Genomic DNA, 71,633 nt, shown 5'->3' with positions numbered 1-71,633 from the left:
TTTGTCCCTTGCTGAAAAGACCTTTATGATCAACAACAGAAGGGGAAAAAAATCCTTATACAATATTTCATTTGTAAAGGATATTTTTTTAATTTTAGAACGTGCCATTTTGAGGGCGCTCTCTCACAAGATGTCAGTGTCCCTTTAATATGCACACAGAGAATAGAGGGCTTGTTAACACACATCCTTGTGTGGATTTGATGATCTGTGTCCATAGATTCACACTAAAGGACTCGTTGTCCTTTCATACATGTAAATCTCAGTATGCATTTGTGCATGCACAGCCACCGCAGTCACACACACAACATGCAAGCCAGGACCCAGACTCACACACTTCTCAAACATAATGAACACATCAGAGACATATGCATGTGCAAATGCACACATTCAGCAAACAGCAACCTCCCACATACCTAGCATACAGTAGAGAGCCCTTCACATACAGTCCCCCACATAAATACATAACATACCAGGTAAACATACACGTGTGTGCACATGTACAGTACGCAACAGCCACTGACATCATACACACACCATACATACTTAACACACCAAATGTACGTACCTGTGTGGGCACACACACAAATGGTTCACAAATTCCCTTGTTCATTAAAGCTGATTCTATTGCTGTCAGTTTCAGGCCTTTCCCAGCTGAGCCTGATTTATTGTAGAAATATCAGCAACCCCTCTTCCTTCTGCACTGAAGGCTCCAGGTCATAATTAGTAATTTATGCAGCTTCTAATCGATGCAAAATGTGAATTTTTAATCCTCCTGGCTTTCCCACAGGAGCCACCTTCTCTGAACTTGTCTTTCTATGAACAGAGAGGGATACAGGCCTCAGCTGTGGAAAATACCATATGGCTGCAGGCATCAGCACCTTCCTGGAGATGCTTCACTGCCTAAGCCAAGCACCTGCCAATCACTGAAACATAGGCTGAAGGGCAAAGTGAGAAGGTGGCATGAGGCTAGTGATTTCAGTGGGATGCTTATGTAAGAACAATTCAGTGATACAGAGACTGCAGGATCAGCAGCCAAAATACAGTGTTTGGGGTCAAATCCAGCCCCTTTCCCTAGGCATGCAAATGTTTCCCTGTCAGTGGAAACTGATGCAGTTCTATTGTACAAGTGCAGAGGATGAAGGGGGGTGGGTGGGAAGAGCTAGACGTGTGCGTGCAGTCCCTACAGGAGCTTTCTGCATGGCAATGCGTAAGATATGGGTGGGATTGGGGTGGGAGCAAAGGATTCAGATTTTAGGACCTGTTGTTCAACACTGGTGAAATAAGGGTTAATGTGATTGGAGCTTTTTGAGCTAAAGTTGGCCTGTCCCTAGTTATGTAAAAAGAGCATTTTCCACTAAAGCAAGTTGTTGCTGGCCTGGATCCTCCTAACTGCTGAGTCCTGGGTCTCCACAGACTTAGATCTTGTGTCATCATTTACCAAGTCAGAATTCTCCGCTCATTCATCCTGTATTAGCATCTTGCACTTCTTTTGCAGAGGTAGAAGTGTCTGAGATGCCAGCCAGTGGTGAATCAGGCCCTGGAGTACCTCTGATAAATCCGTTTGCTAAAACTTCTCACAGAAACAAGAAGTCTTTGAACTCTGTTATTACCTCATCACTTATGCAGGTGTTTTAATATTTGTGCATGTGATTGGAAGGGAAATAAAAGAGAGATGGAATGGAAATAGACAACAGCACAGGAGAAAAACAGCCTTGTTCACAAAAATCTGAAACAATTACCAGTGTTCAGATGGGTATGTTTGTACATAGCCTGATTAAAATCCCCTTTTCCCCTGTCTGTAGATAAAGCTTCAGATCGTCAGCTGATCTAAATGAGCACAGCTACACTGCAGAGTGTTAAACTGATTTACACCACCTGGGGATCTACCCCATAGTGAGGGCTGATTCTCCTCTCACTTACACCAATGTGCTCCATTGACTTCAATGGAGTTCCTCCTGATTTAAACCAGTGTGAGTGAGAGGAAAGGCTGGTTGATACCAGAATAAATGAATTTACTGAGGTCCCATTTTTTCTTTGAGGTTTTTAGTCTGCCTGCACAACCATCCTGGTGAATTTCACCATGTGGTGGTGGGAGGGTGTTGAAATGGGAAAGACAAGCAAACAGCATGAATGAGCTGGGGTGGGACTTATGGCAGCCAATAAGGCTTTACAGGGAACCCTTTTTTTGACAGATATTTAATGTTTTAAAGGAAAATACAAAGACCAGCCAGCCAGAAACTGAAGAGCTGATTCATAAAAACAAGTACAGTAGGGTTCAAAAATAAGTTTGATGCTACTCTCTGTCTATTTTCCAGCTGGCTGAAGCATGTGATAAAGCTCAATAGTATTTATTACAGTGCAGCCTTAGTCATCTGAATACTGCAGAGGACACTGACTAACCTCTGATAATTGAAACAAAGTTCAATGTAATTTAGAGATGCTGTGAAAGGGTGACCTTATTTTTGGATAACAGCATTCTGGATGCAGGAGGTTTAGAGAAGTCACCCCCCGCAACCATTAAATTTCAGCACCCATTACCTCTACCCTCCACCCCACCCCACCGCCAATACTCAACATCAACCACCACCTCTCAGTACCACCAACACCTAATATTGCCATCACCCAACACCCCCACAACCTAAATCCGACAACACCCAGTGCCACACCTAATGTCAACGTCACTCCCATTCACCACCCAACAGCACTTATGACTCCTCATTTATGCATCACAATAGATGGGCCTGCTACTTTACAGACATATCCCAGCCCCAAAGATCTTAGTCTCCTTTATACAGATAACCCTGTGGGTGACAATGTCATCAATATTCTGAGGAGGGAGGAGTGGGGATTGTGGAGAGATGCAATGGGGGGACATTTGTTTGAAGTATGAACTTTGTGTTGTGATCACTTGACTTATGCTGTGTCAAACTTTGGTGTGTGTTTGATAATCCCAGTGTGGGGCCTGATCCTGTATGACACTGAATGTTCTCAACTCCTGTTAACTTCAGTGAGAGCAGACAGCACCCTGTGCGCCTTATTCCCTCGTGGCCCTGCACATTATGCCATAATTCATATGTGTGTTTAGTGGAAGTAAAAAATTGCCAGTGTGACTGGCACAGCATAAAAGACTATGCATGGTCATTAAGGCAGTGAAGAATCAACCCCCATGTTTATTCTCCCTGAATTCTGATTGACTTCTGGGATTGGTCATGTGATACATTCTCCTCCCTCTCCCCCCCCCCTGCAATTTTGAAGAAGTATGTATTTTGGAAGCAGGGTTAGAAATCCTCCTGGGTCCTGTGGAATGAGCAGCTTCCCCAGAGAGCTGGTTTCTCTTTCAGGCTTTGGGGTACAGTGGCAGAGAGCAAGCAACCTTCCAAGTTCTCCTCCCTTTGAATGAGAAGTTATAAAAACTGGGAGGGAGCTGCAGGCCTGTGACTTAACAATCCTGGTCCTCTGCTTGCTCCTTGGTTTTGATCTAGTGACTAACATTTCAACCAGCTTGATGCTCCTCTTGTTCAAGTTGGCTGAGGCCACGAGGCCCTGGGAAGGGTTGAGAATCAAATATTCCCAATGTAATGGGACTGTTTGCCACTTACTAAAACTCAGTGCGGGTTTTTTGGTTGCTAGTTCCCAGTACCAAAAGAAAGGGGAAGGGTTGATGGGCAATCAGAACTCTGAGACTGACAGTCCCCAGAAACAATGGGGAGAGGCCAATGCTCCAGGTCAGCCAGACTGACATGGTGGGCAGGCTAATGAGAGACTCAGGAGGCCAGGGGGATTCAGCCCTCAGAATGTGAACTGGAATTGCTGGGAACAGAGTGGGGCCAAGTGAGCTAAGGAGAGAGCGGGGACCTGAGCTGAGCTGAGCTGGGGAGCAGGGTCACGCCAGCCAGGGAGCAGGCCAGTGCTGGGAGCAGAGCCACAGAAGCAGCCCAGAGAGCTGATCTGTGCTGGGAGAAGAACTGCAGCAACCAGAGCCAGGGGGCCAGAGAAGCAGCCCAGAGAGCTGATCTGTGCTGGGAGAAGAACTGCAGCAACCAGAGCCAGGGGGCCAGAGAAGCAGCCCAGAGAGCTGATCTGTGCTGGGAGAAGAACTGCAGCAACCAGAGCCAGGGGGCCAGAGAAGCAGCCCAGAGAGCTGATCTGTGCTGGGAGAAGAACTGCAGCAACCAGAGCCAGGGGGCCAGAGAAGCAACCCAGAGAGCTGATCTGTGCTGGGAGAAGAACTGCAGCAACCAGAGCCAGGGGGCCACAGAAGCAGCCCAGAGAGCTGATCTGTGCTGGGAGAAGAACTGCAGCAACCAGAGCCAGGGGGCCAGAGAAGCAGCCCAGAGAGCTGATCTGTGCTGGGAGAAGAACTGCAGCAACCAGAGCCAGGGGGCCAGAGAAGCAACCCAGAGAGCTGATCTGTGCTGGGAGAAGAACTGCAGCAACCAGAGCCAGGGGGCCAGAGAAGCAACCCAGAGAGCTGATCTGTGCTGGGAGAAGAACTGCAGCAACCAGAGCCAGGGGGCCAGAGAAGCAGCCCAGAGAGCTGATCTGTGCTGGGAGAAGAACTGCAGCAACCAGAGCCAGGGGGCCAGAGAAGCAGCCCAGAGAGCTGATCTGTGCTGGGAGAAGAACTGCAGCAACCAGAGCCAGGGGGCCAGAGAAGCAGCCCAGAGAGCTGATCTGTGCTGGGAGAAGAACTGCAGCAACCAGAGCCAGGGGGCCAGAGAAGCAACCCAGAGAGCTGATCTGTGCTGGGAGAAGAACTGCAGCAACCAGAGCCAGGGGGCCAGAGAAGCAACCCAGAGAGCTGATCTGTGCTGGGAGAAGAACTGCAGCAACCAGAGCCAGGGGGCCAGAGAAGCAGCCCAGGGAGCTGATCTGTGCTGGGAGAAGAACTGCAGCAACCAGAGCCAGGGGGCCAGAGAAGCAGCCCAGGGAGCTGATCTGTGCTGGGAGAAGAACTGCAGCAACCAGAGCCAGGGGGCCAGAGAAGCAGCCCAGGGAGCTGATCTGTGCTGGGAGAAGAACTGCAGCAACCAGAGCCAGGGGGCCAGAGAAGCAACCCAGGGAGCTGATCTGTGCTGGGAGAAGAACTGCAGCAACCAGAGCCAGGGGGCCAGAGAAGCAGCCCAGGGAGCTGGAGGCCGAGCAGCATCAGTGCTGAGGCAGAATGGCTGGAGCAGTCTGGAGACAGGTGCGGTGAGCAGCTGGGGAGAGCGAGCAGGGCACTGAGCAGCGGGCCCAGTGCAGGGAGACGCCCCCAGCCAAGAGGCCTTGCAGGCCAGACTTGGAGTGGGGAGCATAACCCTGACAGGGTGGGGAAGGCTGACACTGGGAAGATGGGTCCTGCCACCTAGAGCCTGAAGGTGTGTGGCCACCGTCAGAGCAAGTGTCCAACCCATAGCACCCCTGCAGCACAGCCAGGGCCTGAGAAGGAGGCCTAGGACATCTGAAGGACAGACTGTGAACTTTCCCTTACATTCCAGAGACGCGGTGTCCCCATGCCACAGACCGGGGTTATGTGTTTTCCTTTAACCTTTCCCATTTTTTCCTTATTTTTTTAAATTGGTTGCTGTTGAATAAATTGTATTTGCTTTTAACTATATATAATGATCAGTGGGTCAAGAAAGCATCCAGTGCAGAGAGAGCACCCTGGAGTGGGGACACCCCATCCCAGAGGTGGGCAAACTAAGGCCCGTGGGACCGTCCTGCCCGGCCCCTGAGTTCCCGGCTGGGAAGGCTAGTCTCCGGCCCTTCCCCTGCTGCTCCCTCCCTCCCCCACAGTCACGCCACCGTGCGGGCAGCGCTCTGGCCCGCTGCTCCTGATCACGGCGATGTGGCTGGCTTCGGCATGGTAAGGTGGTGGGGAGCGGGGGGGTGGGGGTGGATAACAGGCAGGGGACCCCGAGGGGCAGTTGGGGGACAGGGAGCAGTTGGATGGGGCGGAGGTTCTGGGTGGGGGGACAGTCAGCGAACGGGGAGCAGGGAGAGTTGGATAGGGGATGGGGTTCTGGGGGGCGGTTAGGGGCGGGGGTGTGGATAGGGGTTGTGGCAGTCAGGGGACAGGGAGCAGGGGGGAGGGGTTGGATAGGGGATGGGGTCCTGGGGGGCAGAGGGTCCTGGGAGGGGGTAGTCAGGGGTCAAGGAGCCGGGGGGGTTGGAATAGGGGGGTTCTGAGGGGGGCCAGAAGTGGGAGGCAGTGGGGGCCAGGCTGTTTGGGGAGGCACAGCCTTCCCTACCTGACCCTCCATAAAGTTGTGCAATCCTGATGTGGCCCTTGGGCCAAAAAGTTTGCCCACCCCACCCTATCCCCTACCATAAATGACCACAAGGTTGGGTGTCAAGCCCCCCAGGAATCCTGGGCCCAGCCTTGTTGGGGTTATGAGGTCTCTGCCACACAGGAGAGTGGAAGGGGAGCCCTTGAGGTCAGGCAGGCCTCTGGGTAAAGGAAGTGGGAGTGAGGACTCGGAGCCTTTCGCTAGCTTATTTCACGGGGATAATTTACAAGCCAGAAAAGTTCCCCATAATAGCAGGACCGTTCCCCGGCTTACACCTCTCTCCTCTGGCAACGTTATTGCCAATGACAGCAAATACATGGCAATCATCTTTTTTCATTTCACTCGTCTAGTCTAGGATATGAGGTCCCCTAAAAGCCTTAAAGGCTGCAGAGTTCAGGAGATCCAGGTGCTGAATAAATGTTCTTCCAAGAAGAGCTGTCCCCCTCAGAGGGGAAAAATGGAGAGCCAAGGTTCTCTCCTCAGTATAGTGCGAAAAGCCCCCATACCTCCAAGGCACTGTGGTAATCTGCAGGTTGGCCTAAACCAAGTGCAGGTTTATTATCCTATACTTGCAAGCCGTAAGTAAGATTGAAAAAAAAAGAAAAAAAGTGTGACACTTGCTATCCTACAGTCAACTGGTACAGAGGCTAATTTAAGCATTAGGTTCCATACCACATAGAATCATAGACTATCAGGGTTGGAAGGGACCTCAGGAGGTCATCTAGTCCAACCCCCTGCTCAAAGCAGGACCAATCCCCAATTAAATCATCCCAGCCAGGGCTTTGTCAAGACTGACCTTAAAAACTTCTAAGGAAGGAGATTCTACCACCTCCCTAGGTAACGCATTCCAGTGTTTCACCACCCTCCTAGTGAAAAAGTTTTTCTTAATATCCAACCTAAACCTCCCCCACTGCAACTTGAGACCATTACTCCTTGTCCTGTCCTCTTCTACCACTGAGAATAGTCTAGAACCATCCTCTCTGGAACCACCTCTCAGGTAGTTGAAAGCAGCTATCAAATCCCCCCTCATTCTTCTCTTCTGCAGACTAAACAATCCCAGTTCCCTCAGCCTCTCCTCATAAGTCATGTGTACCAGACCTCTAATCATTTTTGTTGCCTTTCGCTAGACTCTCTCCCATTTATCCACATCCTTCTTGTAGTGTGGGGCCCAAAACTGGACATAGTACTCCAGATGAGGCCTCACCAATGTCGAATAGAGGGGGACGATCACGTCCCTCGATCTGCTCGCTATGCCCCTATTTATACATCCCAAAATGCCATTGGCTTTCTTGGCAACAAGGGCACACTGCTGACTCATATCCAGCTTCTCGTCCACTGTCACCCCTAGGTCCTTTTCCGCAGAACTGCTGCCTAGCCATTCGGTCCCTAGTCTGTAGCGGTGCATTGGGTTCTTCCGTCCTAAGTGCAGGACTCTGCACTTATCCTTATTGAACCTCATCAGATTTCTTTTGGCCCAATCCTCCAATTTGTCTAGGTCCCTCTGTATCCTATCCCTGCCCTCCAGCGTATCTACTGCTCCTCCCAGTTTAGTATCATCCGCAAATTTGCTGAGAGTGCAATCCACACCATCCTCCAGATCATTTATGAAGATATTGAACAAAACCGGCCCCAGGACCGACCCCTGGGGCACTCCACTTGACACTGGCTGCCAACTAGACATGGAGCCATTGATCGCTACCCGTTGAGCCCGACAATCTAGCCAACATTCTACCCACCTTATAGTGTACATTTAGCTACATACTTTCCTCTCCCCTCCTGTGTAGTATTCCTCCTACTTCCCCCAACAACATCCCATGCCCTTTCTTCACAGTTCCCCCAGTCCCTGATGAGTGATATCCCCTGCTCTTTTTGTTAAATCTCCCCTCTTTTTCCTTAGTTCTGCCAATTTTTAGTTCCCCATCTGATATTTTAAAACCCCTCCGAGCACCAGGTGAATTGCAAAGGGCCCTCTCATCAGGAGAGATTTGGGCTGGCTAATTGGTAAATGACCCCACTGAGGGAGGCCAGATTGCTCTGAATCCTGGCTGCTCGCTCTGTCTCTACTACAGGTTTTAACAAAGTAACAGGCACTTCCTGTCTCTTTCTGAGCTTCCACCAGCCCTGTCAGATCCCCACATCCAGGGCTCTCTAAATAGCCAGCTGCCCCAAACATTTCAATCTGCAAAGCTCTTCCCAAAGAGGAAGGACTCCAACACCTAAATAGGAAATAAACCTCTGAATGGTTTGAGTAACAGCCGTGTTAGTCTGTATTCGCAAAAAGAAAAGGAGTACTTGTGGCACCTTAGAGACTAACCAATTTATTTGAGCATAAGCTTTCGTGAGCTACAGCTCACTCATTTCCCACACTCTCCATCTCCTCTCAGCTTCTGAAGGGCAGGGAGAGATAACATAGGGACTGGTACTCTGGCACCACAACCATGAATGCATTCGAAAAGGAGAGGTGGGCTCCTGTGATAATGGAGACAAAGATACGTATGGCCATAGATACATACACCATATAAATGGGTACCTGTGATGACAGATTGATGGCTCTATATGGTGATAGCTAGCTAGTAAAACTGAGCAACGACTGCAGGAATTCTGATGCCCACTGAAATCGGTGGGATCACTCTTGGAGTAAGATGCTGTTCATTGAAGGTAGGATACAAGACTGTGGCCCCAAGTGTATTTGTTGTGGCTCTGCTGGTGCCTCTTTCATGTTCACTTTTTGCAGAGATTTGTGCAATTGGGATTCACTGGAACAGACATTAATGGAAACCAGATTTTACATTCACCTAAGTATGGTTTGCACACCCATCTAGCCAGGAACAGAACTAATACTGCTCTCCTTGTCTGGCCAGTCATACTGAACCAATGGAGCTTAGAGAGTGAAGTGACAGAATCTCACTGAGAACCATTCACGATGAGCCACAGTAATGTAAAAGAATTCCACAAAACTATCAGTTCTTTAAAAAAACTGAAATCTTGGCTATCCTTTGAGGAGAAAAAAGGATTTAAATTAGTGGGATATATTATTAATCATGATTTATTTGTTCAACTAAGACAGATGTAGACAAATTCCTAAAAGAAAGAAAAGGAAAGAGAGAGAGAGAGGCCAGAGAAAGAAAAGTATAAAAACATAAAGATAAATAGAAACACCCTCCCCGCCACCCCTGGAATAGATAGAAAGATTCCACAGAGACAGAGAAATAAGATTGATCAATTCCTCTGGGAGGGAGGGAGCAAGATAGAAAAGCATAGAGATAGAAAGGCAGAGCTGATGAACGGGGAGAATCTTGTCTCTAGCTGGGTTAGAGCTTCCCACTGCCAAAGCTCTTGCTGTCTCTGGAGTGCCTTGCATGTTTACACCTAGAGATATGCAGCATCCCTCTCTGCAGAAGGAGGTTAAGGGATGCGTATGAACTCTTTCAGGAGCTGACAGGACTAACGGGTGCACAGTGTGTCTAAGAAAAGGCTGGCGCCTCTTGTTGTTCAAACACAAGAGATCCATTTCCTGGACACTACGGTGCTAGTAAGCGATGGTCACATAAACATCACCCTATACCGGAAACCTACTGACCGCTGTACTTACCTACATGCCTCCAGCTTCCATCCAGGACACAACACGATCCATTGTCCACAGCCAAGATCTAAGATACAACTGCATTTGCTCCAGTCCCTCAGACAGAGACAAACACCTACACGATCTCTATCAAGCATTCTTAAAACTACAATACCCACCTGCTGAAGTGAAAAAACAGATTGACAGAGCCAGAAGACTACCCAGAAGTCACCTACTACGGGACAGGCCCAACAAAGAAAATAACAGAACGCCACTAGCCATCACCTTCAGCCCCCAACTAAAACCTCTCCAGCACATCATCAAAGATTTACAACCTCTCCTGAAAAATGATCCCTCACTCTCACAGATCTTGGGAGACAGACCAGTCCTCGCTTACAGACAGCCCCCCAACCTGAAGCAACTAATCTCCAGCATCTACACACCACACAACAAACACACTAACCCAGGAACCTAACCTTGCAACAAACCCCGGTGCCAACTCTGTCCACATATTTATTCTAATGACACCATCATAGGACCTAATCACATTAGCCACACCATCGGGGGCTCGTTCACCTGCACATCTATCAGTGTGATATATGCCATCATGTGCCAGCGATGCCCCTTTGCCATGTACGTTGGCCAACCGGACAGTCTCTACGCAAAAGAATAAATGGACACAAATCTGACATCAGGAATCATAACATTCAAAAACCGGTAGGAGAACACTTCAACCTCTCTGGCCACTTGGTAAAAGATTTAAGGGTGGCAATTTTGCAACAGAAAAGCTTCAAAAACAGACTCCAATGAGAAACTGCTGAGCTTGAATTAATATGCAAACTAGATACCATTAACTTGGGTTTGAATAGAGACTGGGAGTGGCTGAGTCATTACACATTTTGAATCTATTTCCCTAAAGTTTAGTATCCTCACACCTTCTTGTCAACTGTCTAAATGGGCCATCTTGATTATCACTACAAAAGTTTTTTTCTCCTGCTGATAATAGCGCATCTTAACTAATTAGCCTCTCACTGTTTGTATGGCAACTTCCAACTTATCTGTATGTGTGTATATATATCTATATATCTTACTATATGTTCCATTCTATGCATCCGATGAAGTGGGCTGTAGCCCACGAAAGCTTGTGCTCTAATAAATTTGTTAGTCTCTAAGGTGCCACAAGTACTCCTGTTCTTTTTAGCAGGACAATAGGAGCTGTAGGAGACATGATAAGATAATGGGGAGTACCTAGCAAAACTCATCAGGATCTGAGATTCCTTTTGACTTGGATAAATACCCATGTTCAAATCCTTTTCTGAAATGAATCTAAGCTGCAGATGGGGGCCCAAGGTGCAAAATTTGCGTCCATATTTCAAACACTCTAGTAAGTTGGGGTCTCAGCTTTTGGTTTGGCCCATTATAAAGTTTATGGCCTAGACAGAATCTGTGTAGCGTAGGCTGGAGCTGAATGCTGGCCAGGACTTGGAGAAACCCTATGTGCTGACACTTGCCAGCAGTGGCTGGGACCTAGACAGTCAAAGAGAACCCTGGGGTCTGCCTATGACCAGCAACCTCAATAAAGAGTCTCTTTTATAGTCATCACAGCTGAGTACTGTCTCTTCTCTGCTGTGAGGGATGCTACATTTGTTTATCATTGCTTGAACTATATGCTGTATGTCTCTCTTTGAAAATGACATGCATACTTAAATCCTCTATTTATGGACACCTCAGTGACCATCTGGAAAGGTGCAGTTATTGTGCAACAATCTGAAAAATCAAACCCACCAAAATGTAGAAGTGTTTGCAAAAGAAGTATCTGCTGGGGAGTTATTTAAAGTTCTTACAGAAATCTGGAATTTAGTTAATAAGGTATCATTATGCCACATTTCAATAAATCATGGCTATAGTTTGTGTTGCTTAAGAGCTATGTTAATCACAATGATAATGATCTTACATTTATATAGTGGCTTTCATCCACAAGGATCCCAAAGTGCTTTGCAGACTGTATATAGAAATCACTTCTCTCACCTCTGAAATCAGACATGTCTGGGGTGAAATGCAGCAACACTAGAGAACAGCTGACAGAGGAACAACACTATATGTACTTGAAACAACAGAGACATTTTATGACTGGTAGAATGTAATCTCTGAAACTTGAATTTGGTCAGAACACTGATGCTAATGCCCCTGCTCTTCCAAAAAGAGGTGCTATAGATCCTGCCAATGATGTGCAATGACTATTTGAAATAACAGTCCTGGTAAGCCATTTCATTTGAAAGATGGCACCTCCAGCAGAACAGTGTTCCCAGGACCATACTGGAGCACTGGGGTCAATACTGCCCCAGAGAGATCAGTGCCTTTTACTGTCACCTACTCCATTTCTTGCACTGAGCACACTCGAAGCACTGGGACGTAAACACTGAGGCAAAGAAAAGAGCATCCCCTACTGAGTCACCAATGTCACTCTCTGCAGAACTAGTACTGCACTGTAGCATTGGAATCAATACTCTCTCAGTGGTGATAGCATCCCCTACAGAGTTAACCCACACCATTCCCTGCTAAAAGGGCACCCTACTACCAGATTTGGTATGGCTCAGAACAGAGGATACCCTCTGTTGAACCACCGTTATCTCATTCTTCAGCACTTGGGATTTTCCTGAAGATCTCTAATCATCACAGCAGACTTCAATCAGCTTCTGAGACTTCCAACATCACAGCTTCAGTTGCTATGGCTCAGGGGATCTCAAACTGGGGGTCGGGACCCCTGAAGGGGTTGTGAGTTTATTACATGGGGGGGTCATGAGCTGTCAGCCTCCACCCCAAACCCCGCTTTGCCTCCAGCATTTATAATGGTGTTAAATATATAAAAATGTTTTTAATTTATAAGGTGGCGGGGTCGCACTCAGAGGCTTGCTATGTGAAAGGGGTCACCATACAAAAGTTTGCTGTTGTTTCTAAATATCTTGCATTTGTGATGGGGATCCCTTAATACACTGTTACTTGGTAGTATTATTTGATGTTAAACGCAGGGGGAAAAGTAACTGAGTAAACAAGTTCAAATGGGTAAAAAGGCCTTTAGTGAGGATGGCTTTATATGGTGCATGTAGCAAAGTCAGCCTGTTAGTATTCTCTTGCTTGCTTATGTCCACTTTGGACTCAGTAAAAGATGAATGATCTCTGGTAGATGTCAAATTGAGTTTGGATCAGTCAATAATACACATGCTACGTCCTGGTATTTAACAAAAACTCTTAATTTTCTTTAACATGTTAAAGTATTGTATAAACTTATAGTGCGAACAGAAGTTATGGGCTTGATGCAGAAATTACTGGGTGAGATTCTATGGATTGGGTTATACAGGAATTCAGACTCGCTAGATGATCATAATCATGCCTTCTAGCCTTAAAATCTATGGATCCCCTGAGCTTAAAACAGAAAGTTTTCGCTCATCAGTTTTTATACCTCCTCTTCCACTTAGTTATATTTTGATTGGAGTTAAATCGTACTTTAATTTTAAAAAACTACCCACCACGTTCCTTTGATGCTGCATGCAGCTATTGACAAGGATTCTATTGTAAAAGTCCTGATTCAGAGCCAGTTAAGTCAATAAGAAGATTCCCATTGTCTTTTATGGGCTTTGAACTGGGCCCTTGCTTCTCTGCTGATATTGACAAGCAATTTTGCTATTTAGAATATTGATACCAGTTTAATTCAGCTTCTATGGGATTATTTCTGATTTACACAGGTGTGAGTTAGATCAGAATCAGGCTCTAGGCTCTTTAAACAAATCAGTAACACAGAACGCAAAGCAAAAACCTCTCCTTAGACACAGTTGTTTAAAATAAGTCTAGACTACACCATACAAAAAAACATACTGTAGGGAACAATCCTGCCTGAAGATTTATACAGTGGACTGTGGCACCCCCTAATGGTCTGTGACAGAAATCATCCTCAGAAGGAAGAGGTGAATTAAACTCCAAAGCAGGCAAAACTCATCAGGACTGAAACCACTGTGCTTCCGCCGACGTGCATGGGCTGAAATTGTGGAAAAGCAGCATCACTTGCCCCATAACCTCAGCCGTGCAGAACACAACACCATTCACAGCCTCAGAAACAACTCTGACATCGTAATAAAAAAGGCTGACGAAGGTGCTGTCGTCATCATGAATAGGTCGGAATATGAATGAGAGCTGCTGGACAGCTCTCTGACACCACATTCTACAGGCCATTAACCTCTGACCCCACTGAGGACTACCAAAAGAAACTACACCATCTGCTCAAGAAACTCCCTGAAGATGCACAGGAACAAGTCTACACTGACACACCCCTAGAGCTCAGACCAGGAGTATTCTATCTGCTACCCAAAATCCATAAACCTGGGAATCCTGGACGCTGCATCATCTCAGGCATTGGCACCCTAACAGCAGGATTGTCTGGCTATGTAGATTCTCTACTCAGGCCCTACACTCCCAGCACTCCCAGCTACCTTCAAGACACCACTGACTTCCTGAGGAAACTACAGTCCTTTGGTGATCTTCCAGAAAACACCATCCTGGTCACTATGGATGTAGAAGCTCTGTACACCAACATTCCACACAAAGATGGACTACAGGCCATCAGGAATAGTATCTCCGATACTGTCACAGCAAACCTGGTGGCTGACCTTTGTGACTTTGTCCTCACCCACAACTATTTCACATTTGGGGACAATATATACCTTCAAGTCAGCAGCACTGCTATGGGTACCCGCATGGCCCCCCAGTATGCCAACATTTTTATGGCTGACTTAGAACAGCACTTCCTTAGCTCTCGTCCCCTAACACGTCATAAATATAAAGGGAAGGGTAAACACCTTTAAAATCCCTCTTTGCCAGAGGAAAAATCCTTTCACCTGTAAAGGGTTAAGAAGCTAGGATAACCTTGCTGGCACCTGACCAAAATGACCAATGAGGAGACAAGATACTTTCAAAAGCTGGGGGGAGGGAGAAGACAAAGCTCTCTCCATCTGTCTGTGTGATGCTTTTGCCGGGGACAGAACAGGAATGGAGTCTTAGAATTTAGTAAATAATCTAGCTAGATATGCATTAGATTATGATTTCTTTAAATGGCTGAGAAAATAAGCTGTGCTGAATAGAATGGATAGTCCTGTCTGTGTGTCTCTTTGTAACTTAAGGTTTTGCCTAGAGGGATTCTCTATGTTTTGAATAGATAGATAGTAGATAGAATATCCCAGATTGGGCTTCCAGGGGTGTGTCTGTGTGGACAACAGCACCTCCTTTGTCAGCCTTTTTGATTATGATGTCAGAGTTGTTTCTGAGGCTGTGGATGGCATTGTGTTCTGCACGGCTGAGGTTGTGGGGCAAGTGATGCTGCTTTTCCACAATTTCAGCCCATGCACATCGGTGGAAGCACTCTATGTAGAAGTCCAGTCTGCTGTCTCGACCTTCAGGAGGAGTCCACCTAGAATCCTTCTTTTTGTAGTGTTGGTAGGGAGGTCTCTGTGGATTAGTATGTTGTTCAGAGGTGTGTTGGAAATATTCCTTGAGTCGGAGATGTCACTGAGAGTTACCAAAAGAAACTACAGCATTTGCTCAAGAAACTCCCTGAAAAAGCACAAGATCAAATCCGCACAGACACACCCCTGGAACCCCGACCTGGGATATTCTATCTACTCCCCAAGATCCATAAACCTGGAAATCCTGGGTGCCCCATCATCTCAGGCATTGGCACCCTGACAGGAGGATTGTCTGGCTATGTAGACTCCCTCCTCAGGCCCTACGCTACCAGCACTCCCAGCTACCTTCGAGACACCACTGACTTCCTGAGGAAACTACAATCCATCGGTGATCTTCCTGATAACACCATCCTGGCCACTATGGATGTAGAAGCCCTTTACACCAACATTCCACACAAAGATGGACTACAAGCCGTCAAGAACACTATCCCCGATAATGTCACGGTGGCTGAACTTTGTGACTTTGTGAATCTAATGGTGGCTGAACTTTGTGACTTTGTCCTTACCCATAATTATTTTACATTTGGGGACAATGTATACCTTCAGATCAGCGGCACTGCTATGGGTACCCGCATGGCTCCACAGTATGCCAACATTTTTATGGCTGACTTAGAACAACGCTTCCTCAGCTCTCGTCCCCTAACGCCCCTACTCTACTTGCGCTATATTGATGACATCTTCATCATCTGGACCCATGGAAAAGAAGCCCTTGAGGAATTCCACCATGATTTCAACAATTTCCATCCCACCATCAACCTCAGCCTGGTCCAGTCCACACAAGAGATCCACTTCCTGGACACTACAGTGCTAATAAGCGATGGTCACATAAACACCACCCAATACCGGAAACTACTGACCGCTATTCCTACCTACATGCCTCCAGCTTTCACCCTGACCACACCACACGATCCATCGTCTACAGCCAAGCTCTGCGATACAACCGCATTTGCTGCAACCCCTCAGACAGAGACAAACACCTACAAGATCTCTATCAAGCATTCTTACAACTACAATACCCACCTGCAGAAGTGAAGAAATAGATTGATAGAGCCAGAAGAGTTCCCAGAAGTCACCTACTACAGGACAGGCCTAACAAAGAAAATAATAGAACGCCACTAGCCGTCATCTTCAGCCCCCAACTAAAACCCCTCCAACGCATTATCAAGGATCTACAACCTATCCTGAAGGATGATCCAACACTCCCACAAATCTTGGGAGACAGGCCAGTTCTTGCCTGCAGACAGCCCCCCAACCTGAAGCAAATACTCACCAGCAACCACATACCACACAACAGAACCACTAACCCAGGAACCTATCCTTGCAACAAAGCCCGTTGCCAACTGTGCCCACATATCTATTCAGGGGACATCATCACAGGGCCTAATAACATCAGCCCCACTATCAGAGGCTCGTTCACCTGCACGTCTACCAATATGATATATGCCATCATGTGCCAGCAATGCCCCTCTGCCATGTATATTGGTCAAACTGGACAGTCTCTACGTAAAAGAATAAATGGATACAAATCAGATGTCAAGAATTATAACATTCATAAACCAGTCGGAGAACACTTGAATCTCTCTGGTCACGCGATTACAGACATGAAAGTTGCGATATTACAACAGAAAAACTTCAAATCCAGACTCCAGCGAGAGACTGCTGAATTGGAATTCATTTGCAAGTTGGATACAATTAACTTAGGTTACCTTGCATAATGACTTAGCCACTCCCAGTCTCTATTCAAGCCTATTTCTCCTTGTTTTTTCCTACCCCCGCCCCCCGACGTTCTTGTTAAACCCTGGATTTGTGCTGGAAATGGCCCACCTTGATTATCATACACATTGTAAGGAGAGTGATCACTTTACGTAAGCTATTACCAGCAGGAGAGTGGGGTGGGGGGAGAGAAAACATTTTGTAGTGATAATCACCCATTTTTTCATGGTTTGTGTGTATAAAAACGTCTTCTGTACTTTCCACAGTATGCATCCGATGAAGTGAGCTGTAGCTCACGAAAGCTTATGCTCAAATAAATTGATTAGTCTCTAAGGTGCCACAAGTACTCCTTTTCTTTTTGCAAATACAGACTAACATGGCTGTTACTCTGAAACCTATGTATATATATACCTGCTACTGTATTTTCTACTCCATGCATCTGATGAAGTGGGTTCTAGCCCACAAAAGCTTATGCCCAAATAAATTTGTTAGTCTCTAAGGTGCCACAAGGACTCCTTGTTGTTTTTGCTGATACAATCTAACACGTCTACCACTCTGAAACCATTGTGTTCCACCAAACTTAACCTCACAATTTTAAATCATATTTTTGTTAAGTGTTGTTTGTAATAATAACCCATTGAGAATATGACCCTAAAAATCTCTTTTTCTCCATTGTTTTTGTGGGGTTGCTCACAGGTGCAGTGCCATACACACTAGTTTGTTGTTATAGCGTTCCCTTCACTGCTTTGTTATTTTTGAAAGGTCACTCAAAGACTGTCCTGTTTATAATTGTAGGTTGGTTAATGTAGAACTATGCAGGTCAATTTGTTATTAGGGACAGGTCAGTGGTTTGAGCATTGGCCTGCTAAACCTGGGGTTGTGAGTTCAATCCTTGAGGGGGTCATTTAGGGATTTGGGGCAAAACCTGGGGATTGGTCCTGCTTTGAGCAGGGGGTTGGACTAGATGACTTCCTGAGGTTCCTTCCAACCCTGATATTCTATGATTATAAGGTCACTTGTGAACTTTAGGCTATACACACTGGTTTGTTACTGTAGATTTGATTAGTATGCAGCTGAGCACACTGGTTTGTGTTTGTATGGTTGCTCGTGAGTGTGGGACTGTGCATAAATAGTTTGTTATTGGAGGGGTGCTCAGGAGATCTGGATAATTGCCTATATCCCCCCCCCCATTCAGAAAAGTCAGCGTAGATCATAGAAATGTAGGGCTGGAAAGGACCTTGAGATGTCATCAAGTCTGTCCCCCTGTGCTGAGCTGGACCAAGTAAACCAAAACTGTCCCTGACTTTTGTTTATCTAACCTGTTCTTAAAAACCTCTAGTGATGGGGATTCCATGACCTCCCTTGGAAGCCTATTCCAGAATTAACTATCCTTGTATTTATAGTTTTTCCTAATATCTGACATAAATCTCCCTTGCTGCAGATTAAGCCAATTTACTTCTTGTCCTACCTTGAATGGACATGGGTAACAATTGATCACAATCCTCTTTATAACAGCCCTTAACATATTTGAAGACTGTTATCATTTCTCCCCTCAGTCTTTTTTTCTCAAGAGTAAACATGCCCAGTTTTTATAACCTTTCTTCATAAGTCAGGTTTTCTAAACCTTTTATAATTTTTATTGCTCCCTTTTGCACGCTCCAATTTCTCCACATCCTTCCTAAAGCATGACGCTCAGAATTGGACACAGTACTCCAGTTGAGGCCACACCAGTGCTGAATAGAGTGGGATTGGTGTAGTCAGTAGGTGGACTGCGGGCCAAATCCGGACCGCCAGATACTTTGAATGGACCACAAAATCTTTTTATTTAATTATTATTATTTTCATTATTGTTATTATTTTTGTATTATTTTATCTGGAGTCTGGACCTTGACAATATCTTGACCAAGAAATTCGTGACAAAATCTTAGCCTTTTTCATGATCACTTTCACCCAAATTGCCTTTCACTATTCCCAGAGGAATTCTGTGCCACTGAACATGTGCAGAATTTATGTGTGTCCCATCTCCCCCCTTCCCCCCGAAATGACTTCCTGATAGGGAAGCAAAGGGAAGCCACAAGAGCAGTCATGCAACCCTCCCCAGCAGTATGTTTCAGGTGCCCAGGGCAGCTGGCAGAGAGGTAAATCACTGTGGGGCAGGAGGTGGGACTGGGGAAGACCTGGCTGGTGGCTCCTATCCTGCGCCAGGCTCAGCTGCTAGTCCCAGTTGGGCTGGAGAGGATGGGACTTCCTCTTCCCCTGCACAGCATCCAGGGCTGGGTCAGATCCACCCCCAGATTTCTCTCATGGTTGCAGTAAGCTCTGCAAACTCTCCCTCTCCCCCTGCATCCATTGCTCCTCAGCTGCAGCGGGAGGGATTCCTGTACAGGGAGCTTCTCCTCCATCCGCCCAACCCCCATGCGTCCAGACCCCCTCATACCCAGACCCTCCTGCCGAGCCTCACCCCTCCCCCCGCACTCAGAACCCCCCCCCACCGGTGAGCCCCACTCCCCCTGCACCTGGATCACCCTGATGAGCCACGCGGACCTGGACCCACTCCACTGAGCCCCAACCAGCTACACCTGGATCTGCAGCCCACTGAGCCCCATTCCCCCAGCATCTGAACTCCCCACTGAGCCCCCCACACCCAGACCCTCCTGCTGAGCTCTATCCCCCCCCTCACACATCCTACTGCTGAGCCCCAACCACCTTCACCTGGACTCCCCTGCAGACTCCCATTACCGTTGCACCCAGAACCCCCCAACAAGCCCCTGTGCATCCAGATCCCTCAACTCACACCTGGATCCCCCTACATTAAGCCCCTCCATATTTGGAACCTGCCTGCCCACACAGAGGGCCAGGGCCCTGGGGTGTTTCTGGGGCAGGCCGGTCCTTGCGCTGTGTCAGAGTTGGTGATCTCCCACCTCTGTGCAGCCACTGGCCTGTACTCCCCAATACCATGCTAGAGCCTCCACATTTATTTGACAAATAAAATTTGCAGAATTTTAATATTTTTGGTGCAGAATGCCCTCAGGTATACTTCCACCTTCAGATTCACAGCCATTCCTCTCTGTTGGCCAGAATCAAGTCTAAAATGGTTGTCTCCTGGTTACTTCCTCCACTTTCTGAAACAAAAAGATTCCAATAACTTATTGGAAATGTTGTGTTTTGCCCTATTACGTTTCCAAAAGATGTATGAGTAATTAAAGTCCCCCATTACTACTACGAAACATTTAGTCTGAATGACAGTCCAAAACTTTCAGTGGCACAAAACTCTCACCTCCACCCACCTTGTGGTACCACACAGTACTCCATGCCATTGAGTCATGGCCTGAGGGTATAACCTCGTCATACAGTCAAATAGTGTCATGACACAAGGACACTGATGATACCAACAGGCTCAGGTTCTGTCTCAGAGAGACCCCACAAAACAAAGATAGTGAGGGAGTCCCGCAGGCTCATGGGTGGGGGTTTTAAAGGAAGGAGCCGCCCAACAGAGTTAGACTGTGGCAGAACTACAGGTGAAATTTCTACTGCCTGAAAATACAAGGCACTTCCTCTTGTAATCATCAAATTAGCATAAATTCTATTAGCAGTTTCTCAGACAAGACATTTCAAGGTTTCCCCCACTGCAAACAAAAGGGAAGATAATTACTTTGCAATAAAGAGACTGGCAAAAGGGCCTTAGTTGCCAGATATTTTTTCTCCTTTGAAATAACAATGTACATGAAAGGGACCTCCAGCTCCTCTATTCTCATCTTGCAACAATCAATCGTGCTGCTACTGAAAAGGAGAAAAGAAGAGGAATTCTATAAATTCTCCATGGTGTTGGGTGGGGCTGAGCTAACCAGAGCCAGACTGATTAGTAGTCAGAGCCCGTGATGGCTACTGACCTGTCTAGGCAAAACTGTAAGAGTTTTCTGACAGGCTTTGTTCTTCTTGGGCCCCATTGATGACTTCTTGCAATCTTATATGACAATTTTTTAATGAAAGATACATTTGTCCTATCCAGCAGTATCACCACTGACTCTGATATCATTTTGTCTCCTAAACTAATCATGGGTAGACCTGATCAGTACTTGACCAGATGATCTCCAGCTGCTGTAGGAAGCTCCTCCTTGGTCATTCAATACGTGGCACTCTTCACTGTAATTAAGTCAGTACAAACATGGTGCCCTGACAATGGGATAATGTGCTGCTGTAAGTGGTGGATTAGGTGTAAAATCAAGAACATGAGCATTTGTGGCTATCAAAGACCCCATGTCACTATTCACAAGAACAGAAGTATTGTCCCAATATGGGAGTCACTTTCCAATCTGCATAATCATATTCTTCCTCCTTAAGCTCCCTTGAGCTTTGCTATTATTCACTGCCTGTCCTAAACTGTTGCTGCATATTCCACCCCAGACGTGGCTACATTTTGGAAGCAGAGTCTCTTCAGAAATTCATTAGTGAGATGATCTCTATATATAGTCTTCAAAATGCTTTGTGATAGTTCTGGATGAAAGGTGCTATTGAGAAGCATAGAGCAATATTATACAATAACTCAAAGTGCTGTCAGAAATAGTGGAAAGTATCTCCAAATGGTTATAATTAATTCCTGAGATTAAAATTCCATACAGGACCAAGTCTTATTTTCCAGAACTAGAACTGGCTGGCCAGAATTAAGCTAGGTTGTCCAGGACTGGGTGTTGTGGTCCTTAACTAAGTTATACCTTCAGTCCCCCTACTCTGTACTGGTTTCAGAGTAGCAGCCGTGTTAGTCTGTATCCGCAAAAAGAACAGGAGTACTTGTGGCACCTTAGAGACTAACAAATTTATTAGAGCACAAGCTTTCGTGGGCTACAGCCCACTTCATCGGATGCATAGAATGGAACATATAGTAAGATATATAGATACATATACACACATACAGATAAGTTGGAAGTTGCCATACAAACAGTGAGAGGCTAATTAGTTAAGATGCGCTATTATCAGCAGGAGAAAAAAACTTTTGTAGTGATAATCAAGATGGCCCATTTAGACAGTTGACAAGAAGGTGTGAGGATACTTAACTTTAGGGAAATAGATTCAAAATGTGTAATGACCCAGCCACTCCCAGTCTCTATTCAAACCCAAGTTAATGGTATCTAGTTTGCATATTAATTCAAGCTCAGCAGTTTCTCATTGGAGTCTGTTTTTGAAGCTTTTCTGTTGCAAAATTGCCACCCTTAAATCTTTTACCAAGTGGCCAGAGAGGTTGAAGTGTTCTCCTACCGGTTTTTGAATGTTATGATTCCTGATGTCAGATTTGTGTCCATTTATTCTTTTGCGTAGAGACTGTCCGGTTGGCCAACGTACATGGCAAAGGGGCATCGCTGGCACATGATGGCATATATCACACTGGTAGATGTGCAGGTGAACGAGCCCCTGATGGCGTGGCTAATGTGATTAGGTCCTATGATGGTGTCATTAGAATAAATATGTGGACAGAGTTGGCATTGGGCTTTGTTGCAAGGATAGATTCCTGGGTTAGTGTTTTTGTTGTGTGGTGTGTAGTTGCTGGAGAGTAGTTGCTTCAGGTTGGGGGGCTGTCTGTAAGCGAGGACTGGTCTGTCTCCCAAGATCTGTGAGAGTGAGGGATCATTTTTCAGGAGAGGTTGTAAATCTTTGATGATGCGCTGGAGAGGTTTTAGTTGGGGGCTGAAGGTGATGGCTAGTGGCGTTCTGTTATTTTCTTTGTTGGGCCTGTCCTGTAGTAGGTGACTTCTGGGTAGTCTTCTGGCTCTGTCAATCTGTTTTTTCACTTCAGCAGGTGGGTATTGTAGTTTTAAGAATGCTTGATAGAGATCGTGTAGGTGTTTTTCTCTGTCTGAGGGATTGGAGCAAATGCGGTTGTATCTTAGAGCTTGGCTGTGGACAATGGATCGTGTTGTGTGCTGGATGGAAGCTGGAGGCATGTAGGTAAGTATAGTGGTTAGTAGGTTTCCGGTATAGGGTGGGGTTTCTGTGACCATCGTTTATTAGTACAGTAGTGTCCAGTAAATGGACCGCTTGTGTGGATTGGTCTAGGCTGAGGTTGATGGTGGGATGGAAGTTGTTGAAATCATGGTGGAATTCCTCAAGGGCTTCTTTTCCATGGGTCCAGATGATGAAGAGGTCATCAGTGTAGTGCAAGTAGAGTAGGGGTGTTAGGGGACGAGAGCTAAGGAAGTGTTGTTCTAAGTCAGCCATAAAAATGTTGGCATACTGTGGGGCCATGCGGGTACCCATAGCAGTGCCGCTGATCTGAAGGTATACATTGTCCCCAAATGTGAAATAGTTATGGGTGAGGACAAAGTCACCAAGTTCAGCCACCAGGTTAGCCGTGACATTATCGGGGATACTGTTCCTGATAGCTTGTAGTTCATCTTTGTGTGGAATGTTGGTGTAGAGGGCTTCTACATCCATAGTGGCCAGGATGGTGTTTTCTGGAAGATCACTGATGGATTGTAGTTTCCTCAGGAAGCCAGTGGTGTCTCAAAGATAGCTGGGAATGCTTCTAGCGTGGGGCCTGAGGAGAGAGTCCACATAGCCAGACAATCCTGCTGTCAGGGTGCCAATGCCTACTCCGTAATGTGTCACTGTAACTCTCTGTGCTAGAATATTATCACAGAAGGAAGCTTTCATTGCAGACAGTGCTATTTACATAACATTGGACATAATTCCTAAAGATACAGATTTGCTTAAAGTCACACAATGAATCTGTGGTATGGCTGTGAACAGAAACTCTCTCCTGAGTCCTGGTCCAATGCCTTAACCACAAGACTGTCCTTTATCAGATGAGAGTTGAGACGAGAGACAATGTGGCACAAAGATACAAGGCTGATCTAGACAGTGGGAGCTGAAGAGGAGAAGGCTCTTGTGCTGTAGTGGAGAGATTTGTGGATGGAGTAGAGAAGAGGTGAAGAACCAGAGAGAGAGAGAGAGAGAGAGAGAGAGAAGGTCTATGAATTACATTGCAGCAAGATTTTGGAAGGTTTCAAAAGCATGAACAGCATTTTGAGCTAAATCCACAAAGGGAATGCCGAACTTTTAGGTGTCTGCCAGCCAGTGGAATCCTCAGCCCTGAGTTAAGTGGCAGTATAAAATGCTGGGGCACCTATCCCCATAACCATGAACCTGCTCCTGGAATTAGGTGCCTAAGACAGGTTAGGCCAGTCCTTTCTCACAAATATTTATTTATACAAAGTGGAACAGTTCCAACAGGAGAGGACTGAGAGAGATCCATGTGAGCATAGCTAATAGCCTAGGGATTAGGGCACATACCTGTGATATGGGAGACCCAAGATCAGTGCCCTGCCCTAAATCAGAAAATAGGTCTCGCACCTCCCAGGTGAATGTCCTAAATTCTATCAAGTATTCTGGGACACACATTGACACACCCAGTCCAGAAAATTCCTGATCTGGTTGGATGCACGGGCTCCCTCCCTGACCTGATCTTTTGTGCAAGTCTTTATCTGGTTGGTGTACTCTGAGAAGGCCTACCAGATTGAGCCCTGCAGTCAAGATAGGTGGAGGAATGCCTAGTTTGTGAATCCAACAAGGATTTAGGTGTGAGCTAGGACACTGAGCAGTTCCACAGCATCAGGATTTAGGTGGTTTTGGGAATGTCCATCAACTGGAACTTAGGTGCCTACAGAGATAGGGAGGAGCTGAGCAGGGGTTCTGAGGATCTCAGTAGCACCTAAATGATGGGCTTAGGTGCCTGAATCCCTTTGTGGATCTATCCCTGTGCGACTCAAAGCTTTGGGTGTGGAGTGGCAGGTTACCTTTTCATTCCTCCAAAGTGCCAGACTCTGCCTCAAATCTGGTTCAATGGCTCCCTGAGAAGGACTCGAAAAAATTACATATGAAGACAGATGGAAGAAAACTAATTTGTGTAACATTGAAAAACATTACGCAAGAGATGAATATGGTCACTCTTTACAACCACCTAAAGGACAGTAATATCAAGGAAGAGAGAGAAATTACTTACAACTGAGACTAATAAAAAGGCATAGAATAATGGGCTACAATTTAAAAGAGATTTCAGTTTGTTACAAGAGAAAAAAACCTTTGATTCCTCTAAAGTAGTGTTTCCCAAACTTGTTCTGCTGCTTGTGCAGGGAAAGCCCCTGCCGGGCCGGGCCGGTTTGTTTACCTGTTTGCTGCTCCAGGCCAATGGGAGCTGCTGGAAGTGGCGGCCAGTACGTCCCTCGGCCCACACCTCTTCCAGCAGCTCCCATTGGCCTGGAGATGCGAATTGCGGCCACTGGGAGCCACGATCGGCCGAACCTGTGGACATGGCAGGTAAATAAACCGGCCTGGCCCAGCAGGGGCTTTCCCTGCACAAGCGGCGGAACAAGTTTGGGAACCACTGCTCTAAAGTATACCCTGAGAGTGGCACAACTTGCCTAGAGGTAATTATGGTCTAGCCATTAGGGGCACCCTTGGCAAGGTGAGATTAATGCAGTGCAGACAGGAGCTGCATAGGGTCCAAGACATGAATCAAAACCCTAGAACTAAGCCCTGCTGGAAATCTGGCTAGCTGGAAACTGTGTTGGATGGTCTTGTATTTAAAATAAATGACAAATTAAGAGAGATCTTAGAATCATAGAATCATAGACTATCAGGGTTGGAAGGGACCTCAGGAGGTCATCTAGTCCAACCCCCTGCTCAAAGCAGGACCGATCCCCAATTAAATCATCCCAGCCAGGGCTTTGTCAAGACTGACCTTAAAAACTTCTAAGGAAGGAGATTCTACCACCTCCCTAGGTAACGCATTCCAGTGTTTCACCACCCTCCTAGTGAAAAAGTTTTTCTTAATATCCAACCTAAACCTCCCCCACTGCAACTTGAGACCATTACTCCTTGTCCTGTCCTCTTCTACCACTGAGAATAGTCTAGAACCATCCTCTCTGGAACCACCTCTCAGGTAGTTGAAAGCAGCTATCAAATCCCCCCTCATTCTTCTCTTCTGCAGACTAAACAATCCCAGTTCCCTCAGCCTCTCCTCATAAGTCATGTGTACCAGACCTCTAATCATTTTTGTTGCCTTTTGCTAGACTCTCTCCCATTTATCCACATCCTTCTTGTAGTGTGGGGCCCAAAACTGGACATAGTACTCCAGATGAGGCCTCACCAATGTCGAATAGAGGGGGACGATCACGTCCCTCGATCTGCTCGCTATGCCCCTACTTATACATCCCAAAATGCCATTGGCCTTCTTGACAACAAGGGCACACTCTTGACTCATATCCAGCTTCTCGTCCACTGTCACCCCTAGGTCCTTTTCCGCAGAACTGCTGCCTAGCCATTCGGTCCCTAGTCTGTAGCGGTGCATTGGAGTCTTCCGTCCTAAGTGCAGGACCCTGCACTTATCCTTGTTGAACCTCATCAGATTTCTTTTGGCCCAATCCTCGAATTGTCTAGGTCCCTCTGTATCCTATCCCTGCCCTCCAGCGTATCTACCACTCCTCCTAGTTTAGTATCATCCGCAAATTTGCTGAGAGTGCAATCCACACCATCCTCCAGATCATTTATGAAGATATTGAACAAAACCGGCCCCAGGACCGACCCTGGGGGCACTCCACTTGATACTGGCTGCCAACTAGATATGGAGCCATTGATCACTACCCGTTGAGCCCGACAATCTAGCCAACTTTCTACCCACCTTGTAGTGCATTCATCCAGCCCATACTTCTTTAACTTGCTGGCAAGAATACTGTGGGAGACCATGTCAAAAGCTTTGCTAAAGTCAAGAAATAATACATCCACTGCTTTCCCTTCATCCACAGAACCAGTAATCTCATCATAGATGAGTAATCATGTAATTATGTAACCAGTAATCTCATCATAGATGCGGGTTCTATTCTTGGCTTCATTTCCTGTGTGATCTTAACCAAGTTACTTCAATTTAGCCCTCTGTAAAAGGGGTTTATCATACTCGCTAACTTCACAGGAGTGATTGTGATGCTTCATTCATTAATATTTGTAAAATGATTTGAGTTCCTTGGGTGATTGGTGCTACAGAAGGGCAAAATGTTGTTATTGATCCCATACTTGGTTTAAAGGCCTGTGTAGATGGGGCTTTAGGATGATTTTGTGGTTAAACCACAGGACCACATGCTGGGACAGCTAGTTTCTATTTCTGGTTCTGCCATTGACTCACAGTGTGACTTTGGGCAAGTAATTGCCCTTCTGTGCCTCGGTTTCCCTATAGAATATGGATAATTTTGACCTACTTTCATGGGGAGTGAAGTAATGAAGCTTTATTAATTAATATTTGTAAATGGCTTTGAGGTTCTCAGGTGGAAAATACTATAGAAGTGCAAAATAGTAAATTATTATTATTAAGCTAGACAAGGCTCTGTAACCTACGAGACACAGGTTTTTGTGAAACAGACTCTATTATACACAGTAATATACTTTATGAACTTGCTTCTCCACTTAGTAATTTTGAGCATTTAGTTCTGCTTTATCATTGCTAATATCCATCCTTCAGTTACCCACTGTTTTGTTTCAGCGTTAAGAGATTAAAATGCATGATTATTTTATGGTTATGTGACTTGTTTTGTGTAATTGTTGGTTTTTATTTGTTTTTATTTTAACGTGGTGCACATTGTTAAATGTCTCAGAATGGATCACACACGTAGGATGTGAAACGTGCTCTTGCTTTTTAGAGCAGAAGGGACGGATCTTAAACTGTTTTTCAGATCAAGGTTTAAGGGGAAAATCTCTTGAGGTATCATTGTTCCAAACTGGGAGCCCTTAAATGGCCTAATTTGTATGTTAAAGGACTCTGGGAGGCAGTTTTATCTAGTGATTAAAATAATAGACTCAACAGATGGAAAAGAATTTTAGATTATCCAGTTTACCTCCCTGAAAGCTGAGGTGCTGGGTGAGAGTCAGGACTCTTGGGTTCTATTCCTGATTTACTGTGTCCTCTTCTGCTCAGCTTTCCCTCAATAATTTCTTCACAATCAAAGACACACAACCTACTTACACACACAAACCAACCTATAAACTAGTCAAGCTATTTCTTTGACAAGCTGAGAAGGGAAAAGAGATTTCTACTGTTATTTTTAACTAACTGGGAGAATCTTAGATGCTAATTTGATGTGGGCCTTATAATAAGTATCTAAAAAGACAGATAGACCTTCAGCAAGTTACTTCACCTGTATCTCTCATTTTCTCCATCTATAAAATGGGGCTAATCTAACCTAAACTAAGTGTATATCTAATCTGAATTAATCTATCTAATTTATCTACTTTGTTTTATATAGGTTTCAGAGTAGCAGCCGTGTTAGTCTGTATCCGTAAAAAGAAAAGGAGTACTTGTGGCACTGTAACAAGAGTGATCAGGAAACGTGAGCTATTACCAGCAGGACTCCCCACTATATTTTCCACAGTATGCATCCGATGAAGTGAGCTGTAGCTCACGAAAGCTCATGCTCAAATAAATTTGTTAGTCTCTAAGGTGCCACAAGTATTCCTTTTTGTTTTATATAGTGCTTGCTCCTGTGTTATCTAAATGCTGATTAAGAAGGTTAACATTTTCAAAAGTGGACGCTGATTTTGAGTGCCTCAACTAGAGTCAGACCCAGCTCCTACTGAAGTAAATGGAAATACTCCCATTGACTTCACTAGGAGTTGTCAGGCCCAATTTGAGCCACTTTAGGCCATATTTTCAGAGGTCCTGACACCTGAGTTCCTATTGACTTCAGCTAGAGCAGTGGGTGACTAGGTCTTCTGAAAACCAAGCCCAAAATGTCTCAAATGGGGCACCCAAAAATTAAGGCACTCATACTTGGTGGCTACTTTTCAAAATGTTGATCTAAATATCTGTGAGGCACTTGGAGGTTATCAGATGAAAAAGACAGTATTATCATCCTCAGAGCCAATGAATCTTGTGTTCTTTTCCTGACTCAGAAGGTGCCAGAATTTGTGACCTCACAAGCAGGTAAAATATCACACTGTTCCTGTTCAGGTTAATGAGCATTTGTCCTATCACAGTGCATTTTTTCTCTTTACTATCCCATATCACTATTTTCATTGCTTTAGACTCATTATAAAGTGAGGTATTAGAACAGTTTTACCAGGAAGAATGGACTTTTTTATACACACCGGTAAAATACAGTATCAACACTCAGAATTATTACTTAGGACATTAGAGAGACAAGGTGGGTGAGGTAATATCTTTTATTATGGGATCAATCTATTTGTGGAAGAAAGCTTCCACAGAGGACTTCGGCATGTCTCAGAGAATTTTTACACTGCTCAGCAGTGCAGACTACTGGGGTGTGAATAGCAGTGTGTGCCAAAGTGCTGCGCTGTAGCTCCCCTGTGTGAATGGTGTAAGCATGAACTAAACAGTTCCTAGTTTGCATTAACTTAGGCCCCTGCAAACAGGATTACATTAGTCCAAAGTAGGAACCTTTTAGGGTATGTCTACACTACGAAATTAGGTCGAATTTATAGAAGTCGTTTTTTTAGAAATTGTTTTTATATATTCGATTGTGTGTGTCCCCACAGAAAATGCTCTAAGTGCATTAAGTGCATTAATTTGGCGCAGTGCTTCCACCGTACCGAGGCAAGCATCGACTTCCTGAGTGTTGCACTGTGGGTAGCTATCCCACAGTTCCCGCAGTCTCCACTGCCCATTGGAATTCTGGGTTGAGATCCCAGTGCCTGATAGGGTAAAAAACATTGTCGCGGGTGGTTCTGGGTACATGTAATCAGGCCCTCCCTCCCGCTGTGAAAGCAACGGCAGACAATCGTTTTGCGCCTTTTTTCCTGAGTTACCTGTGCATATGCCATACCACGGCAAGCATGGAGCCCGCTCAGCTCATGGTCACCGTATGTCTCCTGGGTGCTTGCAGACACGGTACTGCATTGCTACACAGCAGCAGCAACCCATTGCCTTGTGGCAGCAGACGGTGCAATAGGACTGGTAGCCGTCATCGTCGTGTCCGAGGTGCTCCTGGTCGCCTCTGTGAGGTCTGTGGGCAGACATGGGTGCAGGGACTAAATTAGGAGTGACTCGATCAGGTCATTCTCTTTAGTCCTGCAGTCAGTCCTATTGAACCATCTTCTGCCGAGCAGCCATGAGATGTGGATGGCTTGCAGTCCTGCACCGTCTGCTGCCAGCCAAAGATGTAAAAGATAGATGGAGTGGATCAAAACAAGAAATAGACTAGATTTGATTTGTACTCATTTGTTCCCCCCTCCTGCCCCCCCATCTAGGGGACTCGTTCCTCTAGGTCACACTGCAGTCACTCACAGAGAAGGTGCAGCGAGGTAAATCTAGCCATGTATCAATCAGAGGCCAGACAAACCTGCTTGTTCCAATAAGAACAATTACTTAGGTGCACCATTTCTTATTGGAACCCTCCGTGAAGTCCTGCCTGAAATACTCCTTGATGTAAAGCCACCCCCTTTGTTGATTTTAATTCTCTGTAAGCCAACCCTGTAAGCCATGTCGTCAGTCGCCCCTCCCTCCGTCAGAGCAACAGCAGACAATCGTTCCGCGCCTTTTTTCGGTGCGGATACCATACCACGGCAAGCATGGAGCCCGCTCAGCTCACTTTGGCAATTAGGAGCACATTAAACACCATACGCATTATCCAGCAGTATATGCAGCACCAGAACCTGGCAAAGCGATACCGGACGAGTAGGCGATGTCAGCGTGGTGACATGAGTGATGAGGACATGGACACAGACTTCTCTGAAAGCATGGGCCCTGCCAATGCAGGCATCATGGTGCTAATGGGGCAGGTTCATGCGGTGGAACGCCGATTCTGGGCTTGGGAAACAAGCACAGACTGGTGGGACCGCATAGTGTTGCAGGTCTGGGACGATTCCCAGTGGCTGCGAAACTTTCGCATGCGTAAGGGCACTTTCATGGAACTTTGTAACTTGCTTTCCCCTGCCCTGAAGTGCATAAATACCAGGATGAGAGCAGCCCTCACAGTTGAGAAGCGAGTGGTAATTGCCCTGTGAAAGCTTGCAACGCCGGACAGCTACAGGTCAGTTGGGAATCAAATTGGAGTGGGCAAATCTACTGTGGGGGCTGCTGTGATGCAAGTAGCCCACGCAATCAAAGATCTGCTGATATCAAGGGTAGTGACCCTGGGAAATGTGCAGGTCATAGTGGATGGCTTTGCTGCAATGGGATTCCCTAACTGTGGTGGGGCCATGGACGGAACCCATATCCCTATCTTGGCACCGGAGCACCAAGCCGCCGAGTACATAAACCGCAAGGGGTACTTTTCAATAGTGCTGCAAGCTCTGGTGGATCACAAGGGACATTTCACCAACATCAACGTGGGATGGCCGGGAAAGGTACATGACGCTCGCATCTTCAGGAACTCTGGTCTGTTTCAAAAGCTGCAGGAAGGGACTTTATTCCCAGACCAGAAAATAACTGTTGGGGATGTTGAAATGCCTGTAGTTATCCTTGGGGACCCAGCCTACCCCTTAATGCCATGGCTCATGAAGCCGTACACAGGCAGCCTGGACAGCAGTCAGGAGCTGTTCAACTACAGGCTGAGCAAGTGCAGAATGGTGGTAGAATGTGCATTTGGACGTTTAAAGGCGCGCTGGCGCAGTTTACTGACTCAGTTAGACCTCAGCGAAACCAATATTCTCACTGTTATTACTGCTTGCTGTGCACTCCACAATATCTGTGAGAGTAAGAGGGAGACGTTTATGGTGGGGTGGGAGGTTGAGGCAAATCGCCTGGCCGCTGGTTACACACAGCCAGACACCAGGGTGGTTAGAAGAGCACAGGAGGGCACGGTGCACATCAGAGAAGCTTTGAAAACCAGTTTCATGACTGGACAGGCTACGGTGTGAAAGTTCTGTTTGTTTCTCCTTGATGAAACCAGCTAACCATCCTCCCCTCCTCCTTCGATCACTGCTTGCAGAGGCAATAAAGTCATTGTTGCTTCACATTCATGCATTCTTTATTCAATCATCACATAAATAGGGAGATGACTACCAAGGTAGACCAGGAGGGGTGGTGGAGGAGGGAAGGACAATGCCACACAGCACTTAAAAAGTTTACAACTTTAAAACTTATTGAATGCCAGCCTTCTGTTTTTCAGGCAATCCTCTGTGGTGGAGTGGCTGGTTGGCCAGAGGCCCCCCCACCGTGTTCTTGGGCGTCTGGGTGAGGAGGCAATGGAACTTGAGGAGGAGGGTGGTTGGTTACACAGGGGCTGTAGCGGACGTCTGTGCTCCAGCTGCCTTTGCTGCAGCTCAACCGTACACTGGAGCATATTGGTTTGATCCTCCAGCAGCCTCAGCATTGAATCCTGCCTCCTCTCATCACACTGCCACCACATTTGAGCTTCAGCCCTGTCTTCAGCCTGCCACTTACTCTCTTCAGCCTGCCACTTACTCTCTTCAGCCCGCCACCTCTCCTCCCGGTCGTTTTGTGCTTTCCTGCACTCTGACATTGTCTGCCTCCACGCATTCATCTGTGCTCTGTCAGTGTGGGCGGACAGCATGAGCTCAGAGAACATTTCATCATGAGTGCGTTTTTTTCTCTTTCTAATCTTCACTAGCCTCTGGGAAGGAGAAGATCCTGTGATCATTGAAACGCATGCAGCTGGTGGAGAAAAAAAAAGAGACAGTGGTATTTAAAAAGACACATTTTATAGAACAATGGGTACACTCTTTCACGGTAAACCTTGCTGTTAACATTACATATATACCACATGTGCTTTCGTTACAAGGTCGCATTTTGCCTCCCCCCACCGTGTGGCTAACCCCTCCCTCCTTCCCCCTCCCCGTGGCTAACAGCGGGGAACATTTCTGTTCAGCCACAGGCAAACAGACCAGCAGGAACGGGCACCTCTGAGTGTCCCCTGAAGAAAAGCACCCTATTTCAACCAGGTGACCATGAATGATATCACTCTCCTGAGGATAACACAGAGAGATAAAGAATGGATGTTGTTTGAACACCAGGAAACATACACTGCAATGCTTTGTTGTACAATGATTCCCGAATACGTGCTACTTGCCTGGAGTGGTAAAGTGTCCTACAATGGAGGATGCAATAAGGCTGCCCTCCCCAGAAACCTTTTTCAAAGGCTTTGGGAGTACATCCAGGAGAGCCGCGAATGCCAGGGCAAATTAATCATTACACATGCTTGCTTTTAAACCATGTATAGTATTTTAAAAGGTACACTCACCAGAGGTCCCTCCTCCGCCTGCCGGGTCCGGGAGGCAGGCTTGGGTGGGTTCGGGGGGTACTGGCTCCAGGTCCAGGGTGAGAAACAGTTCCTGGCTGTCGGGAAAACCGGTTTCTCTGCGTGCTTGCTGTGAGCTATCTACAATCTCATCATCATCATCTTCCTCGTCCCCAAAACCTGCTTCCGTGTTGCCTCCATCTCCATTAAAGAAGTCATAGAATCATAGAATCATAGAATATCAGGGTTGGAAGGGACCTCAGGAGGTCATCTAGTCCAACCCCCTGCTCAAAAGCAGGACCCATACCCAATTAAATCATCCCAGCCAGGGCTTTGTCAAGCCTGACCTTAAAAACTTCTAAGGAAGGAGATTCCACCACCTGCCTAAGCAAACAACACAGCTGGGGTAGTGGTGGCTGAACCTCCTAAAATGGTATGCAGCTCATCATAGAAGCAGCACGTTTGGGGCTCTGACCCGGAGCGGCCGTTCTCCTCTCTGGTTTTCTGGTAGGCTTGCCTCAGCTCCTTAAGTTTCACGCGGCACTGCTTCAGGTCCCTGTAATAGCCTCTGTCCTTCATGCCCTGGGAGATTTTGACAAATGTTTTGGCATTTTGAAAACTGGAACGGAGTTCTGATAGCACGGATTCCTCTCCCCATACAGCGATCAGATCCTGTACCTCCCGTTCAGTCCATGCTGGAGCTCTTTTGCGATTCTGGGACTCCATCATGCTCACCTCTGCTGATGAGCTCTGCATGGTCACCTGCAGCTTGCCATGCTGGCCAAACAGGAAATTGAAATTCAAAGTTCGCGGGCCTTTTCCTGTCTACCTGGCAGTGCATCTGAGTTGAGAGTGCTCTCCAGAGCGGTCACAATGGAGCACTCTGGGATAGCTCCTGGAGGCCAATGCCATCTAATTGTGTCCACAGTACCCCAAATTCGACCTGGCAAGGCCGATTTAAGCGCTAATCCACTTGTCAGGGGTGGAGTAAGGAAATCGATTTTAAGAGCCCTTTAAGTAAAAAAAAAGGGTTTCATCGTGTGGACGGGTGCAGGTTGACATCGATTTAACGCTGCTAAATTCGACCTAAACTCCTAGTGTAGACCAGGGCTTAGTTTGCACCTGCAGTGTCCACATGGGGGTGTTACAGCACAGCACTCTGGTGCACCCTGCTATATACCCTGTAGCCTGAACTGCAGGGGCGACTAGGCGTGCCTGGTTTATAGAGCACCTTTTGCAAGCCTTAGAGCATTCTGTGGAATTCCAGTATACAAACATAGATTGTAAGGATACCTTCTCATTACCCACGACTGAAATGCAGACACTGCTGTTTCACTCTCATAGAGTAACATTGTAAGGCTGGATCCTGCAAACATGCACATGCTTAACGTTACCACCACAAAGAGTTCCATTCACTTCAGTGGAAGTACTGATGGGAGTACTCCATGCATCTGAAGAAGTGGGTTTTTTACCCACGAAAGCTTATGCCCAAATAAATCCGTTAGTCTTTAAGGTGCCACCAGACTCCTCGTTGTTTTTGTGGATACAGACTAATATGGCTACCCCTCTGATAGATGGTAGCTATGGTAATACAAACAAATAATAATAATAGTAAAGTTAAGCATCTGTGTGTTTACAGAATTGGATCCTAAGATTGTAAACTAATTGGCGCAGGGTCTGTCTTTCACCATATGTCTGTACAACAGCTGGTTTGGGTTGGAAAATACTGTATGCAGTGAAAAAGATGTGAATGGAAAGACGCAGACTATAATTATCCCATGTTGAAATATGGCCACGTCCTTGGAACTAACAGCCTGACTCTTATGGAAAATGCAATGACAACAAGCGCACATGACCTCAGTTTTATGTCTCATCTGAAGAGCAACAGCTCCAAAAGGCAACCCTAAAACATCCTCACTGCATTTTCCACTTTATGCATCCAATGAAATGAGCTGTAGCTCACGAAAGCTTATGCTCAAATAAATTGGTTAGTCTCTAAGGTGCCACAAGTCCTCCTTTTCTTTTTGCAAATACAGACTAACAGGGCTGATACTCTGAAACCAGTCCCCACACAGCAAGCCTGGGTCTGCCCTTCCTCAGTTACTGCAGCTGTAGAACTGAGAGATTAGCTTAGGTAAGGTTTCTCAAACTGGGGGGGTCGGGACCCCTCAGGGGGTCATAAGGTTATTACAGCGGGGGTCACAAGTTGTCAGCATCCACCCCAAACCCCGCTTTGCATCCAGCATTTATAATGGTGTTAAATATATTTAAAAGTGTTTTTATTTATAAGAGGCGTGGCACTCAGAGGCTTGCTGTTTGAAAGGGGTCACCTCTAAATTTGTATGAGAATCACTGGCTTAGACTGCAGCATGCTTGGGGTGGGTGCTGTGCCTTGTTTGCATATAGGCTGTAGCCCACTGAAGCCTCTAGGTGTGTCCCAAGTGCTGAGGTCTCCATTGCGACACTTGCCCTCACTGACGAAAACGCCGCCCTGCGGCTCTCAGAAACCAGGGGGCGGAGGCGGGAGGCCAGGCCCTCAACAAAGATGGTGTTCAGGTCAGCTTCAGCGTGCCAGTTCTACGTGTGGAAGCGGAACCAATGAGTGGCAGAGAAGGCGCGGATAGCTTTCTGTGATTCGCCAGCTGTGAGGATTCAAATCAGAGGGCGAGGCTGCCGCGCGGAGCTGGGTGGTTGCGCTACAGTTAGCGCCTGCCGGCTGGTGAGGAACCGCCGCTCCGAGCGTGTGAGGCGGCCAGGGTGAGTAGCGGGGGTACCGGGGTCACCCTGTCTGGCGGGCGTGGGGCCGAGGGGTCCCTCCCGGCTGACGCTGTGGGGGCGAGTACCCGCGCTGAGTGACCCCCAGGCTGGTGGGGAGGGGTCGCCCCATCGGCTTCCCCTGTGTCGTGGTGGCGGGCCTTCCCCCCGGCCGCCGCGCCGCACTGCCCCTCCGAGACTCGGGCTCGGTGCCCGTCAGGCAGGAACCGGTCCGAGCTGGCCGGAGCAGCCCCGCGCGCTCTGATGCTGGCATCTCCCAGCACGGCCAGGCCCCGTCACCGTGGCATCGCGGCCCCGAGGGGACGGGAAGCTCTGGCGGCGGGAGGGCGATGCAGGGTGCCGGCGACGCCTTCCACGCAGCTGGAACGTGCCCTGACTCGACTCTTCTTTGTACTGACCCTTCCTCCCCGCATCAGGCTATGGTGGATTAACCTCAGGGAGCCTCATGACCACGATAGCCGCCTCTGTCGTCAGGCGGGGTCCTGTTTGGGGAGAGCCTTGCTGTTGAACGCCCCTTTGCGTGGTGGGCATTGCTGGATTCCTGGTAGGGGAAGACAGTTGTGTTTTGGACGTCCCAGAGCGAGCCCGTACCTGTCAACGGGATGTTTAGGATGCCCTGCATGGGTGTTTTTCTCTAGAGGCATAATTGAAATTCTGTTAGATCCTTGGGTTTAAATAAACTTGTAGCTCTTTCAGTGGGACCCTAGGTTTCAGAGTAGCAGCCGTGTTAGTCTGTATTCGCAAAAAGAAAAGGAGGACTTGTGGCACCTTAGAGACTCACCAATTTATTTGAGCATAAGCTTTCGTGAGCTACAGCTCACTTCTTCGGATGCATAAAGTGGAAAATGCAGTGAGGAGATTTATATCCTAATGACTCTTTCAGATACACTCCTCTTACTTAGAGGCATCTTTGCAATTGACATTGTAAATGTATGAGAAGGCTTAAGTTAGATCTTTTGGATCTCTACCTTGTGTAGAGAAAGAGTGATTTATAGTCTGGAAGTGGCACCTCCCTTTTAACTGTGGAACAGAAGAGTTGCCCAGCATTGTGGTATTTTGTTTTAAGGACATGGATTACCTTGAAATGAGCCTGTGAGAGAACGAAAATTAATTTTGACCCCTTAGTTAGGACTGCTTGGCTTCCATCTCCTGTCTCATGTTTAGGTCTGGATCTCCATGAAAGCACCCTAAATATCATATTTTAGGAAGGTGCCTGGGTGATTGATGCTTTAAATACACTGTATCAACCCTTCTAAAATGTTGTTTTGCATTTTGCCTACTCCAGACTCTTCTCTCACCCCATATTGTCTATTATATTTTTATATATTCTTCACTCATTCCTCTCTAAACCTGGATCATTGTACCTTTAGAAAATAACTTGGTGAATGTAGATTTTAAGTGCTACTGCTCAGGCAGCTGTACTTGCTGCCTACATATTTTTTAGGTGTTGAGGTAAAAGGCATTTAACCAGCTGAAAAACACTGTACCTCTTGAAGTTAGTAATTTTATGGGAGTGGGGGGAGGAACAGTTAAATTTTAATCAAACTTTCTTTCTTAGACATCTGTACTCTATTCCTATGTAAATCAGGGTTGTATTCGCTGTTTGAGGTAATCCCATTGTTTTTAGTGGGACTGCTCTTGTGAATAAGGAAAGTAGGATTTAGACTATGTTAGGGTTCTATTTATGGTGGAATGGGTGTATCTATTTACACTTTAAGAATGCAGCTCTCATAGATGTACTGGAGGGCTTGCTAGTATACCTTTATGTTGTCCCATAAGTGTTACTGGTGAGAGAACTGTGGAGTGAAGCACTAAGCACTCATGGTGAGAACAGGAATGTTCAAATACCATGTCATTGTCCAGTGGTGGACTAGTTGTTAATCCTTCTCTACTGAGAACAATCTTCCACCTGCAGAAATATGAGAGAGGCTTGCCAACTATTGAGGTGACTGCAAAGTTCCAAGAGGTGCTTGAGACACTCTTAGTTCAATAAGAAGGCTTCAGATAGTTCTGCAGAGCTGGCACAGTTTGGCTGGTGATGCAGTAATGATTTTCTGCTGCAAGAGTGCTCGCTTCTGTAAGTAAACACAATTGCCACCTACATCCTATTACATAAACCTTGGAACATGGGGACCTGAATCCCAGGATTCTCTTAGGGCTGACTAGCAACATGTCTGTCAGGTGAGGTATAAATAAATGGTATCACTGTAAAGTGTGGAGCCTGTAGAAGACAAACAGATGATAGGATGGCAAAGAAAATTAGCAAACACAACTAAGGTCAGTCTGACTTAAGAGTCTGACCACCAGCTAGACTGCAGAACGTTGTATGCAAGAACACAGCGAGGTTGGGTTTAGCAGAGGAAAAAGCCATGGACAGGAATGACTGGCGGTGGTGTACTGCTTCCTATGTCTGTAAAGTTGCTTTGGGATGAGGGAATAATAAAGTGTGCATTTCCGTTAAATGGATAGTGTGGGAAGAAAGGTCTTTGGATTCCCAATAGAGGAGCTGGCACTACTGCCTGCAGCCTGTTTGAATTTTTTTCCAAGTTCCGTTGGTTGATGTGGGGGGACCCATTGTGTAGCCAATAATGTCATGTCTGATTGGTTCTAAATGTTTTAAGTAACAAAAAATTGTACTCAATTTTTTTCTTACTTATTTTTATAACCACAGGAGACTTGCCCATTAAGAACCCATAAAAAGAACTGCTGCTGAAGTGATTCGAAGGACATTTAACGCACTAGTGCTCTTTATTGGTGTAATGAGATTGCTGTAGAGAGTTTCTTGGTTAGTGCTTGATTCTTAAGAGGCATATCATTTTGGATATGGAACCAAAGAGTTCAGGTCTAGTCTAACCCCCTGCCAAGATGCAGAATTTTGTTGTGTCTAAAGCATCCAACACAGATAGCTATCCAGACTCCTTTTGAAAACCTCCAGTGAAAGAGCTTCCACAACCTCCCTAGGCAGTCTGTTCCATTGTCCTACTGCTCTTACGGTTTTAATCCTAAATTTTCAGCTAAATCTGCTATGCTGTAGTTTGAACCTATCACCTCTTGTCCTGTCCTCTGTGGCAAGATAGAACTTTTCTCCATCTTTTTTTATGGCAGCCTTTCAAATATCTGAAGACCACTATCATGTCTCCCCCAGGCTCCTCTTTTTCAGATTAAACATACTCAGTTCCTTCAGCCTTTGCTCATATGGCTTACATCCCATCCCTTTGATCATCTTTGTCACTCGCCTCTGGATCCTCTCCAGTTTCTCTATATCCTTTCTATAAAGACCAAAACTGGATGCTGTACTCCAGCTGAGGCCTAACCAGCGCTGAGTACAGTGGTACTATCACCTCCTGTGACTTGCATGCTGTGCTTCTGTTAATGCAACCTAAAATTGCATTTTCTTTTTATGCAACAGCATTGCATTGCTGACTCGTGTTGAGGTTGTGATCCACCATAACTCCCAGATCCTTTTCAGCAGTGCTGCCGCCATGTCAGTTATCCCTCATTCTCTATTTGTGCATTTGTTTTTCTTCCCTAAGCGTAACATCTTTGCTGAATTTCATTTTGTTGTCAATAGCCCAGTTCTCCAATTTATCAAGATTACTCTGAATTTTAGCTGTATCTTCCAAAATGCTGTTAACCTCTCCAGCTTTGTGACATATGCAAATTTGATCAGTATGCTCTGTATTCCTACATCCAAAACATGAATAAAGATGCTGAACAACACCAGACCCAGAACAAATCTCTGTGGAACCTCACTGGAGACCTCCCTTCAATCTGACGCAATTCCATCGATAGTTACTCTTTGTTTGTGGTTGTTTAACCAATTATGTAGCCATTTAATGGTAGTTCCACTGAGCCTGCATTTTTCCAGCTTACTTATCAGAATGTCATGTGGCACTGTGTCAAAAGCCTTGCTGAAGTCCAGGAATATGGTTATGAGAATCAGTCCACTGGAAAGCATTTCAAAACAATTCTGCTATCATATTACGCTCTTCCCTTACCCTTACTAAGAACATTTTCATGAAAATTAGATCTGAGGATTCATCTGCTTCTGATGCTGGTTTGGTATCTGAACTCGTAATCCAGGTCCAGTCCTTGCAAAGCCTTACTCCTGTAACTAAAGATTACTTGCTAATAAGGCTTTTCTGCACTGTAACACCGGTTTGACATCAGTCATGGAGAAATGAACAGAATTAAGCAGGAGAACATATGAACATTTAAAAACTGATGTCCCCCTTTCTTTTAGGTGTCCCTACTAATGAAGAGTGTAGAGTGAAGGTACAGAAATATAGAATAACATTCTTGCAGTAGAATTTTTCTTCTGAGGCATCAGCAGGTCTCTAAAGTGTTTGAATTTTCCCTGCCGAATGGAATTAAAGCATGCCTGTTCACAGTGCTTCATATGTAAACTGCTTTTACCCTTCTAATTGTGGAGGTGGTGTGTTGTGTAGCTTGGATGCCAGGACATATTACAATGTAATCATCTGCCTGTACTTGGTATTAACATATTAGCCAGAGTTCTCATAAGCATTCCAGCATAAACCTGCATTAGAGAAGTAATTTCTGCACTGCTGAGCTAGCAATTTCTGTCTTGATCATTCCTGTGATGTAACTAGTACTGCCATGGCCATCATTTTAAAACATCTTTTCAATAAGAACAGTAATTTAAAAAATGAAGCAAAATCCAAATCTACCCAAAGATCTTCCAAGGACATTTGTTTAATTTTTTATGTATGTAGCTCTGAAACTGTATGGATAATGGTGTCCTTTGGAGAGTTATATTCTTCCTAGTCCGGAATTGGAACATTTTGTATACCTTCAAAATTATAAATTGGCAGGAAATCCCTTATTGTCTTGTTGGGGGTATGAGGCCCTACAGTATATTGCAAGTTATCTGAAGCATTGGAGTGTTTGTGGGGGTGTGTATGGGGGAAACGTAGTGGTTCTGTACAAAGCTGTCTCGACCATCTTCAATTTATGGGGACACTTGAAGACCTTTTCTTCAAGGAATAAGATCAGAAACATACAGCTGTTTGAAACTGCATTCTTGAGAGACTTTTGTATTTGGCTACAAATGTTAAGTCAGACACTTTAGAGCACAGGTTTGTCTTAGGCTGGCAATGAATGACTCCTGTGTCTGGAGGAGTGGAAAAACCTGGATAGATCACTTTAACTCTTTTCATTTCTTGGCAGGAAGATGGAGACTGCAATGCTGAATTTACGGAATCTGTTTGATCAACTCATGCACCAGTCAGAATTTCTAAATGAAGGAAATGAATACCGTAAGTCAAGTCACAGTTAACTCATGTATGTTGTTCAATGTAAGACTAGACAACTACTAGCTCATTTCAACTTCAGTCCCGAGTACTAAAGAGCCCACTGGTGGCTTTGTAGGTAGTGGTGTACCTAGAAGAGCATAGATTTGGGAGCAAACTTGGTTCATTTGCTCTGACTGGATGCTTGAAGTGACCAGCTGAACTTCTGGAAAGAATGCATCATGCTGTAGCATCCTGATTTTCTTGCACACAGAATTTCAAAGTTGGAGTTTACAAGGTTTGTAAGGTGCGTGTGTGTGTGTGTGTGTGTGTGTAGAGTAAGCTAATTAGTACCAAAGGAGGGGGTGAAAACCTTAGAGGGCCCCAATAGTTAACTTTCTTCGACATGGGCCCAAGGAGAGTTTACACTGTCTGGGACTAACTGCTTCCATAAATAGCAGGGGGGAAAACGCTGGCTGAAGGCAAACTTGTGAAATCTCTTCTTGCTGTAGCTTTGCAGGATGGAACATTTATATTCCCCTTAGGGCAGTGTGAAACAGCTAAAGGAAATTGGCTTTATACAAATATTGATTTGAAAGTAAAATTATCTAGCTGAATGGAGTTGCAGCTCCAGACATCCATAATACTAATTTACATCTACTGGAGCATATTACAGCAGTTATATTTGAATCTGCTATTGAAAGTCTTTCTGGTGTACTAAGCTGTGACGATAATGTAGTCTGTCTTCATGTTACTTTAATAGCAGTAGTTTTGGCCGGATGTATGACAACTTGCCAGGAAGGTCATCTTTTTCTTTAAGCTGATATAGCATAACATATGAAACCTGGGGAGCGACTCTCTTATATTGAAGTCTACATTACATGCTAGAGACAGGATGGCCAGTAAAACAGGAATCCATGATTCTGGTATGGGGAACTGATGTAACTGCTGGGGACATCAGCTAGACCAGTGGTCACCAACAATCGACTGGTTGATTCTAGAGTTGTTAAGACAGTTAGAATGTTGTTAAGACTAAGCGTCCTCTTCTCAGAGTTTATCCAGTTGGCAAAGAACTTTGAAGAGTTCAGAAAGAAGTGGCAGAGGGCAGATCATGAGCTGGCCAGGTACAAGGATCTTCTGATGAAAACAGAAACTGAGTGTAGTGCACTGGATGTGAAGCTGAAACATGCTCGCAATCAGGTGGATGTGGAGATCAAGCGAAGACAGCGAGCTGAAGCAGACTGTGAGAAGCTGGTGGGTATCATGTTACCTGTGATGTGACTTGTGTGTGGAACAGGCTTTGCCTTAATTGCATAGAGGCTCACTTAAATGAGTGTTTCCGTGCTATAGATAAGTCCACTCAGAGAAGGATGTGGAAAGTTACAAAAGAGCCCTCTATGTTCCTAAATGTGTTGGCACAAAAATATTAATTCCTGTAGTATATTTAATAGCTATACATGTTTTCCATGGTACCATCACCTTCAAATGTAACAAAATGGAAGACTCCACTGATTTTAATGACACTGGGCAATAGGAAATGGCACATGAAGCACCTTCATCTGATTAGAGTATTAGGAGTGTTCAGTATGGTTCTGACTGCTTGAGTTCAGTTTGTAGCTTCAAAGCTACATGCAGCTCTTCTGGGCGTTTAATGAGCCTGATAAGAACTCTTTTCACTCTCCTGGTCTCAGGTAGAGAGGACATAGGCAGCCTCCCACCAATGGCATGTGTGAGGCAGGAATGAAGAGAAATTCTATATTACATGGATTTGCAGAGAGCCACAAAACCATGACTACTTGCGTCACTGCAGCATTGTGAGACATCAACAAATTTCAGGAAGTTCTATTGGGAATCTTGTGACTGTCTGTGAGGCCTTTTGCTGCAGTGTCTCTCCAGCTCTTTAGGGTTTAGTAACTGTAGACATTTATAACCCTGCAGGTAGGAATTGAAGCATATTGGCAAGATTAGTATGGAGTTTAATTCATCCTAATGTGTTGTTTGGAAGATTCCATATTGGTTTCCTCAGCAGACTGGAATTGTTCAACTCTATAATTCTTTTGTGCGTTTCTCAGCAGTCTAAAAAGGTCTAAGCTACTTGGATTTATGAAGACAATAACTGGCACCTAATAAGACCTCAATAAATTGTTTTCTATTGCAAGAGATTATAGCCTTCATTTGAGTAGTGATTTAATTCAGAAGAATCTCACTGCTGCTACTTTAAATTGAGTTTGTTACCTGTTGGAAGCTATGACACCAGTTTCTGCTTTATGGGCTTTTAATATGGTGTTGGAGTAGCAAACTTCCTCAAAGCCTACCTGCATTAGCTGTATTAAATGTCTTATGGTCTGCCTGTCTCCCATAAATCTGAAGTGACGCTTTCTCCCCTAGCTACTGCTGATGTTTTCCGCTTTACAGGAGCGGCAGATCCAACTGATTCGGGAGCTACTGATGTGTGATGCATCTGGAAGCATTCAGCTAAGTGAAGAACAGAAATCTGCCCTGGCCTTCCTTAACAGGCCTCACCTTTCCACTGGAGGTTCTGGGAACAGAAGGTAGGGAAGGTAGCAACCTGACCATAAGGGAAACAACTGATTAGCACAAATACTTAAACTCTTGGATATCTGGTCCCTAGATTTACAGTAATCTTTGACTTTGGTGGAGATTTTTGACTTTTCCTTTGCAATACCCCAAAGCTATCAGCTTTTTTCTCCTGTGATCCTGTATTCCAGGATCTTTCACATGACCTCTTCCTCAAAGTGATCTAATGCATAACATAAATTATTTTAGTTTGAAAAATTTGAAACTTTAACTGTTCTTATCGAAAGCTATAAGAATTTCATATTTCTCATTAAATCTAATTAAAGCAGGTAATTGCATTTACAAGTTTTTGATATCCTCTCAAAATCATTACAAAAATATATTTTTGCCATATCTTTGAGACTGAATACAGTGATCCAGATGAGGTCATGTCACTGATTTATGTAATGGCACTGAAATATTCCTTATAGCAGAAATAAGGGGGCTCAAGAAGCACTAAAATGATTGCAAAAATCATTATTATGTTTATACTACATTAGTGCTACATTCATAGCATCAAGGTCTTGCCTTGTTCCGAACTGGAATACATAGCTATTGCCTGGTCAGTAAACTTGCCCTGGAATCATGAGGTCAACTGGAAGTGAAACCCACAGACTAATGGCTTTTTACTTTACTTCTTAGACTTTCAACAATAGATGAATCTGGCTCAATTCTATCAGACATCAGCTTTGACAAAACTGACGAGTCACTGGTAATGTAACTCCAATCTTTGAGAATTATCTATCTTCACTCTCCATATTGTTTCAGCAGCTCAGTGTCTTGCAATATCAACCATAAAAACACTGCACTGCTAAGCAAAGTTAAATAGTGTCCTTATATGTTGATTCTCCTTACAGACCTACAATATGAGTGTTCTAATTTAGTGTTCTAATCAGTGTGGGGGGGGTGTGATACCACAAGATCAGGTTTCTAGTCTCTAGTTACCATTCTGTCTACAGAAACCGAGTACTGTGATGTTATAACTAGGGATTCACGTCTGGTGTGGAATGGCAAAAAATCCTAACAGGCTTCAAGACAAAGTTTGTTAAGTTTATGGAGGGAATGGTATGATGAGACAGCCTACACTGGTATGTAGTGATCTGCAACTGCTAGCAGCATATATCTCCAGTGGCTGGTAATGGGATACTAGATAGGGAGGCCTCTGAGTTACTGCAAAGAATTCTTTCGCAGGTGTCTGGCTGGTGTGTCTTGCCTACATGCTCAGTGTCTAACTGCCATATTTGGGGTTGGGAAGGAATTTTCACCTGGGTCAGATTGGCAGAGACCCTAGGGGGGTTTCACTTTCCTCTGTAGCAGGGGTGGCCAACCTGAGCCTGAGAAGGAGCCAGAATTTACCAATGTACCAAAGAGCCACAGTAATATGTCCGCAGCCCCCCCACATCTCAGTGCTCTACCACCAAGCTTTGGAAGTCCGTCGTCGTCCTCCCCCCCCCCCCCCCGCATCAGCAACCCCGCCCACTGGCAACCCCACCAATCAGCGCCCTCCCTGCACCTCCCAATCAGCTGTTTCATGATGTGCAGGAGGCTCGGAGGGGGAGGAGCGAGGGCATGGCAGGCTCAAGGGAAGGGGTGGAGTGGGAGCAGGGCCTGTGGCAGAGCCAGGGGTTGAGCAGTGAGCACCCCCTGGCACATTGGAAAGCTGATGTCTGTAGCTCCAGCCCAGAGTCAGTGCCTATACAAGGAGTTGCATATTAACTTCTGAAGAGCCGCATGTCGCTCCAGAGCCACAGGTTGGCCACCCCTGCTAGTCTGTAGCGTGGGGGCAGTGATCACTTGCAGGTTTAAATTAGTGTAAATGGTGGATTCTCTGTAACTTGAAGGCTTTAAAAGATGATTTAGGGACTTCAGTAACTGAGCCTGAGGTTAGGGGCCCATTACAGGAATGGGTGGCCTGCAATGTGCAGGAGGTCAGACTAGATGATCATGATGGTCCCTTCTGACCTTAAAGTCTGAGTCTTAGTAGTTCCAGCATGAAATTTAAAGGGAGCAGTGAGTGTAAGAAAATGACTAATGAGGGGTGGAGGAGGTAGTAGAGGCCAGTGAGAATTCTGAACCTCTGTTTCTATCCCTGCTGTCAGAATCTTAATGAGCACAGAGGTGAGGGAACTGCAGGGAAGCTGACTTCCCTGGTTATAACCCTTCAGAAATCACAAATGGAGCCAGAGGAAACACTAGATTCATAACTGGATGATAAGATGAATTATATTTGTCTTAAGCTCGCTGCTCCACCGTTCTTTAAAATTGATTTAATGAAAGACATGGCTAAAGTCTGAAAGATATTTGTAGTATGTTAACACAAGACTTTGTCCTACCTATAGGATTGGGATTCCTCTTTGGTGAAGGCTGTCAGACTGAAGAAAAGAGAGAAACGGGTATGTTACATTCTTTCCTGTTAAGTGGTTGGAGCAGTCAGGAGTAACCATAGGTAGGACTGTGGCTACATGTGGTAGTTCAGCTATTATAATAGAGACACTGATCTGGTGGTCATTGTCCAAGTTCAGTCAGATCAGACCACCCAGAAATGCACTCTAATCTGCACCATGGGCAAGAGATGGAAGGCTTCTTCTGACTTAGTTTATAGAACTGGACTATCTAGACAAATAAATCCTTAATTCTTTGCATCCAAAAATTCAGCACTATTGTGTGGATTCAGATGAAAGCTTTGGAAGTAACTTTCACTTGTCAGCTGGAGATGATGGAGTGAATTTCCACATCCCATTCTAGTCTCACCTGCAGCTTACAAGCGGAAGTTACTTGGAGTGAAGCTTCTTGGTGGATCTACTGCATCATTCTGGTAACATGAAATAGGGGGAAATCAAAGTTAGGTGTTTCCATTATAATAGTGGGCTCAGGATTTGTCCTACTACCCTGCAGTCAGCATGTGGGTTGGGTAGGGAAGGGGGACTGAACCATCAGAAGAGATGATTGTCTTATTGGGGGAGGATTTGGTATTTGCTCTGTGTTTTCCAATAGCATTCCTCATGTTGAAGGGGGAAAATTACTTCCCCTGAAGGTCTTGGTGGTAGAGCACTGAGTTGGCCAGTCAGACTTCTTGGGAAGAATGTGTGCTAAATCATTTCTACTGGTCAGTTAGGCTACCTTATTTCACAAGTCTTCATATCCTTCCTAAATAGAAATCATTATGGACTTCAGTATCTGCAAACACTGCAGTGGAATTTACCCCAGACTTTCAGGAAATGCAGTGTGATGCTCTAGGTTTGACACCTCCAATCTTGTTTAACACCCATTTTCTTTTCAGCGTTCTTCCAGACAGTTCATAGAAGGCCCTCCAGGTCCTTTAAAAAAAACCCGATCAATTGGCTCCACAGTGGACCAGGTATGTAAACCCAGCTGAGTTTGTGTGCATCTAAAATCTCTTGTCAGAGGTGGCTGTATTTGTGTAGCCCTCAAATGCGTAGGATACTTTTTGAAATTAGAGCTAGTATAACAGTTTCACAGGACAGCATCTCATGAAGTCACTGCTAATGCCTGTCACATAATAATTTGGAAATTATCTTCCTTTTCTGTACCTCTGGCATTTGACACAAGATTAAATTAGACATCTGGTTAAGTTGTACACATTAATGCAATATAATTGATCTGCTGGGGCCAATAAAAGCTATATATCCCTTGCCACATCATATTGCCATCTAATCATATAGCTCTTTCATTTCAGGGAAACGAGTCTATAGTTGCAAAAACGACACTTATGGTCCCTAATGATGGTGGCCCAATTGAAGCTATCTCCACTATTCAGACTATACCTTATCATCTCAGAAGCCGGAGGAAGACAGGGACAGGTATATGTATGTCTGCAGGCTGTCCCTTATCCTGGTTTTAATGCACAATGCTGTTACTTGTCATTAATTTTCATGAATCTTTATTTGCCTGTCTCTGCAGACACTGATAGAAATGGGGGTGATTATGTTGAAAAGTTATTTTGAAAAAGGGTAGTCTGAGGGATCTTAATGGCTACTAGTAAAGTTTACAGCAAAGACCAGAACTTGTTTGCTGAACCACACTTCACAATGACCAACTTCACAATAAATAAACTAGGCACACAATTTTTCTCTGCCATCTCTTTATTTGTTAAATCTAACTGGGCTAGTAAGTGTTAATATCTAGGAGAGGAGGATGAAGTAAGGAGGATGGAAACAAAATTCCAAGAAAATCTTTGTTCCCTCCACCTGCTGCTTCCCATTTCTCCTATAATTAGCATTAAACTGGCATCTTGAAAGCTAGTAATCAAATAATAGTCTCTCTCAGGTGTCCTAATCCTGGCTATTGGAGAAACTCTAAATTTAACTTGTTCTTTAAAAATAATAAACCTCTCTTTGAAAGTTGGGTTACAGAAGGATCTTTAAATGGGATCAAGGCAAAAGAAAAAACTAAACATGGGGGCATTTTCCTTTCAGACCCTCTGAAACAGACCATAGTTATTTCAAGCCCAGAGAAAATCAAACTGAAAGACAAAAGATGAACTTCTTGCTTTTAGCCTTCTCTTCCTGGCCGTCTCCAAATAAATGACTTTAACCGCTAAAACTTCTCTTTCATAAATCTTCTGAGTGGAGGTATTCTGATAAATCCAACGCAGGGAGTGGGGGGGTTCTAGCATTGCTTTTATATATTCATAAGCAAAGTAATAGCTCAAAGAAGTTTTGTATACTAGAGAGATTAGAGGTAACTCAATGTGTATCCAATACAAGAACTATGTGCCTGTATTAATGCTTATTCTCTCAGTTAACTCAAGATGTGTTGCTCCTGGGCAATAATAATTGAAGCTTGTTGCCCTTATTCTCTGATTTTAATTGCTTTCAAAAGTAACATGGCTTTGCTTTCAGTTTTAACACACTAATACACCATACTTCTTGTTTGGCTTTGGAAAGCATGTCTGCAAGAGTGATTGCCTGTGAGATAGAAAGGAACACAAGACTGCATAATTAACCGTTAATTGCCAGTTGTATCTTGTAACAGCCTCTGCTGGGGGCACTACCTTTGGCATAACACAGATGCCAGGTGCAACTGGTAGTACTTGTTAGGCCATGGATATCTCTGTCATTCACAATAATCTCCTGCCGGTTCCAGGACACTTGTCTCAATCATTATATAGTCTTTATACTGAAAACAGAAGACTGGAAAATTATTCTACAGATCTCTCTCTTTTTCAGCCAGTTTACAGCCCTGGAATAGTGACTCGAGCTTGGGCAGTAGGCAGCTGGAACCCAGATCTGAAACTGATGGATCTAACACTCCTCAGAGCAATGGGGGGATGAGGCTGCATGAATTTGTATCAAAGACGGTATGTGTACAGGCAGTAGGAACTTGAGCAGCTCTCCCCTTTCAGTTCTCTTGTGGGTGGATTATAGTCAGTCCTGAAAGAGATTCACTGGACCTACTGCTGTACATCCCTCTTAGTGCAGGCTGGTGCACAGTGTCAGTTATCAAACTGATGTTGCCAGTTTCAGCTCTGGGCCCTGACCTGGAGTCCTCAGCTATGCCCTGGAATATATGCAGGCAGAGCCGTCCCTTGGGTATGGCGAATCAGGGTGAAGCGGGGAGGTGAGGCTAGAGGCAGGTGAATGGGGTGAGGAGGTGAGCGGGCAGGTGGAGGAGCCCCCCACCAGAACCTCCACCTCCCTCCAGCACCACCACCTCCTCCCTCTCACCGCCTGCCGTGGATCAGATGTTTCATGGTGTCAGGAGGTGCTGAGGGGGGAGGAACAAGGGCACAAGAGTTTCTAATGTCTTAGGCCCTGCACCCCCCTAGGGACTGCCCTGTAGGCAGGCATATATCTTTTAGTTTCTGCTGTGAAAGACCTCTTGTACTGCTATGCTGAAGTTTAACAGCTGACAGTTAAGCCCTTGAGATCCAGAGTTTAAACTTCCCATGCATGTCCCAGTGACTGTAACAGATGTCATGATGGCTGGAACTAAGATGGTAAAATAAAGGAGCAGGGTTTGTTAGAAGCAAAATCACCAACCATTGCCAAGGGCCTATTTAACTCCCAACCCCATTATTCTTTCAACAAATTTGACATGATGGTATCTGTGCTTTGCCATCAATATAGAACAAGACACTCATTCAATATACCTGTGCAGCTAAACTGTATCTGTTGTTTTGTTGCATTATTACCACTTCCTCACACACAGGCTCTTTATTTCCAGGTTATCAAACCAGAGTCATGTGTTCCATGTGGAAAGCGGATAAAGTTTGGGAAACTGTCCCTAAAGTGCAGGGACTGCCGTGTGGTGACTCACCCAGAATGTCGGGACCGCTGTCCCCTTCCCTGCATCCCAACGTTAACAGGAACTCCTGTCAGAATTGGAGAGGTATGGCTTTATGTGAGATGAGCTTTAAACCCTGTAGCTGCCAACAACAAATGGGCTAATGCCCATTTGTGAGAAATAGACCTTGCTTAAGGACTCCAGGAATCTTATATACTGGTTAACTTGTTTCTGCATTATGTAGATTGTCTGCTTTATTACAGATCTAATAGAAATACATAAATGAGACTGTTAAAGCCAAGAATAGTAGGAATGTGGGTTTTTTGGAGGGAGGAGAATTGTATGTGGTGGTTCTGAAAGTATGTGGTGGAGGCATTTTGTTCTGATTTTGCAAGCAGTCACAGAAACTATTTCTCGCTCTGCATGTATCAGTGTTTCCAGTGCAGCCTCATCTGTGAACTGAAGTTATTGGCAAAGTTATTTTGCTTAAATTGGAGCCTTAAGATGCTTTCAGGTTGGTGAATGATGGCACAGCTAAGCTTGTCTTTAGGCGTCTCCTGCTTGTTTCAGGCTAGATCCCTCTTTTTTGGCCACTCACAGTAGTAGTCCTTCCGTTTGCTATAAAGAGCTGAATGCAGTCTAGACATTTCTAGTGGACTTAAGATCCTGATATATAGGTGCCAGAGTATCTGATTTATTAAATGTTAATATTACTTGCCCTCCTCCTTTCCCTTCATATCTGCTGCATGGTCCATTCTCCACTGGCCTGTGAAGCAGGAGTCTTTTGCCCAAGCTTCTAGTGTATGGTAAGACGTGTTGCACCTGTGGAGTTAAGTGAAACTCAGTTCTTGGCTCTCCATTTCCTATAGAGTAAGAATGTGTTTTTTGGAGGACTCTGGGTAGATACTGTTTAGCTCTCTACTAGACTACATAGTGTTTGTCCTCTCTTTGTGCCTATGACACCTACCTCTGTGGGTCTGGGGAATGAGAATCCGTGACTATTCCTAAGCCTATATCTGATGGGATCTCCTGAGCACTTCCAGTGTCCTGAAGCTTGTAAATGTCAATGTTGCAAAATCAGTCTCTTCCTTCTTTTAGGGGACGCTGATGGACTTTGTGCCCATGACTCCGCCAATGATTCCTTCCATTATAGTTCATTGTGTGAATGAAATTGAGCAGCGGGGGCTACGTGAGGTAAGAATCACCTGAAATCAGTGGGGGTGCTAGTGAAATGAATTTGGCTGTGATATTAGAGCCACAGTTGGTTAACTTGAGAATCTCTTGTTTATGATGCTGTAGATGTACACAGTGCTGTTCAATACATGAGTCACGATGAGCAAGTTACAGTCCCTACTCGGAGATCTCACAGTTTACAATGGGGACAGGAGACTGCTTTTACTGAAGAATCTAGACTTTACCTTCTCAAGATGTTTGGGCAGGTGAAGTCCTGACTTTAGGCATTACTCTCTAACAGACAGGCCTATACCGAATTTCTGGCTGTGACCGGACAGTGAAAGAGCTGAAGGAGAAGTTCCTTCGAGGGAAGACTGTGCCCTTGCTCAGCAAAGTGGATGATATCCATGCCATCTGTGGCCTTCTTAAAGACTTCCTGCGCAGCCTAAAGGAACCCATTCTCACATTCCGGCTAAACAAAACTTTTATGGAGGCAGCAGGTGAGGCGAGCCAAATGCCATTGGCAGCTGTCGTGCCTGAGGGAACATTCTCAGACAGATCCATCTGAATTGGCAGTCCTTCTCGGGTATGAATGTATTGGCAGTACTGGGTATACTGTAAAGAGGTCTTCCTTCCTACCGCAGATCTACGTCTACAACACTGCCTGGTGTTAGTGAAGTATCTCATCCAGGTCTTTGACAAACTTTCTCTGATCAGTAATCTGCCTTGCTGCTGCAGCTATCTCATTCTGTGGATTTTATCATATAGTCTGCTAACATTAGGTGGATACTCACTCTCTAGATCCCATATTTTTAGATTAGATTAATCCTTAAATAATCCCATGTTTTGATTTTTGGAACTAATCAATAGTCCTGGTAGTCAGTATCCTGTTCAGGAATGGTGCACAAGTTTAGTGCAGTCTTGAAGCTATTCTAATATTTGTACAGAAAATCTTTGAAATCAGTGTCCAACAGAGAGATCACAATACAGTGCTGTTCACCAGAGGATTTCAAAGCATTTTACACACATTAAGCCTCATAACACAAAACCTCTGGGACACTGGTATTAGCCCCATTTTAGACAAGAAAACCACAGCACAGGTGTTTAAATGACTTACTCAAGGTTGGACAGTATCAGTGTTAGAATTAGAACTCGGGAGCATGGGACCCAGAATCTTAACACTCTCCAGCACTGTGATGGAACATACTACTGTCTGAGGAAAATGGTCCCATAGGCCTCTCTAATCGCTTTCTTTTTTTATTTAAAGAAATTCTAGATGAAGACAACAGTGTGGCTGCCATGTACCAAGCTGTTGGTGAACTCCCTCAGGCTAACAGAGACACACTCGCTTTCCTCATGATTCATCTTCAGAGGTGGGTTCAGCCAGGTTAGGAGTTCTGGAAATGGGGAAAAAGAGATGATGCTGTAGTTCTGTTTCTACAGGGGTTGAGTGACAGGGGAGTCTTTACCTGGGACTGTTTGCAAATTCAGATATAATTGACATCAGCTTACATTATCAGGGCTTTCTATCTGTGAACAAAATTTACTCAATGTCCTTTTCTTTTTCTTTCTTTCTTGTCTAGAGTGGCTCAGAGCCCAGACACTAAAATGGACATCACCAACCTGTCCAAAGTCTTTGGTCCCACAATAGTTGCCCATGCTGTGCCAGATCCTGACCCCATGACACTCTTGCAGGACACTAAACGACAACCCAAGGTAGGTGATTAGCAATGACACCTTGAGGTAGAATGTGGATGTAAGACACATGAAGTGTCCTGTTAAAGAATCTGATTATACTGGCACCTGGGGGGCTGTTGTCCTCTGGCCCATCTGATACCACTTTTAGGCTGAATGAGTTGTAGGTTTCTGGTACAGTGGGGAATCGTGTGCTAAAGTGTATTTCTGTAGGTGGTAGAGCGGCTGCTGTCACTGCCAGTGGAATACTGGAGCCAGTTCATGATGGTGGAGCAAGAAAACATTGACCCAGCGCATATAATTGAAAACTCCAATGCCTATTCCACTCCTCGAACACCAGATGTTAAAGGTAGCACTGGAATGTTGCTCTATCAGATCTTCAACTATGGTCAAACATCCACTCTAACTAAAACAATGACCTCAGATCAAAGTCTTTTGTTAGATTGTGTTGGAACAGGCTTGCCAAACTGCATATTTCCTACTCCTCCTCTTCCACATTAGTTACCAAACAGCCTTTGATACTGATGGTCATGGCTCTTTATCGCTGATATGGCATTTCAAGTGCTGTAGCCATGTTGATTCCAGGATAATAGAAAAACAAGTGGGGTGAGGTAATATATTTTATTGGACCAACTGGTGAAAGAGACGCTTTCCAGCTACACAGTGTAGCTTGAAAGCTTGTCTTTTTCACTAACAGAAGTTGGTCCAACAAAAGATATTATCTCACCCATCTCGTCTCTCTAATGGCATTTCAAAGCAGGCATTCTTTGGTCCGTTTTACCTACCTCCCAGCCTCAGGAGGAGTCTTACTTTTTCACAGTGAGAACATAACATTTTGCTCTTAGTCCCCAGCCTAGGCCTAACTGTAACCATTCACTGTGATAACCAAGCATCTGTAACACCTGCTGCCTTCAGTGCTGCAAGTCTGAATGTCAAGCTACGAAGAAGCTTTAAAGAGTTAAATATCTAGCTGTGGCATTGTCAATTGGTGCGATGTTACCAGGGCATTTTTGGGGGGAATGGAGTGGGAAGTAGCTTATGACAGGAAAGACAAGCTTCTCTCAAACTTCAGCAAACCTAGTGGAAGACTAACACATTTTTACGTACAACGTGTACTAAGCAGCGACTCCTGCTTCACTTAGCTTTGCTGTTGTGCCTCTATTTTTATAGAACATATTGGGCCAGTTCTGCTATTTTCACTTGTGTAAATCTGGAGTCCCACCATGGACTTCAGCAGAGTTATCCTGATTACGGGGCAAAATATAATCCCATTACCTTAGTTTAAGAAGAAACATTGTATGTGAGTTATCATGTGCCTGTCCTAATATGAAAAGGAGTACTTGTGGCACCTTAGAGACTAACCAATTTATTTGAGCATAAGCTTTCATGAGCTACAGCTGTAGCTCTGAGCTGTAGCTCACGAAAGCTTATGCTCAAATAAATTGGTTAGTCTCTAAGGTGCCACAAGTACTCCTTTTTCTTTTTGTGAATACAGACTAACACGGCTGCTACTCTGAAACCTGTTCTAATATGACTCTTGTTTCCTCTGTTGGAAGTGAGCATGCTGGGTCCTCTCACTACTCCAGAACAGCAACTGACAAAGACTCCTTCGTCTAGCTCCCTGTCCCAGAAGGTCCGATCTACGCTCAGCAAGACTACCCCGAAGTAAGTGGTGCTGCGTACTTTGGGATAGTAAAATCAAATGCTACGGCCATGTCTACACTAGAGAATTTACAGTGGCACAGCTGTACCAATGCAGCAGCACTGCTGTAAGATCTGTTTGCATTTGGACAGGAAGAGGATGTCTGTCTGTATCTGTACAAGTTTGTTCATGCAGTTGATAGATTTCCACTCCATATAGCTAAATACAATGCCTTGCATAATGACAGGTTTCAGAGTAACAGCCGTGTTAGTCTGTATTTGCAAAAAGAAAAGGAGTACTTGTGGCACCTTAGAGACTAACAAATTTATTTGAGCCTAAGCTTTCGTGAGCTACAGCTCACTTCATCTGTTTCCACAGTATGCATCCGATGAAGTGAGCTGTAGCTCACGAAAGCTTAGGCTCAGCTTTCGTGAGCTACAGCTCACTTCATCGGATGCATACTGTGGAAACAGATGAAGTGAGCTGTAGCTCACGAAAGCTTAGGCTCAAATAAATTTGTTAGTCTCTAAGGTGCCACAAGTACTCCTTTTCTTTTTGCAAATACAGACTAACATGGCTGCTACTCTGAAACCTGCTGTAACATCGATTGTGTAGCCGCTCTATGCCAATGGGTGAGAGCTCTCCTGTCAGCATAATAAAACCAACACCTCAAGTGGTGGTAGCTATGTTGGCAGGAGAAGCTGTTCACCCCAGCGCATCTGTCAGTGTAACATATGTCGTTCAGGGAGGTGCTTTTTTCACACCCCTGAGTGACATAAGTTATACAGGCAAAAGTGGTAGTGTAGACAATCTAAGCTACTGTCTCAGTCCAAATAATATCATACACTATATTTGAGTGTTTGTATACCAGAGAGCACAAACAAACACCACCACCCCCCCGCCCCAGATTTGAAAGTGTCTTCTTTCCCCATTGGTCCTTCTGGTCAGGTGCCAACTAGGTTAATTGAACTGATTAACCTCATACAAGTAAGTGATTCTGTACCCCTGACCAGGAGGGATTTTGTTACTGCATACATAAAGGTTGTTACCCTTCCCTTTTGTATTTATGATGGTAGTTTTTTTATAAGAGACTAATCAACTGCTTACTGCGGTGGAGAGGGGCACTACTCCATGGGTGGGGTGGAATATATGGCAGAGAACTAAAGGAGTTGAGAAAGTTACAGGGGCTTGGATCTGCCCTTCCTCAATGCAAATTTCATAACATGCTCCTCCATGGCTCTTAGTGCAGCTGGTCAGAGGGACAGCTTATGTGTACAGGTCCAAGCCTCTCTCCCTAGCTTCCATGGCACTAAGTTAAACAGAATGCCTGTACTTCAGACTCTAGGAACCAACAAAAGCAGCCGCATCATAAGTAGTATGTGACATCGTGAGCAGGGAGGGGGGACCACAAACAAATCAAAGTTAAAAAGGAGTGTTTAAAAAAGCACAGAATGGTGAAAAAAGATGTCACTGTACATGTAGAGGTGCTAATTCACTAGTTCATCACAAGGTGGTGCTCTAATGGCAGGGCTGGGAATTATTGCTTTAGAACAGATCCTTACCATTTCTGTTTGTTTAGATTTGGGAGCAAAAGCAAGTCAGCAACCAACCTTGGACGCCAGGGATACTTCTTTGCCTCTCCTATGCTGAAGTAAAATGGACATGGAGTTTCAGCCCTTTTATAACATTTACAGCCCACACATGCATGACTACAATAAAGGACTAACTGCCCTTCACTACTCTCGGCAGCCTGTGTACTAGGGTGTAATCTTATGACTTTTTTTTGTTTTTAGCTTAATTGAGATTTTTATTGTGCAATGTATTTTATTAAATATTTAGTGCTATATTACATCTAGCATTAGCGAGAAAAGTAACTGGCAAGATCTAGTCAGTATGTTAAGGCAAATTGCCACAAAAATATTTTAATTTGGAAAATATATATCTTTCAATGGGAAGCTGGCCTCCATCTGTTTAAGAGCACCTTACTGGAGTTCCATTTAAACACTTTTTCAAAACTATAAGGCAGCATTTTGCACCAGCAGTAATCCTACCTTGTTCCAGGAGAACTAGCATAATCCTTTGGGGAAAGAGTACTGATCCTGTCTATTGAGAAGCAGTGAATGCTGAGGAACACTTGTTCTTCCTTTTGCAAGTCTATTTTTAGTGAAGCCAGTGACTTTAGAAAATGAGAACTCTTAAAACTTGGCCACGTGAAAAATTACAAAAACCAGTGTTCCATAATGCGCCTAAACCTGCCATAAATCTTGACTTATTTGTGTACTATAAAGTGGCTCAGCCTGTAAATATGGTACTGAAGTTTGTATCTATCTTGAGTACAGGCCAGTAATTTTGGCCTCGGCTTCTACAAAAGTGAGTTTGGTTTGTTCTTAATGAATTGCCACTTGGTATATGACTTATACAGCAGAACTACATTAAAAATATCTGCTGTCTGTAAAGAAAAGTTTTATAGATAAGACTGTCTACAGATACTTGCACAAAGAATTATTGGATTGGTACTGTGGGTGCTTTTAAAAATTGTACTACTCTTCTTGATTTTTGGGATGGACATGTTTGTTAATGACAGTTTTCCAAATTCCAGGATATGAGGGGATGCTAATTTACCTAGCCCATTGTTGCACCAGAAGACTTGTTAAACATGTACCAATGCTTCTAAACATTGCTTCTCTGTATTAAGTTCCTGGAAACTGTACTGACTTCTGCCTATAAGAATCATGTACAGTTGGTATATCTGAAAAAAGTAAAATCACAGTTTTCTAATGAGGCCCAGGTTGCTTTATATTTTGGCTAATGCATTTCTCTCATTTGTGTGTTTAACATGGCATCTTTCAGACCAAAGTTCATGCTAGGCCTGAGATTCTCTCCACTCTTACTTTCTTTCTGCTGCTGCCTCCCACAGCAAACCCACCCCCTTTGAAATACTGCCAGAACAGTCCAGGAAACAAATATTTTTACCTTGCCTGCCCAGGATGTGATCCGATAGATCAATGACTGTAGTAAGAAAGTGGGTAAGAAAATAGATTTTCTGTGTCAGCAGAGGTTAGAAATAAACAGGTGTAACAACTTGAGGGAGAAGAGAAGTCTGTGGACTTGTAGGTGAGGGGAGAGGCCCCTACAATCTTGTAAGTGTCAGGAGATCATCTTGCCCTCCATTGCCTATTACAGGCTTTCCTACACTTCAGTGTGGTATCTGTGTGTCAGGTTAAGTTTCTGACCATCCTTACTGATCTGTTTTAACACAAATGGTAATTGTTCTTGCCCAGTCTGTGGTGTTAGTACAGATTAGTGTTCCATCTAACTTTTCACACTCATGTGTGGAATGAATTTTATGTGCACCAATATGGAGGTGATGTGTCACCTCTGTATTGGTGCACATAACAAAATTCATGTGGTGGGGGGCCGAGTGGGGGAAGGGGGCTCAGGCCTGGGGCAGAGGATTGGTGTGTGGGGGTGGGTGGGTGAGGGCTCTGGGCTGGGGATGAGGGGCTCAGGGCTGGGGCAGAGGGTTGGGGTGCAGGGGCATGAGGGCTCCAGCTGTGGGGTGCAGGCTCTGGAGTGGGGCCAGGGACTAGGAGTTTAGGATGCAGGCTGCTAGGAGCTATGGCCGGAAGAGAGGACTCCACCCAGCTCCCTCTCCTGGCAGCAGTACCCGAGCTGGGGGTGGGGGAGACGTGCCTCTCCCCTGGCTGCAGCAAGTCTGGGGCAGGTTTGTGCTGGGGAAGAGGTGCCTCTCCCTGCTGCAGCCCTGAGCCCCTGCACAGGGCTTAATAAGCAGCTGCGCAGCCATGTGACCATGCAGTTTAGAGGGAACTTAGGTATAGATTGTTTAGATTTTCCTAGAGATGAAGGGAGGATCGAAAATTAGGCAAGTGTGCCTTTCAGGGCTTCATAAAGTCTGATTTAATGCACGACACAAGGAGTTCTGCTTGAGTCACTTGGGATTGGGATGACATAATTACAAATGCTATCATACTAAAGAAGCAGATGCCATCTTGAACTAAAAGAAAGGAGGGGAGATGGCCTTTTATGGGTAAGCAATCCACTCCATATTGAAACTTCAGAAAACCTATTAAATAGCACAGCTTGTATAAGGAATCTTACTCCACTTTTGCATTTGCTTGAAGTGCTATAGGAGGTGTGACAGGGTCGGGCCAGATGGCTACAGGAGAGTAATAGAAGGCAGATATATTAGCCCCAGGCTAATTAGGTCCCTTTTCCTGGGTAAGGTAATGGAAGGTTCCAGAACCATCAGGAACCTTCTGGAGACAATTAAGACAGACAGGCTGATTAGAACACCTACAGCCAATCAAGAAGCTGCTAGAATCATTTAAGGCAGGCTAATCAGGGCACCTGGGTTTTAAAAAGGAACTCACTTCAGTTTGTGGTGTGTGTGTGAGGAGCTGGGAGCAAAAGGCACTAGTCGCTGAGAGTGAGAATGCGGACTGTTGGAGGACTGAGGAGTACAAGCATGATCAGACACCAGGAGGAAGGTCCTACGGTGAGGATAAAGAAAGTGTTGGGAGGAGGCCATGGGGAAGTAGCCCAGTGAGTTGTAGCTGTTGCACAGCTGTTCCAGGAGGCACTCTAGGCAGCTGCATTCCACAGGGCCCTGGGCTGGAACCCAGAGTAGAGAGCGGGCCTGGGTTCTCCCCAAATTCTCCCAACTCCTGGTCAGAGATAGGAGGAGTTGACCTGGACTGTGGGTTCATGAAAACGGAGGACTACTGTGAAGCTCCAAGGTGAGCAAATCCACCAATAAGCGCAAGACCCACCAAGGTAGAGGAGGAACTTTGTCACAGAGGATGTCTAAAATAGACACCCTATGTGTCTACTTTTGTCACCCTAGAGATGAGCAGCTTTAGAGTGTTTCCCCTTTTAGCTGCACTTGCTAATGTGACCAGCCATGGGTATTGCGTTGCTATGTAGACAAACTCTCTGTGCCTCCATTCCTATTTGTAAAATAGGGGTAGTATGAAGATAAATACATTAACTGTGAAATACTTAATTCCTATTACCATAGTATCTATACAAGTACCTAAAATAGAAACATAGTTTTCCAGTCCCTTGCTGTAATCTAGATTACCCTCCCTTAAACACAATTTGCCTCCCTAAACCTTTGTTACAGACTTCGTTTAAAAATGGTAGTAACAAATCAACACATCTTTAGTACCTTGCAGTTGGGAAGTCTGTCAGGTCCAGTTGGTTTCTGCTGGTAGCTTTTTTTTTTTTTTTTGGGGGGGGGGGGGGAAAGCATCCTTTTAATCCTGTATGCTTATGCTCCATTCTGATGTATATAAATCCTTGTAAAAATTGCATAAAAAAGCTCTTGCAAATATCCTGAAAGGCAATAAAAACTTGACCATTAAAGTTCTGAGTAGAGGGGATATTTGCCATCTGCTGAGCTTCAGACAAAAAGATTTACAAGGTAATTATTACCCAGACAGACCTTTTCTCTCTCATTCTTCTCTCTTCTGTATCTTGGTGGAAAAAATACAAGACATCCATTTTATTGGAGAAATGTATCTTATTTAATGCTCTTAGTATTTTGTTAGTGTCTAAAATTGGCAGCAATCATGAGGAAATAGCAAGGTCAGGAAGACTGGAAAGCATGACGAAAAGAGAAATTCTTCAGTAATAGACAGTTGTATGTATGAAACAAAGGTGAGGTGACTCTGACAAAGGGTCTGTTAAAGGCTCTGCTCTCTCAGTAGTGCAATCTGGACACAATATGCTTAGACTTTCCCACTTAGAAGAAGCATCCCAGAAAGCCTGAAGAAATATCTGAGGAACTTTGATTTTAAAAATGCTCACAAGAACCAGACAAGCTTGAAGGTGGATAAAACAAAGAGGAGTAAGTCATGTTCTGAGGCTTAACTAGTTGGCTTCACAAAGTATTATTAGCAATTGATGTGCAAAGTATTATTGGCATCATTATGATGTCTGAACAGAAGGCATGAGAAGTAAAACAGTGGGAAGCAAATTGAGAATTGTGAGAGGAGCAATTTTTGCTTATGTCATCTGTACCTCTGCTAGTGATCAATCAATAAAACAAATCAAATGAGCCAGATTCATATGGGCAGTTTTGCTACTTGGTTTGTAAAATATACAGCTATGGGCAAGCATGATCCAAGGGGAAGGAAGGTAGTCTAGAGAGGTTAGAACAAAGGAATGGGAGCTAGGATTTTTAAGGGTCAGGGAGGATGGTGTACGTAGAGCTCTGCAAATCCACAGGTGTGGATATCTGCGGATCACAGCTTGGATGCCACAGGGCATCTGCAGTACATGCTCACATGGATCGGAGCAGCTGTTACCCAACCCTCAGACTCTAGCTGGGCTGGCTGAATCACACAGCAGCTGCTATGGCCTGCTAGGCATTCTGGGAGTTGTAGGCCTCAGCTTGCTTGACTCCAGCGTTGTGGTTGTACATGGCGAGTAGTTGCTGCTGCTTAGGGTTGCCAACTTTTTAATCACACACAACTGAACAGCCCTGCTCCTTCTCTGAGGCCCTGCTCACACCCCACCCTTTCTCCAAGCCCTCCCCCACCCCTGTTGCTCTCCCCCCCCCCCCCCACTTACTTTCACCATGCTGGAGCAGAGGGTTTGGGTGTGGGAGGGGGTATGGGGGATGCAGGCTAGGGATGCAGGCTCACGATGAGTGGGTTTGGGGTGCAAGAGGGCTCTAGGCTGGGACAGGGGGTTGGAGTGTGGGAGGGGGTATGGGCTCTGGGAGTGCAGACTCTGATGAGGCTGGGGATGAGGGGCTTGGGGTGCAGGAAGGGGTTCAGGCACCCCCCCACACAACTCCTATTGGTTGTGGTTTCCAGCCCCTGTGACCAATGGGAGCTGTAGAACCAGTATTTGGGGTGGGGGACAGTGTGTGGAGCCTCCCAGTCCCTGGCTGCCAAGCACCTAGGGGCTGTAGGGACCTGGTGGCTGCTTCCGGGAGCAACATGGGGCCAAGTCAGGTAGGGAGCCTGCCTTACCCCAGCTTCCTGCTGCACCACCAACTGGACTTTTAATGGCCCAGACAGTGGTGCCAACTGGAGCTGCCAGGGTCCCTTTTTGACCATTCTGGTCAAAAACTGGACATCTGGCAATCCAAACAGTCACATGTACTTGCATCTTGTGTGCCTAACTTCATGACAGGAGTGAGGTTTAGGACAAATCCTCCTGTGTGTTGGCATCTCCCATTGGCTAATGTAGGGAGTGCCTCGCTTTGTATGGTGGCTTTTGTGAATCCCATTCTTAGGTGCTTGTCTTCCCCCAGTCATTGTGCAGGGGGCCAGGCACCTGACTCAGGTTTTGTGGATCTCATTATTCCGGTGTTTTTCTAGGCTCCCAAGTCCTTTTGTAGATCTAGGCCTGCTGGTGGTAAGGGGATGTACCTATACACTTTCTAGCTCTCTCATCTATCCTCTGGCATAAGAAGTGGTCTGATCATATTAGTAGTCAGGTTTTTAGGGGCAGTGTAAAGAACTCTGAAAAGCCTTTTGCAAAATAATTTACTTACAAAGTTATAAATAGAGAACTGATTCCAAGAAAAACAAACAAAGGAAATGTAAACTGCCAGCAAATGGAATATCATTCAATGGCTGTTGAACTCTGCTGGCTTGACCAGCCCTGTAGAAGAGAAACCATCAAGGGCTCTTGACAGACATTTGCTCCCTGTTTCATGGCTATGAGAAGAACAGCCTTGGAGGAGAAGGGCTAGGAAATTCCTTGGTTTAGTAGGGCTCCCACAAATGAGTGAAATGCCTGGTTAAGCTTTCAAAACTCCCATATTGGCTATAATGTCATGGGGACATAGATCATACAAAAAAACCACTAACTCTTGAGAATCCACCTTAGGTGTTAAACTGAGCCCCATGCATGTTGGAGCAGGATTTGGCAGGGAGGAGGGTGTTCAGTCAATGCTGTGCAGACATAGTTGATACATTAATCTTATTTACTAAATTATTGATCAATTATATTGCTAATAGTTATAGGTAGTTAGCTTATGGCAATTTAGAGCCTTCATTAAAGATGCTCAGTACATGACTGAAGTGTGCATTGTAAAATGTATCCACAGCCTGATGCAGTGAGTGACAAAGTGGGTTCACTGCTCAACAAACTGTATTTATGATGGATTTCAAGTTTCTCAGGAAGATGAAATACCCAGAGTAAATTCAAGAGTCACAAGCTCAGGAAAGGGACCAGTCATTTTTTATTATGATGGCAGTGGGTTTCTCCATTAAACCAATGGGGCTTAGAGCCCAGCCTTCATAAATACAGTGTACTCCATTGGCCTTTTGTTATTAGGGAGAGGAACACATGGTTCAAACGGTGCCTGAGGTCCTAAATAGAATGACTCAGTAGCATTCCCTGATTAGCTTTTAAATTTTCCTAAGCAACAAAATTCACCCTGCCCTATTTTTTAGAAAATCCTGACAGAGCGAGGAGCGGACCTGCAGCCACCGACTCCCCAGCCAGGCTCTCTTAGGCAGCCACTGCACTGCACAGAGCAGTGACCCTGAGCAGCCATCTTCAGCCATGTGAGAAGCAGCTTTGTCCCACTCCCTGCCCATGCCCTGCTGCCAGGGACAGTGGATGAATGTGCTGGGGTAGGGGAGAGGCAGAGCGTCTCCCCCTTCCCCCCCCCCTCCAGGTAACTCCAGGGAGGTGGGGAGAGCGCAGCGGTCCCTGGACTGGGCTCAGGGGTCACTGGGGAAGGTGCTGGGAGCAGATTCCCTGGCCTCTCCAAAGGCATGTGCTCCCTGCTGCTGTGGCCCCAGCCCTCACAGGAGCTGGCAGGATTGGCTGCCCTGGACCAGGGAGATGGCTGGAAGTTTCTCCAGGAGGAGACCCGGGGGGGGGGGGGGGGGGGGAAGAAATCATGTGTCCTCCCCTTTACATCCTCCCACTCCCAAGGCACAAGTTGTCTGTGCTTAGGTCTCTTCCTACCATGATCCTGCACCCACCAGATACCATCAAATATCATCATGCTCTGCCAGCTCATGGGATGGTACCTGGCCAACTCTAGACTGCAGGCCTATTCAGAAGATACCCACTTATCTCTGGGATGCTGTGTGATTAAACCCTTTGTATGACATTGATCAATGACACAGGCTGCCTGTTCTGCTTTGCTTCCTCCATATCTTCTGCCTCCATGTCAAAGGTGCCTTTTAGAATTGCCAGCCTCTGTGAAATACTCTTCAGGTCAGGATAGAGAAGTACATTATACATCAGAGAAGCAAGGATTGCGCCTGTCATAGGGCCCACCCAGAAAATCTGCAGCGATAGGGAGAGGGAGACAAATAGCATATTAATTATTTATTGTATGGTGATAGTGCCTAGAAGCCAGGACTCCATTGTGCTAGGCAATGATTGTAGCCCCAAATAACTTACATTCTTTGAATGTGTGTCAGTATGGAGCTCAATGTTGGTATGCCTGTATTCCATGTGTATAAGCTTGAAAACTTTCAGTGTCTGGCAAGGCTGCGAATGCACCTTTTGCCTCCTCATGCTCCTGTGCAAAGGATTAGAAGGTGAAGCAAGCCTGCCCTTCCTTCAGTTCCCTCTTACCACCTGTGATAGCAAGACTGCACCTTCATTGTGGCTGACAGACTAACATTTTGAACTGGTGAAGTTACATCTTCACTCTTTTTTATTGATTTTTTTTTTTTGAGGGGTGGCCATTTCCTCCCAATAAATTAGACAGACAGGTTGGACACAGACAGGAGGGGCCTTTTATGCCCCTCTGTATAGTGGAGTGAGGTGTTTTGTGCCAACTGCTAGTTATGGAGTCAAAGGCCATGGGGTTTGTAACCCTTCTGCAATGTAGCAGCAGTGACAAAGCCTGGGTCCTTAGTTTAGGGCCATCTCTTCAGTTTTAGTTTGAGCCCCCAACCCAATATTCTAGGCATCTGTAATCACTCTGGGTGTCTTTGCCAGGCAAGTCTGTACTCACAAGCATAAAGGTTTAAACCAATGACCTTTATGTGGGGGAGTGATTGGAGAAAAGGGAAAGGCAGGTTGGGATAAATATTTACACTTTTAACACCTACTCTGACACACAGGGTTGGTGCGAGTTCCTCTGCTCTCAGCCTGGTGCATGCAACTGCTCTCACTTTGCTGTTATTCTGCTACAAACTGTACCCTGTGGGGTGAATCCAAGGGTTGCTTTACTCTGCCTGTTGCTCAGGTAACTAGAGCTGCTGCTCGGCTCTGTTTTCTATTTCCATGTGAAATCACTGTCTAGAATCACACCCCTTACCTCCCCATAGCCTTTTTGGCTAGAATTAAACTTATGATCCCCTCAGCTGCCTTATCACAAAAAAGCCCCACAATAACACAGCAACATATAATAGCTCTGCTTCTGCTCCTCAGTTTTTGTGAGGGCCTCTTACCCCACCTCAGTAAATATGCATTGTCATCAGAGTGACCCTCCCACACTTTCATTGTCTCTGGTCTGCCCAGGTGGGTTCCCAACAGGCAAATCTCAAAAATATGGACCTCAAGTACAATATTTAGTGACTGTATACCCCACTGTCCTCAAAGTACCTGCATTTAGTACACAACTGAGGTCCTGACAGCAGAGAACCCAGCCTGTATATGACAGGTTTCAGAGTAGCAGCTGTGTTAGTCTGTATTCACAAAAAGAAAAAAGGAGTACTTGTGGCACCTTAGAGACTAACCAATTTATTTGAGCATAAGCTTTCGTGAGCTACAGCTCACTTCATCAGATGCATTCAGCTCACGAAAGCTTATGCTCAAATTTGTTAGTCTCTAAGTTGCCACAAGTACTCCTTTTCTTTCAGCTTGTATATAGTATCAGCAGGGTAACCATGTTAGTCTGGATCTGTAAAAGTGGCAGAGTCCTGTGGCACCACCTTACAGACTATACAGCCTGTATATGAAAACCTGGGAGACCCAAGCTGCAAAGCAAAGGCAGTTTGTGCCTTAAGAATCTGACAGCCTGTTTATCACTCACAGTGAGAATTTGCTAATTCATATCCTACTTATCTAGTATGTTAAACAGAACCACAAACTGAGTTTATTTACTAGGTAATCACTTATAAACACTTAAACTTATTTTATGTTTTAATATAAACCAGTGTGCGTTTGACTAAGGAGTCTGGGGAAAAAAAAAATCTCATCTTGGATACCACAAGCATGCATGGTCCTCTTCACATTGAGGGAGAGGCAGACCAGCTGTTAAACCCATATACTGGACAGAGTTTGACCAGGGCAGGATGGTACTGCTCTGGGGTCCTAGGCTGGTGGTTAGAGAGCCTGCATGTAACTGCAGCTGGGTGTGTCCCTACCTGTGTAAATGCTGGTGAAAGTGCAAGCTGGGAGGGCTTTGCAGCTTGTCACAGCAGCACAGTGTGAGAAGAAGCCCAGGCTGGTGGGTCAGAGGGCTCAGTGGTACCCCAGTTCCAGGTGGCACCCCATGGGGAATCAGTCACACTGACCATGTCAACCTCAGTACTGAAAACCTTGTTGCAAAGACTCCTGGCTCCATCCCCTTTTCCTTCCCAGTCAAAATGGAGAAGTGCCCCCCCATACTGAGAACATTCAATAGGAAGCACTCTAGTTGGAGGAAGAAGCCCTTGACACAAACTAAAGATGGTGCCAAGACACTGGCAGCTATAGCTGGGGGTGAGGGAGGCTAGCTAACTGGTGCCAAGAACTGTGGAGGCAGTGGAACTGGAGCCCTTTCCAGTATCACTATTTACCTTTGACTACTGGGGGGATATGATAGAGGCCTATAAAATCATGATGTGTTTACATTTGCCACACAAGAACTAGGCATCAAATGACATTAATAGGCTTCAGGTTTAAAAAAAAAACAAACAAAAAGTAAGTATTTCTTACTTACAATGCACAGTTAATCTGTGGAACTCTTTGCCAGAGGATATTGTGAAGGCTGAGACTATAACAGCGTTCAAAAAAAGAACTAGATACATTTATGGAGGATAGGTCCATCAATGACTACTACACAGGATGGGCAGGGATGGTGTCCCTAGCCTGTTTGCCCGAAGCTGGGAATGGGCAACAGGGGATGGATTACTGGATGATTACTTGTTCTGTTCATTCCATCTGGAGCACCTGGCATTGGACATTGTCAGATACAGGATACTGGGCTAGATGGACCATAGGTCTGACCCAGTATGGCTGTTCTTATGTTTCTTCCAACTGCTACATAAAAAAACAACTTTGTTTTAAGAGGCCTGTTGGTCAATGTCACTGATCATGGGTTCCTGAAGGGAGGCACAAGCAGGTGATTAAACTGAACTAGCCCTATGTGGCAACAAGCAGTTGGTATACAAGGGACCCTGAGCTAAGAGTAGAAGAATCACAAGCTTTCACCCCAAGAGAAGTGAGAGCAAGAGGCCTAACACCCAACGTGGTGCACTCACAGACCAGATAGTGGGAGGGGGAAAAGGTGTAGCTAGCCCCTTAACAGTGAAATACTGACTGATTACAAGAAGATGAAGACAACTTGGTCCCTGCCTGCAAAGTGGTACACCCAGCTAACTCAGACTTCTGGGGACCTTCCCTTCCAGGTCTTTGGAACATCTAAAGAAGAGAAAGAAAAAAGGAGTACTTGTGGCACCTTAGAGGCCAACAAATTTATTTGAGCATAAGCTTTTGTGAGCTACAGTTCACTTCATCCGATGAAGTGAGCTGTAGCTCACGAAAGCTTATGTCACAAGTACTCCTTTTCATTTTGCGGATACAGACCAACACAGCTGCTACTCTGAAACCTAAAGAGGAGGCTGACTCCTATGTGTCCTTCCCAGACTTTACACTGAGCCCAGTGCCTGATGGGGAAGGAGTTGGGGATTTAGTAAGTGCTGGATTGATCACATTCAGTGCAGACATAATTGATAATGTTCAACCCATGTTACTCAGTGTTGGTCTCAGTACATTGATATAAGGAGCTCCTAGAAACCTGGGGTGCAATAAGGCCAAATTTCAACATCTCACCGAAGGTATTTTGGAGATGGTAGAGACCCCTGGGACAGAAAGGGAAAGGACAAATGATATTACCCAGTGAACAGTAAACTTATTGACTATGACAGCAGGGCCAAAGGATCTTGCAGGATTCATGGAGCAGCCAGTGAAGTAGATCTAGTAAACAGAAATGGGGAAGAAAGTATAAGGAAAATGACATGGTCTAAAGATGAATGAAGTCCAAATGAACCTCATGTTTGATTTGTCATATCTTTCTGGTTGTAGTTTAGGCAGTTAGACATTTACAAATCTCTCTCTACTAATTTATAGTTTAGTCATTATTGCTGTATGATGGGAGAAGCCTGGAATTGGCCTAGTTGGGAGTTCCTCCCACAGCAAGCATCTTGTACTGGGAGATACTGGGCCTGGCATAACAATAAGCTTTCCCCACAGCCAGCACTCCTGCCCTCCTCCTGCCTCCCAAAAGCGCTGCTTGGGTGTTCAGAATTGGTTGATTAGAAACAAATAAAAAGCATGCGCTCCATTAGGTATAAACCTCTCCATGGTTTATGCAGTGCCTAACAAGCTTACCCCAATCAGGTGTCCCAGAGCAACGGATAGGCCAATGAACGTGGCTGGGGAGTTGGCATTTCTGTGTCTGTCGGTGGAAGCAAAATAACAAAGAACCAGCTGAAAGGTGAGAATGAGCTCAACAGCAACTGCTTGTCCAGAAGTGATGTTGCTCCGCACCTGGGGAAAGGGATGGCAAAGGGACTTCTTAGGAGACCACAGCAGCCCATTGACTTCTGCCCACCAGCCACACTAGGTAATGCTGCTGCCTCACACAATCCACCTCAAAAGCAGGCATCTGCAGTAACACAAGCTCCTGGGAGACTTAAGTATAACAGTGGGGGTAAGGGGATCTTTCATGGTTTGTTTCCTTAATTTTGGAGCCATGCAGTACCAACTGACCGAGTGTAGGAATGATAAGCACAGAATGTACAGATCAGGCATCGACAGCAGATTTTGGAACAGTAGTAACCAGTTTTCATAGGCTATTGAGGACAGATTTTCAGAATGGCTCAGCATCTAGCAGCTCTCATTGAGAACAATGGAGAATTCTACACATGCACATCAATTGAGAACCATGGGGGCTCTAGGGTGCAGAGCTCTTTTGAAAATCTGTTCCTTATGGTTTAGGTACTATATTGCTGGGAGCATGAAAAAGCAGAGAGGAAGGCAAGTACTCATGCAACTAAAATCCACTTAGCTGGGAATGCGTGGAAATTATTTGAAACATATGTAAACAGCAGGAATGCTCAGCTGTAGGTCCTATCTGTGGAGTCCATTAAGTTGTTCTGATATCTTGGGTGACTCTTCCTTGTTCTGAGCCTCACTTCTCATCTGTAAAAGTGTGATAGTCACAGTAATAAATGCTTAGTACATGCACAAGCCTTTACTAAGGGTAAGCACTTCCACTAGCCACTTCTTTGGCTTGACTTAAATAGACATAGATTCATGAGGTATCTAGTATAGTTTTGTTTGACCTGTATCTAAAAACCTGCCTGTACTGAGCATTCATTTCTAGCTGGTCACTTGGCAGGTTTCACTGTAAAGATCAGCCCATTTGTGTTTCCATCTTGAGCAGATGGCAGTGATTTTTATCACAAATCCCCCTCAATTCATACCTACCACAGCACTGGCCTCCTAATTTAGGAATTACAACATAATTCAGCATGGTTGGCTGTTTCTCCTCCTGCAGCGGGGTTCAGGTCAGGATTGAGGGGCATTGACATTGCTATCAGTCACTACATATTAACCCAAGCCTGGACTAGCAGGGGGGCCACATAGGTAAAGAGTGAGGGGACCGGAAGAGGTGTGGTTGGGAAGCTTGCACATGTCTGGCTCATAGCAATGTTAATGGTCATTCACTTTCATCAGCACTACCAAAAAGAGAGGTGAAGAACTCACTGTGTTAATGGCTAAGCTTCCTCGGACCTCTGCAGGTGTCACTCCATACAGCGTGGCTGCTCCAGCGATCCCTCCGGCCAGCTGGGCAACCATATAGCAAGCAGCTCTTGCCAGAGAGATACGAGAGCCAAGCAGGAAGGCCATAGTCACAGCTGGGTTGATATGAGCACCACTGACATGCCAGGCAATCTGGACCACAGTAGCTGCAGCCAAGTTGAAGGTAATAGAGATCTGTAAGATGGTGGGGAGGGCTGAGGGCCAGTGGAGGGCTGAGCCCAGGCCAAAGAAGACGTAGATGGAGGTGGCTAGGAACTCTGAGAAAACAGCCCGATAAAAGGTCACAGACAGCACCTCCTTCCACATCCTCTCATGAGGCCAACAGTGAGAGGGACAGAGGGAGTTTCTAATGCTGGAGCTCCTTTTTACTGGAGAATATTTGAGGAAACACTATGTAAATAAGTAAGTTTGTAAACTTGGGCAGGACCAGGAAATCCAGAACCTGGAAATTCTTCAGTGAAGGAATGTGTTAGACCTACCCAGTTCAGTACACATCAATGCTCCTTCGTCACCCCACTCCCCACTGTCCCAGGGTCTTAGCTCCCAGTACTAGACTTAACCCAGTTTCTGAACCTCAGAAATGTGTGTTTCATTGCTGGGTTGTCATCTTAGTGTAATATAGGCAGGGCAGACAAACTCCTGTGGGGACCCTGGAATTTCACACACAGACCAAGACCAGTGCACACCCTCCCCCAAACCCCACCACAGGGTTTGTGGGGTTTTGGAATGGACAGTCAGAGGAGAAGATAATGGGGACTGGGGTGAGGGAGTGGAGGAGCTGGGGTGGGAGGGACCATATGGATGGGGGAGCCTTGTGGATATTGGGGAGGGCTTGAAATGGGTTGCTTGGGAATGGGGGGCTCAAGTAGGTGGGAGATTTTATAAGTGGAGTTCATGGTGGGGCAGGAGGCTGGATGGGTTTGGTGGTTGGGGGAACCCTGAGGGAAATATGGTGGGGGGGTGCCTGGGTGGGGCATTAAGAAGCAGGCTGACCAGGAAGGTATGGGGCAGTGAGGTGGGATGATGTGGTTGAGGGGATTAAGGATGGACTCAGGCAAGTTGGAGTGGTGGAGCAGTGAGGGGCATAAGAATAGCTGGAGAGAGGGAGATGGAGGGGCCTGGGGATGTTCAGGATGGGGTGATAGGGAGGGTGGAGTTCCCTTGGGCTGGGTGGGTATTTCTGGGCTGGGGGAGCAAGGAGGACTGGGAGAGGCTGGGCTGGGACTCAGGAGGGGGTGCGCCGTTGGTTGGGAGGCACTGGGAAACCCAGGAGAATTTGGGGGACTGGGGGGTTGTGGGGTGACCCAGGGAATGGGAGGGAGCAGGATGAGGTAGCTGCAGGAGGTTGGGGGAGGGGAAGATTGCAAGCTGGAGATTGCAACTCCCACAATGCTTGGGAACTGGTGGGGAGCAGCATTCTGGAGGTACAGAACACAGATTGCAACTCCCATGATGCCTTTGATGGAATCTGGCGCTAGTGATCAGTAGGGCCCTACCAATTTCACAGCCATGAAAATCATGTCACAGACTGTGAAATCAACCCTGCCCCCTGAAATCTGATCTCCCCTGCTGCTGGGAGTCCAGGAATCCTAACTACTAGTCCAGCCATGCTGGGGAGGGACAGGAATTGTCCTTCTCCTGCATGGCTACTCTTGGTGGGGAGATCAGACCCACCTCCAGAAGCAGCACAGAAATGAAGGTGGTATCCCCTCACTTCTGTGCTGCAGCAGCCCAGGAGCTGGGCTCCGGCCTTCCATTTAACCCCACGACTCCTGCCACAGCTCCAGGTCCAGGTGTGGCTTCCTCCTGCAGCTGGGGCAGCCTGGGCTCTGGCCTTTGCAGCTCCTCCCCCCGCTCTGCCTTTGCGGCTCCTACCACTGCTCCGGCACCAAACCCAGGGCTTCCTCCTGGTGGCTGCACCCGGAGCAGGGGCAGCTTGGGCTTGGGGCTTCTTCCCTTGCAGCTCCTGCCAGGTCTCAGGATGACCCGGTAGGAGCTTCTGCCCTGCGGCTTCTCTGGGGCTGGGGCACCCTTT

At 45.5% G+C, this 71,633-nt stretch overlaps 2 protein-coding genes across 4 annotated transcripts; one reads left to right on the top strand and one right to left on the bottom strand.

Moving 5' to 3' along the window:
• The first annotated feature begins 35,909 nt into the window (after positions 1-35,909).
• RACGAP1 (Rac GTPase activating protein 1) lies at positions 35,910-57,396 on the top strand. 3 transcript variants are annotated; one of them, XM_084610562.1, is made up of 17 exons: positions 35,910-36,010; positions 41,219-41,307; positions 42,332-42,534; positions 43,696-43,832; positions 44,500-44,569; positions 46,197-46,250; positions 47,138-47,215; positions 47,555-47,678; positions 49,047-49,177; positions 50,044-50,208; positions 51,202-51,297; positions 51,578-51,776; positions 52,544-52,649; positions 52,860-52,992; positions 53,185-53,320; positions 54,528-54,636; positions 56,193-57,396. In XM_084610562.1, the coding sequence occupies exons 2-17, from the start codon at positions 41,223-41,225 to the stop codon at positions 56,266-56,268; spliced, it is 1,902 nt and encodes a 633-aa protein (XP_084466688.1). In that variant the 5' UTR covers positions 35,910-36,010; positions 41,219-41,222; the 3' UTR covers positions 56,269-57,396. The 3 variants fall into 3 exon arrangements, with proteins under 3 accessions (XP_084466688.1, XP_084466686.1, XP_084466687.1); XM_084610560.1 differs by having other exon boundaries at positions 47,555-47,684; XM_084610561.1 differs by having other exon boundaries at positions 35,925-36,010; positions 41,223-41,307; positions 47,555-47,684.
• A 6,304-nt stretch (positions 57,397-63,700) lies between these two features.
• Positions 63,701-70,085, bottom strand: AQP6 (aquaporin 6; the record flags this gene model as incomplete). The annotated part of the gene is made up of 4 exons (XM_084610673.1): positions 69,542-70,085; positions 68,162-68,320; positions 67,667-67,747; positions 63,701-63,898 (listed from the first exon to the last, which is right to left on the bottom strand). The coding sequence occupies exons 1-4, from the start codon at positions 69,902-69,904 to the stop codon at positions 63,701-63,703; spliced, it is 801 nt and encodes a 266-aa protein (XP_084466799.1). The 5' UTR covers positions 69,905-70,085.
• Between the last annotated feature and the right edge of the window lie 1,548 nt (positions 70,086-71,633).

This window comes from Lepidochelys olivacea (assembly GCF_965140295.1).
Source record: "Lepidochelys olivacea isolate rLepOli2 genome assembly, chromosome: 20".
NCBI lineage: Eukaryota > Metazoa > Chordata > Testudines > Cheloniidae > Lepidochelys > Lepidochelys olivacea.
The sequence above is the reverse complement of the archived record's forward strand: the minus strand, read 5'-3'. Positions and strand labels throughout refer to the sequence as shown.

Excerpts from the sequence above, each read along its gene's own strand:
- RACGAP1 (XM_084610560.1), top strand. The coding sequence starts at position 41,223 with ATGGAGACTGCAATGCTGAATTTACGGAATCTGTTTGATCAACTCATG. Across the intron at positions 43,833-44,499 it reads GGAGGTTCTGGGAACAGAAG|ACTTTCAACAATAGATGAAT; the intron begins GTAGGGAAGGTA and ends TTTACTTCTTAG. Across the intron at positions 50,209-51,201 it reads CTCCTGTCAGAATTGGAGAG|GGGACGCTGATGGACTTTGT; the intron begins GTATGGCTTTAT and ends TCCTTCTTTTAG.